The sequence below is a fragment of the Zootoca vivipara genome, chromosome 7 (genome assembly GCF_963506605.1).
Source record: "Zootoca vivipara chromosome 7, rZooViv1.1, whole genome shotgun sequence".
NCBI classification, from domain to species: domain Eukaryota; kingdom Metazoa; phylum Chordata; class Lepidosauria; order Squamata; family Lacertidae; genus Zootoca; species Zootoca vivipara.
The window spans coordinates 94,991,751-95,061,935 of NC_083282.1; the positions used below are offsets into that span (position 1 = coordinate 94,991,751).

Here is a 70,185-nt window from a genome sequence, read left to right on the forward strand (position 1 = left end):
TAAACATATTTTTATTAAATTTTACTTAACAAATTTAAATTCAAACATTAAACATCAACATTACCCTTTAGGATTCTCTGAATCCTTCGACTTCCCTCCGCCCTTCCATGGTTACCATTATCAATCTTTCTTCAACTGCTTCCCTTATTTTTTTCTATTTTTTAAAAGGAAATTAATCCATTTTTACCATAGTTTTTCGTACATTACAAGCACTACACACATCCTGCCAAAGGTTTTAGTTGTTTACAGTATTCTCTTAAATACATTGTTGTTGTTGTTGTTGTTGTTAGCTGGAAGAGCTAATAATATACCCAACCAAGAGTCGGACACGACTAAATAACTAAACAACAACAACAAATTATTAGCTGGGTTCCCGCAGCCACTTTGGGCAGCTTACAGCATAACTAAAAACATAATAAATTTCAAATCCCCCCCCATTTTTCTCCCCCCCCCCATTTCCATTAAATTAAATTCTGCTTTTTAAAAGTTCTCATATATTTCTGATTAAAAAATTATGCTACTTGTGCATCTGATTCTACATGGCTCTTCCCTTTGTTGGAAAATTTATATTCTGTGTGAAGTCCAATTAAGTTCAGTCTCCTAAAAACAGTCCAAAGAATAAAAGACATAAAATTAAAAAAATAAAAATGAAATAAAAACGTAATAAAAACACCAAGCCTTTAGAACCCTCCCTAAACAGGGCTGCCTTCAGGTGTCTTCTAAAAGTCAGGTAGCTGCTTATTTCCTTGACACCTGACGGGAGGGCGTTCCGCAGGGAGGGCGCCACCACCGAGAAGGCCCTCTGCCTGCACAGAGGAAGATTTTGGGGAGGCAAATTCCTGCTCTTTCCTTCCAGGTGTTTGCCAGCTCCCACAGCATCAAGGAAATGGGGATGCTCTGCGCACTCGCTTCTACTACAGCCCCACCTCCAGGACCTGTGAGGGGTTCCTCTATCGAGGGCATGGAGGCAACGGAAACAACTTTTTGACAAGAGCAGACTGCCTCCAGTTCTGTGCAGCTCATGGTAAGACAGGCCTGCACCAAGAATACCTTCAGCTGAGATTCCTGCATTGTCGGGGGTTGGACTAGATGTCCCTGGGGGTCCCTCCCAACTCTGCAGTTCTATGATTTGCATGCAGAAGGTGCCAGCGAGTTTCGGTTCCTAGTTCCGCAGCTGCAGGGCCAGGAGGGATCCCCTTACCAAGACAGTCCTGGCGTAGTGCAGCGGCTACTCAGAACAGAAAATTGGGGGCTAGAGAGATCAGGGTGGGTGGCTTGGACTAGGCAGCGCCCTGCATGTTGAGAGATTCAGGACAGAGAAAAGAAATAATGTTTAATTTTTTTTTAAAAAAAATGAAATTTTAAAAATAGTCTAGTAGCACCTTAGAGGCCAACTAAGTTTGGATCTGAAGAGGTGTGCATGCACATGAAAGCTCATACCTAGAACAAAGTTAGTTGGTCTCTAAGGTGCTACTGGGGGGGGGAGTATTTAATAATAATAATAATAATAATAATAATAATAATAATAATAATAATATTGACTGCATCAGACCAACACGTCTACCTACCTGAAGCTAAAAGAAAGTCCTTTTTCATGCAGCACATAATTAAACTATGGAACTCACTGCCCCAGGAGGCCAAGGGGGATGGCTTTAAAAGTGGGTTGTACAAATTCATGGAAGTGGAGAGGGCTGTCGGTGGCGACTGCCCAGGATGGCTCTGCTCTGCCTCCGCAGAGGCAGCAATGCTTCTGAATGTCAGTTTCTGGAAACCCCAAGAGATCCTGCTTGCCGATTTCCCACAGGAATCTGTTTGGCCACTGTGTGCGCAGGATGCTGGACTAGGTGGGTCCCTGGCCAGACCCAGCAGGCTTTTCTGATGGGTTTATCATGTTCCAAATCTCCAGCCTTTCTTGTGACCTCTGAGACTGATGGGGGGTGCCTCTCTTCTTTTTCCAGGTAGACAATGACCCCCGCCCCCTCTCCAAGGCAGGATGAAAAGCTCCTGGGACCCTCCAAAGCTGCTCCTGGATCTCTGGGGGTGAAGAAAAAACCCCACCTGAGGCGGACTCCTCCTTCCTTCTCCTCTCTTTCTCCCCCTTGCTTGCCCACACTTATATCTGAAGACCTCGATCTTTGCTTCTCCAGCCACAGCCCTCGGAAGGGTCCCTGATCCCTCAGAGGGACTCCTTCTCCCTTGCTACCCCTTCTGGCAGTGTGGTGCAGTGGTTAGACCACTCTGCCATGAAGCCCACCGGGTGACCCTGGACAAGTCACCATCTCCCAGCTTAAGCAACGCTGCAGTTCTGTTATTCTATGACTCTATAAGCTGGGATAGAAAGGTCATGTGATCATAACACAGGTGATGCTTGAATTGCAGGGGTTGGACTAGATGACCCCTGGGGTCCCTACCGACTCTACAGTTTCATGATGCTGTGTCCTCCTCCCCACTTCCAGAGAATAGCCCTGTGATGCCATCTCTCTCCTTCTTCAAAACTCCTTTTCTGCAAAGTCTTTGCACTCATCCTTTGTTACCCTCCCTGCCTCCCATCAGATTGTAAGCTTTTCGGGGCAGGGACCCGACTCTGCTTCTGGTACTCACCATATGCCTTGCTGGCATGGGCGTAGCCAGGATTTTTGTTGTGGGGGGGGGGAGTTGTTAGGGAGCAGACTTCTTTCGGGGGGTGGCAGAACCACAGTGAATTTAGTATTTTTAATGATTTTCAATCATTTTTGAGGATTTATTCCCCCCACACACACACACACTTATGCCCATGCTTGCTGGTGCTATTTCCACCCTCACCACTATAAGGCTGCTCCAGCTGCCGGTGTGCTTGGAGGGTTAAGCTGATCTTTGTGCACCCTGTAATAAAATCACTGCCTTATCTGCTGCCTGGAAAACCTGGTGATTGTGTTGTTACATGACACTCCAATCGCCAAACAGTGATGGGATCCTGGAGTTGCAGGAACAGTTTCCTTGGAATAAAGGTCAGCAGAGACTGTGGTTTATTTAGACTAGAGCAGGGTCCCCAAACTAAGGCCCAATTGCCTTCTAAATCAAGCCCGCAGAGGGTCCGGGAATCAGCATGTTTTTACATGATTAGAATGTGTCCTTTTATTTAAAATGCATCTCTGGGTTATTTGTGGGGCATAGGAGGAATTCATTCATATTTTTTTCCAAAATATAGTCTGCCCCCCCCCCAAGGTCTGAGGGACAGTGGACTGGCCCCCTGCTGAAAAGGTTTGCTGACCCCTGGACTAGAGAGTTTTATTTACATGCATGTACATCCAGGGACGCAGGTGGCGCTGTGGGTTAAACCACAGAGCCTAGAGCTTGCCGATCAGAAGGTTGGCGGTTTGAATCCATGCGACGGGGTGAGCTCCCGTTGCTCGGTCCCAGCTCCTGCCAACCTAGAGTTCGAAAGCATGTCAAAGTGCAAGTAGATAAATAGGTACTGCTCCAGCGGGAAGGTAAACGGCGTTTCCGTGTGCTGCTCTGGTTCGCCAGAAGCGGCTTTGTCATGCTGGCCACATGACCTGGAAGCTGTACGCCGGCTCCCTCGGCCAATAATGCGAGATGAGCGCCGCAACCCCAGAGTCGGTCACAACTGGACCTAATGGTCAGGGGTCCCTTTACCTTTACATCCAGAGAACAGGATTGGGGGGGGGGAGATGCTCACAGCATCAACACCCAAACAGCTCTTGCTTCTCTGTTCATCGCAGCTTTGGCTCCAGCACAGAGCAAGCAGGTCTCAGTGTCTCCAACCTTCTTCCATCTCAGTTGACTCCTACCTAGCAGCTAGGTAAGGGGGTGGAAGAAAGCCCCCCACCCCATTTGTTCTATGGCACAGAGAAGATACTTTGGTTCAGCTAACGGTGGTGCATGAATAGTTAGCCAAAGCCATTGTCTGGACAAAGAGACTCGTTGGCAAGCTGGCTTCCATCCATTTCACCCTCGTAGGCTCCCAAGAACCGCAAGGGGCACCATCCAGACTGACCCCCAAACTCACAGCACCACAACACTGCCCCACTGCACTGAGCCTGCCAGACCTGGGTTTTCATGGTAGAATCACTCATCATGCTCCCATTTCCACAAGAGCAGCTTCAGCACAGACTCCAATGCCAGCCCACCCTCCTCTCAGCTTTGCCGACTGCTGGTGCCATGCAGAGGGCAGCTTTGTGTGGATTTTCAAGACCCCAAATTCTTCTGAATCAAAGGATCGGGGAAATTGCAGGGCGGTGGGGATTCCTGTTGAAGGTTTGAGTTTCCAGCCCCAGCTGTTGTGGGAAGCCTGAGAGGATGCAAACGGGCTCTAAAGGGGCTTTCTGAGGCAGGAGGAGGGGCATGGGGTCCTCAGGGTGCCAGGGGACCCAACTCTGGGTCCAGGGCCGGATTTAGGTTTGATGAGGTCCTCGGCTCCTGAAGGTCTCTTTCTTCCCTTTGGCGATCCCTCGTAGCCGAGTAAGATTGTGTTCCATAAACACGGTTTTAACAATGAGTGCGTAAGTGACTGTGGAGGCCAATTCTGGATCCACATTGGGCACATTGAGTTCCAGGCAGGAGTTGATCACGGTGTGGATTTGCCAAGCGCGCCTTCCTCTTAGCGCATTTCTCCCCTGTGTCCTGAGTTCGAGTGTCTTCAAAGCCCATGACACCTTTGGTAAAGGCTGTTCTCCAACACAGGCCAGTGTTTCCCAGTGTTTCCTGAAGGTAATGGGGCCCTTTATATGTCCAGTTGTCCTTTGTCAACAACAAATTGTTGCTCTTTTTGTGCTGAATATATGCTCTATGGTCATTTATGGACCTAGTAGGTATCAAGAGCCATTTGCACATGTTTCCATGCAAGCAGTCCATGCAGAATGTAGGCACCCTATATATAGAAATGAGCAAAGCAGGGATATTTTAGGGAGCAGGCTAGCAGGCGGGGCCCATGACTTAACGTCATAGGAGCCTACACAACACAAAACACTGTTGCTGTATGTAGGTTTCATTTTATTTGTTTTTTAACTTATATTTTGGAAATGTACATCCAGTTTCCCCCCCCCTTTAAATATTTTTTGGGGCCCCAAGAGAGTGGGGCCCTGAGCTAGAGCTCGTTTAGCTTATATGTAAATCCAGTCCGGATCTCCGTGCTACAGCTTGGAAACATCTGCCTTCAAATAAGACAAGCAGCTGGCACAACTCTAGTCTCTCTGCCAGCCAGGAGCTGAAGCTGAGGACGCCAGAGAAAGATCTGATGAAGCTAGGCCAGCCCAGCCCAGTTTGGCATGTCTCTTTAGACCCAGCTAAGGAGTACTGTACCTAAGAAGGGCGGGCATCGCAAACAAGACTGGTTCTCAGTCCCCCGCCCCACCCCACCCCCTCCCTCTCTGCCTACGCATCTGTGGCTTTGATAGGTGCTGCCTGGAATGTAGATCCACCAACGGTGACAGTCGGTACCCATTCATTCATTCATTCATTCGTTCGTTCGTTCGTTCATTCGTTCGTTCGTTCGTTCGTTCATTCATGAGCACCAGCCAAAATTCGTTTCTTTATTTCTTTATTTGAGTATTTATAAAGCACCAACTCATCAACAGAGAGACTAGATGACCCTTGGCATGGGCGTGGCCAGGAGGGCAGCTGCCCCCCTAAATCAATTAAAAAATTAAAAAATACATAGCTAACTGAGGTTCTGCTGCCCCACCCACACCCCAGCAAAGATCCTAGCTATGCCCATGACCCTTGGGGTCCCTTCCAACTCTACTGTTCTTGGATTCTAGGAACTTAACACTCAGGAGGCAGCTGCCGATATCTACTTTTTTCTGTACCTTGGACATAAGGTGACATCTTTTTCTCAGGGGGCACCTGTCTTGCATGGCTCAGTTTCCAAATGGGGAGGAGGACCTGCTATGAGCTTTGTTTGGACAAATGCAGTTTTTGTTTCCTTGGGGTGGGGTGGGGAGTGCAGCCATATTTCCTAGCCAAGCCCTCCTCCCCTTCCGGTGCAAACCAGTGCATCTCCCGCCACTCAGGTAGTCGCAGAGGTCAGAGACAGCTGCAGGGGGGAGGGGGAGCAACAGAAACGGTGAGAGGGGCCGGCCACATCGGCATGTCACCCAGCAGCGCTCCTTGGGTGAAATGATCCGCCTCAGAAGGTGGTGGACTCTCCTTCCTTGGAGGTTTATCAGCAGAGGTTTGATGGCCACCTGTCAGGGATTCTGCAGTGCAGGAGGTTGGACTAGAGGACCCTTGGAAGTCCCTTCCAACTCCACAATTCTATGATTCTAGGAGACTCCTAAACTTCTCCACGGGATCAATGAAAGGGACTTTGTGGACAAAGAGGCCCGAAGCCCAAGTTCTTGGTCTCCCTTGCCAGGACCATCACTCTGGAAACAGGAAACAGCAGGGAAGTGTCAGACTGGGGTTAAGTATCGATTGTGACACAGGCTTTCGACACAGATATTGCTTTCATGCAGAAACATGTCGGACGCGTTGCAGAGGGTGAGGCATTCCCAGGAAACCACAGTCAAGGAGCTGGCAGGCTGGAGGGCAGGCAGAGCAGAGCACGCACCCAGGATCGCTTGCTCCCCTCGCCCCATTTTCTGAGACAGAGTCAAAGATGTCAGGGGTCTCTGAGCCCCTTCTCCACCAGGCCAGGAAAGAAGGAGCAGCTGCCTGCTGAGAGGAGGACAGAGTCAGATCTCGCAGAGAGGGGGCAGGTCTGCCCCGATGGCTTTCTCAGACTAGGCTGTCCCTGGAAAAGAAAGGAGGACAATTGAGAGAAAGGGCAAGTCATGTCCTCCTCTGGAGCTTGGTGGGTCCACATATCGATCCCCTGCACCAAGAAGCTCCGGAGAAACACTCCAGCTGCTCCATCCTCCATATTACACCCCTTCAGAGATTTGATGATGGCGATCATATAGGAATCTAGGAAACTGCCCTAGACTGAATCAACCCATTGTTCCATGTTGCTCAGTATTGTCTACACCAGGCTCCCTCAACGTCGGCCCTCCAGATGTTTTGAGACCACAATTCCCACCATCCCTGACCACTGGGTCCTGCTAGCTAGGGATCATGGGAGTTGTAGGCCAAAAACATCTGGAGGGCCGAGGTTGAGGGAGCCTGGTCTACACCGACTGGCAGCAACAGCTCCGCAGGATTTCAGGCAGGAGTCTCTCTCTAAACTCCACCTGGAGGTGCCATTGAATCTGGGACCTTCTGCTTGCAAGATAGATGCTCTTACCACTGAGCTATATTGCTCTTCCTCATATCACCTCTCAGTCGTTTCTTCTCCAGGCTAAACACACCCAGCTCCCTCAACCGTTCCTCATAAGGCTTGGTTTCAAGGCCCTTGATCATCTTGGTCACCCTCTTCTGCACACCTTCCAGCTTGTCCATATCCTCCTTAAGTCATGGTGCCCCAAACAGGACTCCAGGTGGGATCTGGCCAAGGCAGAATAGAGTGCTGCTCCTATGGCTCCCCTTGATCTGGGCACTAGATAGACCTCTGCTGATGCAACCTGGAATAGCCTTTGCCTTTTTCGCTGCTGCATCACACTGTCAGCTCACGCTAAGCTTCAAAGTGCGTACTCACGGGACTTCCCACAGGTCCGGATGCAGTCATCTACCGTGTCGAAATTGTTCTTGTTCCCACCGCAGCCGCCGTAGACGAACTGCTCACATTTCTGGGTGGAGGCGTTGTAGAAGTAGCGGGCAAACATCGCCTTGCAGTTTCCGCAGACCGAGGGCAGGCGGCAAAAGTCTGTGGGGTGCAGAGAGAGGGAGAGAAGGAAGGGTGCAAAGCAATGTGAGGCTGGCCTTAGGAGGAAGAAAACATCAGAAGGCCCCGACCTTAGTTGGCAGCGCTTGATTTTCTACCCTATTGGTCGATCTTCTTGGCATGCAGGGGAGAAGAAAGGACGGAGGAGAATTCTTTGCATAACCGGACAGACCGGCTCTGAAAGTGCACAGACAAATTCAGGGAGGCTTCAGATGTTTACACTCAGGGCATGTGCTGGTTGGTGACAAATGTCACCCTTGGGTGGAAAAACCATGGCTGAGCTCATGCCCCAAAAATGCCAGCTGTCCTCGCCTTCCCTCTCAGTTCTCCTGGTCCAAATTGTGCCTCAGGATTTTAGAAAGAGCAAACTTCCAGAGAATTGTCGAATGAGACAAGGTGGTACTTAAACACCGTGGTCATATGGCTCACATAAACCAATTTTAAAAGTGGGAAAGCACAGGATTCAGTGCCGGATTCACGCATAAGCTAAACAAGCTCTAGCTTAGCCCCCCCCCTCTCTTGGGGCCCCCAAAACAATTTAAAGGATAAAAAAAACTGGATGTACATTTACAAAATATAAGATAAAAAGCAAATAAAATGAAACCTACATACAGCAACAGTGTTTTGTGTTCTGTTTGTTATGTGCAAATGGCTTTAGATACCTATTAGGTCCATAAATGACCATATAGCATCTATTCAACACAAAACACAGTGAAAATTTGTTGTTGACAAAGGACAGCTGGACATAGAAAGGGCCCCATTACCTTCAGGAGCTTAGGGCCTCATCAAACCTAAATCCTGCCCTGACAGGAGTACAAACAAAGGGATGGAAAATACGGAGCTCACTCCTGCAGGAGGCGGCGGCAGCCACCAACTAGTAGCTCAGACAGTAGAGAGCATGAGACTCTTAATCTCAGGGTCATGGGTTCAAGTCCCATTTTGGGCAAAACATTCCTGCATTGCAGGAGGTTGGACTAGACCAGGGTTGGTCAACCTTTTTATCCTACTGCCCACTAATGCATCTTTCTTGATGGTAAAATTTCCTTACCGCCCACCAGCTCTCGATGGAAGGAGGATTCAGCTTGTGCCGTGGAACCCCCTCCTGCCCACCTAGAATCCTGAAACGTCCACTAGTGGGCAGTAGGGACCAGGTTGACAACCCCTGGACTAGATGATCCCTTGTTGTCCCTTCCAACTCTCCAATTCTGTGATTCTATGAAAAAGGATTAGCCAGTTTCATGGAAGATAAGTCTGTCTGCTGGCCATGATGGAGTCTAAGCTCTGCATCCACAGCTGGAGGCAAGAATGCTTCTGAATATGGAAAAGGTAGGAGGGGAGATCAGCCATGGGCATACCCAGGATGAAAGCTGGGGGGGGGCACACCAGCCACGCCCCCAGCCACCTGATTGGCTAGCTGGCAATGACGTGGCCAGGATCCCCCAGGAGGCATGGTCAACATCCACGCCCCCCAGAGGTCTTGCACTCCTGCCTCGCCCTGCCTCCTTTAATGGAAGCGGTGACTAAAACGAGGTAGCAGCAGCGAAGCTGCCTCCATTGAAGGAAACCTGGACCTGGACCTGGGCTAACTTCAGCTCACACTCTTTCAAGTCACAGCGAGCACAGCACAGAAAGTGCTGCCCCACAATGCTCCACGGCACTTCATTTGCATGTATGCATGTATGCAAATGAGGTGCTGCGGAGCATTGTGGGGCAGCACTTTCTGTGCTGTGCTCGCTGTGACTTGAAGGAGTGTGGGCTGAAGTTGGCCCAGGTCCAGGTCCAGGTTTCCTTCAACGGTGGCAGTTTCACTGCCGTTGCTGCCGTTTTGCTTCAGCCAAGCAGGCTGAGGCAGAGCATAGCAGGCAGCGTCTCTGCCTGTCCTCTCCAGCTGCCCTGCTTCTAGGGGGGGCAGCTGCCCCCCTGCCCCATGCTGGGTACACCCATGAGATCAGCGCTTCTTAAGTTCTTATTTGCTTAGTTTAAAAAAACCAAAACCATAATTTTGCTCCAAATTTGCTTTTGAATATGTGCAAACGGTCCTTTCACTTTGTACCTTTGAGGACACAAGCGAAGGCTCAAACCAAGCTTGCTCTCACACAGAGAGAGTTGGAAGGGCTTCAAGTCACACCTACGCAGGTGAGTCTGCCTGCCCATAAACAGCCACAGGTGCGTTGGCAACAGCTGGCAACAGGCGCTGAGGAAGGCGAGGAGGACGGAGAGCCTCACGGCATTTGCATCATCCTGGTTCTGAGATGTTTTTGTGTGTCATCTTGCCAGCCTGGCCCAGCCCTCCTTGTGATGCAGGCAGAGGTGCTTCCCACCCAGCGCAAGACACAGAACCACAAAGAAACTTGAGGCAAGCCACACTGAAGGGTGTGGGGACACAGGTCGGCCTCTTCCTTCCTTCCTCCCTCCCTCCCTCCCTTCCCGAGACACAGGTGCTCACACCTTCAAGCTGAACCTCTCAGGTGGGAGGAGGGATTTGGCACAGGAAGCTCCTGGCTGGTTTCCAGATTCCATTGCAGGCACTGCTGCCGAGAGTGGAGAATTTCTGCAGGCACGGCTCCTTTAGCTGATACAGCGCCGTGCTTGGAGAAATTGTACCTGTTGGAATTGTACCTGTTTTGGAATGTTAAGAGCAAGGAAATTCTGCCCTGTAGGGGAGCGCAGCAAAGAAGATGGGGAAAGCACCCCTCAAACGTCAAGCAGTTTACACTTGCCATACGTCTGTGTCCTGTAGCAGGAAAACTACAATTCCCATATCCCACTCCCAACACTTCAGTCTCTCCATTCCCTGAAAGTCAGAATCTCCAGAGCCACCAAAGAATGAGCGATGTTCTGAAGACTGATTTTCAAAACTGCATTTTGAAGGTCCCTTTTAGGAATTAAAACGCACGCACACCTTGTGATGACTCGGGCTGCTGGGAATCTTTAACTGTGATTCCTGCATTGCAGGATGACGCTTGTCAGTCCCTGGACTCTACAATTCTATGACTTTTTAAAGGCAGCAATTATCCAGTTATTGCTTGAGAATCCCACACCCAAGATTAACTTTTGCACTTTAAACATGAGCAGATGCAGCCACGGTTTGCTCCAACCAGCCAAGGCTCCTGGCCTCCCGCCTTGTCCTCCTCACCTGCCCCCATCCATCGCTTTCATGCCACGTGGAGGATGCTGCCTGGGCACTTTGTGGAACCCTGCAACCTCCCTCCTCCCTCTGGTCAGCTTTGAGCTCCCCAGACACACAAGCCAGCCCGTGTAGCTGGACTGGAAACCTGCATTTGCCAAGCCCTCGCTGAGCCGGGGTGTTTGGGCGGCTGAAAGCAGGTTCCCCCGGCTGACTAGATCAGTGGGTCCCAAAGAGGGCAGTACCACCCCCTGAGAGGTGCGGGGCTACCTAGGGCTGTTAGCCACAGTGGCTGTGCTTTGCAGTTTAGAAATCTCATGAAATAAATAAACAAAGGGGTGGGGGAACAGCACTCAGTGGCAGAGACGCATCAGGCATCAGCTCCTTGCAATTCCCAATGGATTCAAACTACAAGAAAGAAGATTCCACCTCAACATTAGGAAGAACTTCCTGACAGTAAGAGCTGTTCGGCAGTGGAATTTAATGCCAAGGAGTGTGGTGGAGTCTCCTTCTTTGGAGGTCTTTAAGCAGAGGCTTGACAGGCATATGTCAAGAATGCTTTGATGGTGTTTCCTGCTTGGCAGGGGGTTGGACTGGATGGCCCTTGTGGTCTCTTCCAACTCTATGATTCTATGAAATATTGTCATAACTGACTTGAACCTGCAACTTTTGCATGGGCTGGATGTTAGTGACCCTTGGATTTTAGTATTCTAACAGTTTTCAGCGGTTTTCAAAAAAAAAAAAATCTAAGTAATTTAAGGGCCGTATAAGGTATGATGTCTTAGTGTTCCAATCCAAAGCATTTTCACGTAAGGCTCTGAATAAAGTTTGAATACCATGTTTAAATCACATTTGTCTATGCAATTACAGCGGTATGGGGAGGGACCCAATAACGTGATTCAGTATAGCAAAAGGGGGGGGGGGAATCTGCACCAATCATGTACAATATCCTTTAGGAGTCTGGCGGTGGGGTGCAGAAATTTATCGAATTTGAAAGAAAGCAAGAATTGAGGAATAGGGTCTCCCATCCTCGCCACAATAATTTTGGTGGGGTGGACTTTTTAGATTGCTCACCTCCCACGAACACCCCCCCCCAACCCACAGAAAGGAAGCCGCAGGGACAGGCAAGAGGCAAACAAGCAGGGGGCCCACCCAGCACCCCACTCACCAATGATGGCTTCCTGGCAGACGTAGCCACAGTCCCCTGGGCAGCACTTCTGGGTGCCCGGACACTGGGAGTCATTGGCACAGGTGGAGCAGGAATTGTTTTGGAGGCAGGCGCTACAGTTCCTCTCTTCGAAGATATTCGCCATGGGTGGCATGTTGTAGCAGTAGCCGTACTTGCCTGCAAGGCAACAGCCACAGGTGAATCTCACCAAAGGGACAGGGAAGGGCAGCCGAAACTATCAAGGGGGTGGAGCAAAGGTTGCAGCGTTTGGGACTTTTGGGCTTTGATTAAAGGTGGCCAAGGGATTGTCTACGCTTCCGCTTGTCCTGTGTCTACAAAGCACAGGTCCAAACAGTTTTGCTTTTGTCTCACCGCTTTCCCCTGGAAAACCTGCTCTTTAGTGATTAATCAGCACAAATGACAGTTCGTGGAAAACCCAATTGCTGTTTGTTCCAATTCAGCGCTAAAGATGGGATTTTCCCAGGGGAAAGCAGTGGGGCAAACAGAGGTGTGCATAAGACCTGGGAGGCAACATGTAGACGTTTACAAAACAATGCCTGGCACAGAGAAAGGGGAGAGAGAAAAGACACACACACTCTCTCTCTCTCTCCCTCCCTCCCCCCCTCTCTCCTAATATGAGAACTCATGGGCATCCAATGAAGATGAATGTTGGAAGACTCAGGACAGGTAAAAGAAAATCCTTTTTCACACAGTGCAGATTTAAACTGTGGAACTCCCTGCCACAGGAGGCAATGAGGGCCACCAAGCTGGAAGGCTTAGAAAGAGGGTTAGAGAATTTCAGAGAGATGAAATTCATCACTAGCCAGGATGGCTCTGCTCAATGCTTCTTGAAAGCCACTTGCTGGAAACCTCAGGAGAGGAGGAGAGGAGCTCTCATGCTCTAATCCAGTTTGTGGGTTTCCCATAATGGACATCTGGTTGGCCGCTGTAAGAACAGCATGCTGGGCTAGATGAGTCACTGGTCTCATCCAACAGGGTGGCCTTGTATTCTTAAGGGACCCACAAAGGGCCACTTATATAGGCCCATCTCCAGAGCTTAACCCCTCCACCCCCCACAAAGAAGTGCAAGAGGTAACAACATAAGACAAATTCATCTTTGCAAACAAAATGAATTTTAACAAGGAGAAATGTAAAGTACTACACTTGGGCAAAAAAATGAAAGGCACAAATACAGGATGGGAGACACCTGGCTTGAGAGCAGTACAGGTGAAAAGGATCTAGGAGTCTTGGTAGACCACAAACTTGACATGAGTCAGCAGTGTGATGCAGCAGCTCAAAAAGCCAATGCAATTCTGGGCTGCATCAATAGGAGTATAGCATCTAGATCAAGGGAAGTAATAGTACCACTGTATTCTGCTCTGGTCAGACCTCACCTGGAGTACTGTGTCCAGTTCTGGGCACCACAGTTCAAGAAGGATACTGATAAGCTGGAACGTGTCCAGAAAAGGGGCAACCAAAATGGTCAAAGGCCTGGAAACGATGCCTTATGAGGAACGGCTTAGGGAGCTGGGTATGTTTAGCCTGGAGAAGAGAAGGTTAAGGGGTGATATGATAGCCATGTTCAAATATATGAAAGGATGTCATATGGAGGAGGGAGAAAGATTGTTTTCTGCTGCTCCAGAGCAGCGGACACGGAGCAATGGATTAAAACTTCAAGAAAGAAGATTCCACCTAAACATTAGGAAGAACTTCCTGACAGTAAGAGCTGTTCGGCAGTGGAATTTGCTACCAAGGAGTGTGGTGGAGTCTCCTTCTTTGGAGGTCTTTAAGCAGAGGCTTGACAGGCATATGTCAAGAATGCTTTGATGGTGTTTCCTGCTTGGCAGGGGGTTGGACTGGATGGCCCTTGTGGTCTCTTCCAACTCTATGATTCTAATGCTCAGATCGCCTGCTGCTTGATGCACACCCCTAAAAACAAACAGCCCCATCCCAGTCTGGACAACCCACCTTGTGGGGCATTTAAAGAAACACTGTGCCAGAAGAGTCCCATCATTTCCTGGCCTGCACCCCCAGACCACTGGTGGAGAGAGAAGGGACATCATACCACAAAAAACTCAGGTGTGCATCTTGGGGGTGGGGGCGGAAAAAGGATCTTCAGAACAGCAGCAGCAGCAGCAGCCAGGAGAAGAGAAGGTGGAGAGAGGTGACCTGAGAGCCACCTGAGGGCTGTCACCTGGAAGATGGAGCAAGCTTGATTTCTGCTGATCCAGAAGGGAGGACTTGAACCAACGGCTTCGAGTTACAAGAAAGGAGATTCCGACCAAACCTTGCGAAGAACTTTCCAACAGTAAGAGCTACTAGGCAGTGGAATGGTCTCCCTCGGAAGGTGGCGAACTCTCCTTCACTGGAGGTTGGGTGGCCATATGTCAGGGATTCTAGAGCTGCGATTCCTGCATTGCAGGGGGTTGGACTAGAGGACCTTTGGGTCCCTTCCATCTCTACAATCCTGTGTTCCAGTGACCACCCAAGGTGGCCCCAGCCCAGCCTCAAAGGCCCCAGGCTCCCTCCGAGCGCACTCACCTTGTTCTTCCTTGGCATCCAAAGTGGGCATGCAATGGGCCCCCAGGGCCAGCAGGGTCACGGAGAGGAAGAGGAGGAGGAGGCCACCTGCCTTCATGGTGCTGCCAGAGTCGTGTCTGAGCCCTGCCAGCTGAGCCCGGCGGCTTTTAAAGGGCCAGGCAGGCGGGGACGGCTCACGGGCGACGGGCTAAGGCTTGTCACAAGCTGGCTCACTGGATTCCCTTCTAATCCAGCCCCAGAGCAACAGCCCTACCCAGGTCGGCGTATTCCCAAAACACGGGGGAGGTGTCACATTGCAACACCCAGCCGCAGGGAGACCAGTCAGACTGGAGCCTGGCCGAGGGGGCGGGGGGGAGAGAGAGAGAAGCGGGGAGTTGTCAATCTCCACTCTCCAGAGTTCCCATTTCCCCCCAATCCTAATTTCAGTTGTCCACATTCATGCAGCAGTTTCCAATATATATGTATTTAGTCCTCCTAAAAACTCACTAGTGTTTTAGGATAAATTTCACCTGACAAAGGCATTTTTGGATGTCGTATTCACTCCTTTCATATTTTGAGATAGGATAGATAGATAGATAGATAGATAGATAGATAGATAGATAGATAGATGATAGATAGATAGATATAGATAGATAGATGATAGACATAAGGCAATGTAACTATCATTGTTTTAAAATTGTGTTTTGATGCTGTGACTCATCTTGGGACCTTTGGGTGGAGGGCAGGAAATTCTTAATAATAATATTTCTAATACTAATAATAGCATTTCATTATATTAATATAATGCATTATATGTGCAGTTTTTATGGAGACATGCACCTCTGTGCGTGCGTGCGTGCATGCATGCGTGTGTGTGCGCACACACACACACACACACACACCATCTATGCAATTTTGTACCTATTTGGGGGGGTGGAGAATTGCATTGCAAAATTCAGAGAAATGTGAATTTCAACAGAGAGCTCTGTTTCGGTTTGGCTAGGCTGGAGAATCAAGAAGTAGCACCCGGGTGACCTTCATCCGTGTCCTCTTGGCCCCCTCATGCCACCCACACTGTGCAGAGTTCGCCAGAAGGACAGGGCAGCTTTTGGTGGCCACCGAAAGTGCACCTCACCCCACCCTCCCTCAGCCATTGTTCAGCTATGGCTTATCATTAGCCAGGCTAAGCGCCCTGGCACCTGACTGGCAGAACGGAACACACCTGGATTGCTGCGCCAAAGAGGGCAATCGAAGCTGCGGAGACCAGGAGGCAGGGCTGGATTGGAAGGGAAATGCACGCGTTGCAACTGGAACAAAGAACAAGAACCCTCAAAGCCATTTACAAAAATGATAAGAGAAAAATCAACAATCATTTAAGACTTTGGTAAAGTTAAAATAGCAATAACATCTGGGTAGATTTGCATAAACTGAAATGTTTTTAGCAAGCACCGAAAGGAAGCACCAGTGATGGCTCTTCTTGTTGTTTAGTTGCTTACTCGTGTCCAACTTTTCGTGACCCCATGGACCATAGCACGCTAGGCACTCCTGTCTTGCACTGCCTCCCGCAGTTTGGTCAAACTCATGTTCGTAGCTTTGAAAACACTGTCCAACCACCTCGTCCTCTGTCATCCCCTTCTCCTTGTGCCCTGAATCTTTCCCAACATCAGGGTCTTTTCCAGGGAGTCTTCTCTTCTCATGAGGTGGCCAAAGTATTGGAGCCTCAGCTTCAGGATCTGTCCTTCCAGGGAGCACTCAGGGCTGATTTCCTTCAGAATGGATAGGTTTGATCTTCTTGCAGTCCATGGGACTCTCAAGAGTCTCCTCCAGCACCATAATTCAAAAGCATCAATTCTTCGGCGATCAGCCTTCTTTATGGTCCAGCTCTCACTTCCATACATCACTACTGGGAAAACCATAGCTTTAACTATACGGACCTTTGTAGGCAAGGTGATGTCTCTGCTTTTTAAGATGCTGTCTAGGTTTGTCATTGCTTTTCTCCCAAGAAGCAGGCGTCTTTTAATTTCGTGACTGCTGTCACCATCTGCAGTGATCAAGGAGCCCAAGAAAGTAAAATCTCTCACTGCCTCCATTTCTTCTCCTTCTATTTGCCAGGAGGTGATGGGACCAGTGGCCATGATCTTGGTTTTTTTGATGTTGAGCTTCAGACCATATTTTGCGCTCTCCTCTTTCACCTTCATTAAAAGGTTCTTTAATTCCTCCTCACTTTCTGCCATCAAGGTTGTGTCATCTGCATACCTGAGGTTGTTGATATTTCTTCCGGCAGTCTTAATTCCGGCTTGGGATTCATCCAGCCCAGCCTTTCACATGATGAATTCTGCATATACCAGTAAGTTAAATAAGCAGGGAGACAATATACAATTGTGATGGCTCTTGCCTGATGCCAAAAGGCAGAGGGCTCAAAAGTGCAGGTGCTGCCACGCTAAATAATAATAATAATAATAATAATAATAATAATAATTTAATAATAATAATTTATTTATACCCCACCCATCTGGCTGGGTTTCCCTAGCCACTCTGGGTAGCTTCCAACAGAAAGACTGAGTTCTTGCAAATGCAAAAAACAAGGCATTGTATGGCACCTGTAACAGGGCCAGTTCTAGAGTGAGGTGATCTTGCAGGTAAACTGAGCCCAAGTTGTTAAGGGCTTTGTATACTAATTGTTGAACTTGGCCTGGCAGCAAAGAGGCAACCAGTGCAGATCTCTGGGCATGGGAGTTATATGCCGACAAGGCCTTGCTCCTCTTAGCAATCATGCTGCAGCATTCTGCATGAACCGTGGCTTGCTTCCTCCTCCTCCTCCTCCTCCTCCTCCAACTCCTCCAACCTGCACTGCCTGTTTACTTCTCCCACCATCATGCCAGCCTCCTGCCCCAAATGCACCTGGCCTGGGCTCCCACCACCACCTGCGTGTGACCTAGCCCTGGCCCCAGACACCCTCCTGGCTCCTGACCCAATGGGGCAAGGCACCTCGAGGTTCAAGGCCTCCACCCACGCCCTGAGCTAGACCTGCAGCCCCAGGCACAGCGACTGGGCACCTCCGACTCCCTCTCGTGCCTCTTGCCACCTGCTGCTCTGCCAGAGGCGGAGGGTAAACTGTGGAACTCCCTCCCACAGGGGGCAGTGAGGGCCGCCAACCTAGATGGCTCCAAAGGAGGATTGGACAGATTCCTGGAAGAGGAGAGGGCTTTCGATGGATGCTAGTCACAATCGCTTTGCTCTGCCTACACAGTTGGAAGCAGCAGTGCTTTTAAATGCCAGTTGCTGGAAACCACAGGAGGGGAGAGGGCCTTTGTGCTTGGATCCTGCATCCTGGTTTCCCACAGGCACCTGCTTGGCCACTGTGATGCTGGGCTAGATGGTCTATTGTTCCTGATCCAGCAGGCTCACCTTACGTTCTGATGTTCTTAAGGAGGAGGAGGCGACAGAGGAGAAGAAGGGAAAATAAGAGACGGAGGGGGAGGCAGGGAATCTTCCATCCTCCTGATAAGTTAGACCTGCACCCTGGGCAGGCAAGGAACAGGGCAGAGGGGGACCTGCTTTCTCTGAGTGACATTGCCATGATGGGCCTCATTTCAGCAAGGAGGAAGAGGCAGGGGTGGGCTATCATGGGAAAGGTGGGCACTTGGAGGAAGTGAGAGAGGTAGCGTCACTCACACAGGTGTTCACACAGGGAGGCAATTCCTGGCACAAATGCCCAATGTTGCATCTTACAGGCTTCCGGAGTGTGGTTTTGAATCAACGGAAGGGAAGGGCCAGGTACTTTGCATGCTGCTAGTCCTCAAGCCGCCCATGGTTGATTTGCATTTGACAAAATCCTTCCAGAAGAGCAATCCTGGAATTACCAGTTCCTTCGTACCTGAAGCTTCTGGCTTTGCCATCTCTAAAGGAAATGTTTACATGCACCATCCCCATATGAAATGGAGTCCCGTAATTACGGTAACTGCTCACTTCTCTGTTTCAGTTGCAAAAACCCTTTACTATTCCTGCACAAATCCATTCAGAGGTGACAAGGGTGAGGCACAGAAATGGGAAGCAGAAATGTTAGCGGGAATCTCCACGCTGGACGGGGATTTCTTGGGTGCGTAATTTTTGTAGGAACATTATAGCCAACGTCCTGGCAGTATAAACTCCTCACTTGCCTTGGTAAACTTTCTCTCTGCCCAGAGAGAAAGTCCTGCTCCGAGTTAGGGATGGAGAAGGAATTCAATCCTGTTTACATTTAAAGCTGAATTTATCGCATCTGCACTTTTGAAAACAATAGACAACCCAACATGAAGCCTTCGTTCATCATTCACACTAAAACAAGCCTACTTCAGAAAGTTGATGGGAATTTTTATCTGTTTTTAGCCTGTGGTTTATTTCTTAAATTACTGTTGTTATTTTTTCCTACTGATAATTTTGACGTTTTACACTCGGAGGGTTTTCTTTACAATCTTGACGTGCATCAATCTTATTAAAATAAATAATTAAAATAAATCATCCAGTTTTCCTGATGCAGCTCTCCAGCCCATAGCTGCCAAGTTTTCCCTTTTCTCGCGAGGAAGCCTATTCAGCATAAGGGAAAATCCCTTAAAATAAGGGATAACTTGGCAGCTATGCTCCAGCCAAACAGTGTTCACAAAAATGCATTATATTAGGGAAATTGCTTTACAAAAATGTGTATATTTCGGTCAAAACTCCAGACAAAAAAATGTGTTTGTTATGAGAAATCCACACAAAAATGTTGATGCATTTTGGGGGGGGGGGGGCTGATGAAATAAAAAGCACTGAAGTTGACAGATCCTGCCAGCCCTACCCATTAATTTAAATGGATCTACTCTGAGTAGGACAACATTGGCTATAGCTCTATCTCATTCATGGTAGCATTTCACTCCTCCATTGCTGATGTGTGATATCACATGCCTGCGTTTACTTTCTAGGCTTGGGAAGCCTGAGAACGGAAGCGAGCCTTATCTCTTCCGCTCTGTTATGTTTTTGTACTTTTGACTTTCTGTTCTCTCTCGGAGCTGAAGTGAGAGGACGCCATGATCACTTTGTCCTGTATTTGCATGTTCAGACCCAGAGACCTCCCCCACCCCCAGAAATAAATTCACACTTGACTCAAATTTTAGTTTGGTTTTTGGCAGAGTTTCGGCCACAACTTTATTGATTGCAGAAAGTGAGTGGTTGCATAGGCTCTGGTTCGACTAGCTCCCTGCACCCTTGCAGGTAGCGCTGGCCCAGGGCACCAGCATAGGTCAGCCAAGGGTGAACACCTGGATAGGCGAAAGGCTGTCTGCCACCCAGATGTCCCCCTGGACTCAGGCACGGGCACAACCCCCTCACAGGGGTTGACCAAACCATTTGAGTCCCTGGATTCCTTTAACGGAACACCCTTCACATAGGGATGGCGAGAGCGTTCTCCCATCCCTATCACCTGAAACAGTGCCGATCCGCCACACGAGCAACCAAAATGGTCAAAAGCCTGGAAACGATGCCTTATGAGGAACGGCTTAGGGAGCTGGGTATGTTTAGCCTGGAGAAGAGAAGGTTAAAGGGTGATATGATAGCCATGTTCAAATATATAAAAGGATGTCATATAGAGGAGGGAGAAAGGTTGTTTTCTGCTGCTCCAGAGAAGTGGACACGGAGCAATGGATTCAAACTGCAAGAAAAAAGATTCCACCTAAACATTAGGAAGAACTTCCTGACAGTAAGAGCTGTTCAGCAGTGGAATTTGCTACCAAGGAGTGTGGTGGAGTCTCCTTCTTTGGAGGTCTTTAAGCAGAGGCTTGACAGGCATATGTCAAGAATGCTTTGATGGTGTTTCCTGCTTGGCAGGGGGTTGGACTGGATGGCCCTTGTGGTCTCTTCCAACTCTACAATTCTATGATTCTATGAGCACCCGCGCTCGCCACCAACCACTCACACCTGTAACCAATCCCTTAACCCTGTTGACATGTCAGCCACAAATCACTCAGCCACAAATCATTCCCAATCACAGGCAGGTGAACCTCATTAAGCCTGTAAAAGGGATGCACCACAGAAGGTAATGCCCGGGTGACGGATCACTGTCCCGCCCAAGGCCAGAACCTTCTTGGCCACTGCGCTCTGGACGCGCCTCCTGCCCCTCTCGGTGGCAGCTGGGCATCGGCTACTACGCCACACATGTCGCTGCAACAGCTGCGACCAAAAAATTCTGAGTCGAGGAAGAGCTGCCTTCAACTCTTCCTAGTCCTCCTGCATGCGGGTCCACAGGCTCAAGCCGGGAGCTTCCGGCAAATCGTTCTCGCCCAGCTGCACCACAATCGCTGCAGGCGTGCCTTCCTCAGACACCTTCGCCTGCACCGTCGGGAGAAGCTCCTCCCAACGCATTCCTCATCTGGATATCCAGGAGACGTAAGCATGGTCAAGGAGTCCGAGCCTGCGTCCGAATCCAGACTCCGCCGTCCTCCTGCTGGCCTAGTGGACAATGCTGTGCCCGACTATCCGGGTGTGCAGGGTAGGCAGACCTAGGAATGAACAAAACAACATTAGCAACTGCACCTCAGCGCCACATCCGAACATAACCCTTGTATGCTTCATATTTCCAGTGGGCCAGATCCTTAATCCTGTCAATGGACAGGCCCCAATGCGCAACGGTGGTAGCTGTCCCAATACGGAAAGAATGAGGTGCAAACTCACTGGCCAGCAGGCCACATGCTGTGGTTGCCTTATGCAACTGATGCCTCCACGTGGACCGGGAAGGGGCCATCCCCAGGCGGGCAAAGTGAGAAATATTTTTTGGCATCTTTCACTGGACAAGGGCCGGGCTGACCAGTGGCAGGCAGCCTCATCAAGGCACCTCTGCCCAACTGGTCTGTTTAAGGAATTTCAAATACAGTGGTACCTCGGTTTATGAACACAATTGGTTCCGGAAGTCTGTTCATAAACTGAAGCGTTCATAAACTGAAGCGAACTTTCCCATTGAAAGTAATGGAAAGTGGATTAATCCGTTCCAGACGGGTGCGCGAAGTACTTAAACTGAAGCGTTCATAAACTGAAACATGGGTGTAATTGGTTCCGGAAGTCTGTTCATAAACTGAAGCGTTCATAAACTGAAGCGAACTTTCCCATTAAAAGTAATGGAAAGTGAATTAATCCGTTCCAGATGGGTCCGCGGCGTTCATAAACCGAAAATTCATAAACCGAGGTGTTCATAAACCGAAGTTCCACTGTAGTGAGCACCAGCTCTCCAAAAGCAAACCCCTGGGGGCCCTTCCTTTTGCTGACTCCAGCACCACTTCACCCACACACAGTGCACCCAAAAATGCAATTGAAAAGGCTGCCGAAAAGAGTCTCGCCTCATAAATAGACCAGCAAACTAGTCTCAGCTTGCCGCGCACAGCGCATAAAATGTCAAATGTGACCTGTCTCCTACCTGGTGACTTAGGTGGCTGCAACCTGGCCCAGCCCTCAAGAGCCTTGTGCACCACAAACTTTGCACAAGGGTCTCTAGAATAGAGGGACTTACAGAATAATGAAATGGCAGAAGACTGAATTTGTATGGACTTCACTGCACCACCCATAAAGTGCAGGTGAGCCAAATACTGCAACACCTGATGTGTGGATGGAGACTCTGTACTGTCGCTAGTCAAAAGCTGTGCTCTGAAAACTAAAAAGTCACCTGGAGTACTGTGTCCAGTTCTGGGCACCACAGTTCGAGAAGGATACGATAAGCTGGAACGTGTCCAGAAGAGGGCAACCAAAATGGTCAAAGGCCTGGAAACGATGCCTTATGAGGAACGGCTTAGGGAGCTGGGTATGTTTAGCCTGGAGAAGAGAAGGTTAAGGGGTGATATGATAACCATGTTCAAATATATAAAAGGATGTCATATAGAGGAGGGAGAAAAGTTGTTTTCTGCTGCTCCAGAGAAGCGGACACGGAGCAACGGATTCAAACTACAAGAAAGAAAATTCCACCTAAACATTAGGAAGAACTTCCTGACAGTAAGAGCTGTTCGACAGTGGAATTTGCTGCCAAGGAGTGTGGTGGAGTCTCCTTCTTTGGAGGTCTTTAAGCAGAGGCTTGACAGCCATCTGCCAGGAATGCTTTGATGGTGTTTCCTGCTTGGCAGGGGGTTGTACTGGATGGCCCTTGTGGTCTCTTCCAACTCTATGATTCTATGATTCTATGAAAGTCCATCCAGGCCTTCTTATAAGATCTCAATGTGGAAGGAGAAACAGATGCTACTACTCCCTGAAGGATTAGCTGCTGCCAAGGTTCCAAATCGGAAAGGTGAACAAAATGGCGATCAAGCTAACGGGGGGGGGGGGTATTCCCGGCCCTAGGAAATTCCCCACCAGCCCCCAAGCAGAACGGTAATGGAAAATTAGCTAATTGCTCAGAGAGAGAACTCTCAAAGATGCCCAAAGCGATCGGCTGGACAGCATAGCCCAGACAACTTAACGCACAAATCGCCCGATAAATTGAAAGCCCTGAAGCTGCAGCCGGAACAGAGAACAAAAAAGGCGCTGCATAGAGAGCCCAAAGGGAAAATTCAGCGGGCAGCGGCAGGCTCCGCAGACCAGGAGCGCTCAGGGGGCGAAAGCCCCTCTAGGGGGAAGGGAAGGGAAAGGAAAGGAAGGGAAAGGAATAAAATTAACGAAGGAGGGAGAAGAAAACAATTGGAAGGAATTTAGGAACAAGAAGGGATAATGGAAAGAAATCACCAGGATGATCCTTCAAAGATGATCTTTCTCAGCTGCACAGAGGACATGCTGTTAGCTTGTTCTGAATGCACGTGTCGAAAGAGGAAGCTCTGGGTCACATGCATGGGTATATATAGGTCCCTCGATCCGTTTGGACTGCGCCCCATTGGCCAGATTGAACCCAACATCGAGGGACCTACCAATCAGGTGTTGTGGCTGACCAATCTTACCCACCCACAACACAGGAGATCAGTCTCCTGGTCTCACCGCAACCTGTGCCCTCTCTTAGGGAGGACACGAGATACTGCTTAATAAAAGCTTGGAATGAGCACACCAATCTCCACTTTGTTTCTGCTAACCGCTTCTGACTGCATAGGCATCTGCTATGTGTCCCTGGAGCGTCCCAAGACTGATGATTTATGGACGTCCCGGAGCTGCACAACTTCAGGAAGACACATGGAGAGGTTTGTCTCACCTCGGAAGCTGCGTGGACCGACCAAACCCCCCCCCCCACATTCAGGCAGTTCAGTCCCTCAATTTCATCCTCACAACAGCCCTGCAAGGCAGGTGAGACTGAGAGAGAAACTGGCCCAGGATGGGATTCAAAAACAGACCAAGGCCATGACTCTATCCATGACTCCATGTTCGCTCCCTAGCAGGCTGCTTCTGCCTAGGATTTCGGGGTGTGAAACCTCTACTGACCTCAAACATCCACTTAGTGCTTTTGTGTCTCAGGCCATCCCTCCTCCGTCTCTTTGCTAATCCTCCTTTTCATTTCCCTGTGCCTGCACTTTCATCTCCATATTGAAGATACATGGAGAGGAATTCAGGGGAGCACTAAACAGATCTCCCCACCAGCTCAAGCATTTCTCCTTGCCTGATACAATCCTAGAATGGTAGAGTTGGACTATCTAGCATCCAAGGGCCATCTAGTCCACCCCCCTGTGACACAAGAATCACACCTGAAGAATCCCTGACGGTGGCCATCCAACCTCTGTTTGAAAACCTCCAAGGAAGGAGAGTCTACAACCTCCTGAGGGGAATCAACCCATTCCACTGTTGAACAGCTCCTACTGCCAGAATTTTCTTCCTAGTGTTAAGTAGGAATCTCCACAGAGCCTAGGGCTTGCCGATCAGAAGGTCAGCGGTTCAAATCCCCGTGACGGGGTGAGCTCCTGTTGTTCGATCCCTGCTCCTGGCAACCTAGCAATTTGAAAGCACGTCAAAGTGCAAGTGGATAAATAGGGACCGCTCCAGCAGGAAGGTAAACGGCATTTCTGTGCACTGCTCTGGTTCGCCAGAAGCGGCTTTGTCATGCTGGCCACATGACCTGGAAGTTGTACGCCGGCTCCCTCGGCCAATAATGCGAGATGAGCGCCGCAACCCCAGAGTCGGTCACGACTGGACCTAATGGTCAGGGGTCCCTTTACCTTTACCTTTATATTAGGTCTTCCCCTCGGGAGCAGCAGAAACCAAGATGGCTCCCTCTTCCAGGGGACAGCCCTTCAGATACCTATCCTATCACTTCTCAGTCTCTGAGTTAATTTTGGGGGCAAAGCAGGGAAGAAAGACCTGCCACACTAGTGGAAGTCTTTGTACTTTGCATTTCCACTGGTAGTGTTTGCTATTTAAATTTTGTCCATAGATATGTTTAAAGCCCTTCTGTTCACCCACTTGAATTTCTAACTGCACTCCGCCATTAAAAAAAAAAACCGTTTAAAAGCCTAGTGCACAAACTAGGAGGTGGCAAATTTTGAAAAGCTGGCATCACAAGATCAAGTAAATCAATTTTGCCACATTAATTAACCTAAATTGTTTTAATTGGATTTTGGATAAATGTGCAGTTAATTGTTACTGTTCTGGATCTGATTCAGACAACTTGTGCTATTTGATTCCTGCATTGTGGGGGGTTGGATGAGACGATCCTTGAGGTCCCTCCCAGCTCAGCAATTTATGTTTTTTTTATTCCTCAGTGGGGCTTGCAAACTGCTACGTATTCTGAATAATGCTTTTCATAGGTTAGGGGGGGCACCAAGATTGGGTTTATGGAACCAGGGGAGAGGAGACCCAAACAAATTTGGGAGCCACAGGTCTAGATACTAACAGACGAGTTGAACGGGCTAAGACAGGGCACCCCGTTATGTAGAACGTAAGAAGCCCCATGTGGTTGGATGAAGCTAGGAGCCATCTAGTTCAGCATTGTTCTCCCAGTGAGTGCCCAACCAGGTTCCAGCTTGACTTTAGCTTTTACTGTATTCTGCACCTGTTGGTTCTTAAAAGATGGAAGAACCCCAAAGTATCCAATGACTGGTCTGAAATAACCAGGTTGGGCTACAAAAACTGATGGAATATGCTGAAATGGCAAAGCTAACAGAAAGACTTAGAAACAAAGACAATAGAGAATTTAAAGAAGACTGGGAACCATTTGTGTTATATCTACAGAAACAATGTAAAGAAATGGACTCACTAGCAGGGTTTGAGTAAACACTTACTTTTTAAAAAAATGCTTTATTGAATTTAATTAATAGCAAAACATTCTTATGTGTGGTACATAGAAATATACAAATAAACACTTACAATTAACAAAAATAAATACAGAAGCTATAAAGATGATGTTAAAATGATAAGAGAAAACAATAATTAATATAAGAAACTTATATGAAAGTATAACAAAGCGAGCAGAGGAAGTTAATACGTAAAAAACCAGAAGAGGAAGTTGAGGGAAGTCGGGGGGGGGGGAGAGAGAATTTTGGGGAATGTATTCTTTGTATTTTTATTTCAATGATTTGATGTGTTGTCAACATGATAAAAATTTAAATGTTAATTTTTTAAAAATGAAATGACCAGGTTGGGGAGATATGACTTCCCTTGGCCTGTTCCTGCCGCTTGCTACGTCACCTGCCCCACTCACACCCAGGAGCTGAGCCTCAAGACAGGAGATCGAGACACAGCCCCACCCAAGGTGCAGGGAGAGGAGTTATCGCCAGCTGATCTCTCGCTCCTTGAAGACTCCCCAGCGGTGGAAAATCTGTCAGTCTGGCCCGCGAAACAGCCACCCCAGCCAGCAACACGCTTGACAGGCGTGGCAAACCTGTGCCTAAAGCAAATACACCAGACTGGATTCGGGAGGCCAATGTTATGGCAGCCGACTGAAGAGGGTGGTGTCATCCTGTATTATGTCAGGTGAAGGGCAGGTGAGCATGGCTGGGTCAGGAGGAGGACTGATGTGACCCCCCCAGATCACATAAGAGGAGCCTGCTGGATCAGGCCAATGGCCCATCTAGCCCAGCATCCTATTCTCACAGTGGCTGAACAGTTGCCTTTTATGGGAAACCAGCAGGCAGGATCCAAGCACAAGAGTTCTCTTCCCTCCTGTGGTTTCCAGCAACTGGGGTTCAGAAGCATTGCTGCCTCCATGAATTTGTCTAATCCTTTCTAAAAGCCAACCAGGTTGGTGGGATCCTGCTTGTGGGTTTCCCATAATGGGCACCAGTTTGGCCACCGTGAGAACAGGAAGCTGGACTGGGTGGGCCATTGACTGCTCTGACATTCTCATGTTCTGCTCTGATGACACCCAGGCTCTGCTTGGAAGCGCCGGATCCTGGGGGCCGATACTCAGAGGCTTGATCCTGGCAAGGCAGAGCGTTGATGAGCAAGTCATTCACCTGGCAAGCAAGCAAGGAGGAAGAGCTCAGCCAGTTCAGAACAGAGATGCAATACTGTACACACAAAGGGTGAGGTTCACAACCTGGGTGTGTAGTTAAAGTCAATGTTGCTAATTTTCCAGCCAGACATTCATTCATTCTATTTATAAAAATGTTGATACAGCATCTCAAACAACCCGTCTCCTGGAAAAGCCATCAAACAGTCAAATCGCAATAATGTAAACAAAATCTAGATGGCAGTGCAAAGGCGCCGTGAATTCATTTCTGATATTAAGCACTAGAAAAGACTCAAGTGCAGAGGTGTGTTTTAAGCATGCACTGAAATATCAAGAAGGGTTGGCACTTGCTGGAGCTCCGGATTAGATTACTGCAGCGCCCTGTACAGTGGTACCTCTACTTACAAATTTAATGCGTTCCAAACGCACATTTGTAAGTAGAAAAAAATTGTAAGTCGAATCCCATAGGAATGCATTGGGAGAAAAAATTCCTAAGTAGAAAAAATCCTATCTAAAAAATCTAAACCGCATCCAAGATGGCGGACGGAGCTCCATTCGTAAGTAGAAACATTCGTAAGTAGAGTTATTCGTAAGTAGAGGTACCACTGTATATGGGGCAGCCCTTGAAGTTGACACGGAAAGTTAAGTTGGCCCAAAATGCAGCATCCAGATTACTGGCTGGGGTTCCATTTAGGGGGCTGGAAAAGGTGGCCCTCAGGACCCCTTCCAACTCTATGATTCTATGGGGAAATCCATTCTCATCTTCCTATTGGTCCTGAAGCTGAGACCTAACTATCCCTGCAGCTTCAGCAAAGGTCCCTCTGGCCCACAGTCAGCTTCTGCATGGACGAAAGTCAGAAGGAGAGGAGACAGGTCCAGGGCTGTCTCAAGCACGTCAGGCGCCCTGGCGCCGTGGGGCGGAGATCGCTCCGGCGCCCCCGCCCTGTTTCTTGCCGCGGCTGGTGGGCGGGCGCAGCGCGTAGCATGGTTTCCGCGTGGCTCTGCCGTGCGGCACCCCCATAACGGGCCAGCGCCCTGGTGCCCCCGCGCCACCCGGACTACCCCTAGATGTTAGGTTTTTCCTTTAAGACTGATGTGGTCAATGGTGCTACACAGAGATGTGTGTTTGTAACCTTGTTCTGAATGTTAACACACCTGTGAGCTTTTGCTAATTTGAATAATTGAAGGTAGAGTTTGATTGCTGTAATGTGATTGGGTCATTGGCTATTTTGAATTCTGCATTTAAGCTACCCAAATGGTTCATGGGTGTGGTGGTGATGGATTGTGAATTGAGAGGAATGGAGTAGAGGAGTGTGATGTATATAATTGTAAATAAAAGCAAGCAAAGATGATGAAGACGACTTTGTTATTTCGTCGACCCTGCCGCTGTTGCAACTCGGTTGGTGCGTATTTTGCCCAACACTAGAGCGGGGCCCTGGACAGGCCTTTCCACTGGTGGCTGCTCTGAGCTTTCCTGACTCCTGTGCTTCTTTGGGCCCCTGCCTGACATTCTACCCGTCCATCCGACGTCAATCACATATTAATTAGGGAAATTCCATGAGTCAACCTCCAGTGACCTCTCCTCCAGAAGGAATCCAGCCCTGGATCTTCTCACCACTTAGGAGCACTTAGGAATGTCTCACCTGGAGTGGGAGGCTGGAGCCAGGCAGGAGGTGCACAGCCATGCAGGCGCAGGAGCCCCACGCCAGACGGGATTTTCTTCACGCCCTTCCCTGCAGGGATGCTGGGAGCGAGGCAGGTTGGCCTGGCCTGGATCAGTGGGTTAGCAAGTCATTTATGGAGGCCAGGAGGTGCTCCAGTTCCTGCCACACGCAAGTGTTAAATATTCATATCAGTGCCAGTCACACTGGCATTACCGTAAGAGCATAAGATGAGCCTGCTGGATCAGGCCAATGGCCTATCTCACCCAGCATCCTGTTCTCACAGTGGCCAACCCATTGCCTCAATGCAAAACCCACAAGCAGGATCTGAGCACAGAAGCTCTCTCCCCTCCTGTGGTTTCCAGCAACGGGAATTCAGAAGCATATAATAATAATAATTTTGTTACTTATACCACCACCCATCTGGCTTCCAGCTGTGGAAGCAGAGCCTAGCCATCATCACTTTTAGCCCTCGATAGCCCACTCGTCCTCCATGCATTTGTCTCATCCTCTTTTAAAGCCATCCAAGCTGGCCGCCATGACCTGCCTCCGGTGGGAGAGAGTTCCACAGTTTATGCTTGTGTGAAGAAAGGCTTCCTTTTCTTCCAGCACTCAGCTTCATGGGATGCTCTTGTGTTCTAGTGGAGAGAGAGAGAGGGAGGGAGGGAGGGAGGGAGGGAGCTCACAAAACACCATTCATACCTCCTATCAACTTTAAGGTACAGTAAAGGTAAAGGGACTCATCTCACATTATTGGCCAAGGGAGCCGGCGTACAGCTTCCAGGTCATGTGGCCAGCATGACAAAGCCGCTTCTGGCGAACCAGAGCAGTGCACGGAAACGCCGTTTACCTTCCCGCCGGAGTGGTACCTATTTATCTACTTGCACTTTGATGTGCTTTTAACCCACAGTGCCACCCGCATCCCTATCAACTTTACTCCCTTTCTATTTAAACTAAAGAGTCCCAAATGCTGCAATGGGGAAAGTTGCACCAGGCCAGAGAAGTGAACCCTGTAGTTGTGAGAGGGAGCAAGGGAGAGATACCACCCCACCTCTGTTCCCAAAGTGCCTCATTGCTAGAGAAGTATATACAAATTTTATTACGGTCTCAGACCAGTTTTACATTCCATACTAAACGAGCATGAAACGCAATACAATTAAGTTTGGATTAACAATCAAATATAACAATAAACAATACGAATATAGCAGCAAATAGAAATCTGGTTTAGGTCTTAGTCTCTAAAATATTATCTAGAGTTTGCATCGGAGGTCTTAGTCTTTGTATTTGCACAGCTTGTTCCCTGAGTTTTATGGCAGCCGCGCAAAATTTGGCCACCCTTCGCATGATCTCTGGATCCTTGTCCTCTAACAGGGATTTTAAGCATTGAGGTTCAGACCCACATGGAATTTTCTGTATCCCAGGGTGATAAAGACGTAGCAAATATCCTCATAAAAACGACATCGAAGCAAGACATGATGGGAGACTGTTTCCACCTCTATCAGGCCACAGGGGCAGACTTGCTCCGCATGCGGTTTGCCCACATATCTGCCCTGCAATAAGGCAGATGGCAACACATTGAATCTAGCCAGGGTGAACAACCTTCTATAGATAGATGTAGTTTTGACAGATATATTGCTGGGGTAAAACCTCTCCCATTGTCTTTGATTGCTGGGCGCTTCTTCACCTCCCTCACATGCCCCCTGGGCCCACCAACACTGCTAGAGAAACTACCCTCCCTCCCTGGCTCCTTGGCTTATTTCAGGGGCGGGCTTCAGTTCTTCTATGTGACCAGAGTTGTTGTTGTTTAGTCGTTTAGTCGTGTCCGACTCTTCATGACCCCATGGACCAGGGGTTCCCAAACTAAGGCCCAGGAGCCGGATGCGGCCCAATCACCTTCTAAATCCGGCCCGCGGACGGTCCGGGAATCGGCATGTTTTTACATGAGTAGAATGTGTCCTTTTATTTAAAATGCATCTCTGGGTTATTTGTGGGGCATAGGAATTTGTTCAATTCCCCCCCCCCAAAAAAAATATAGTCCGCCCCCCCACAAGGTCTGAGGGACAGTGGAACGGCCCCCTGCTGAAAAAGTTTGCTGACCCCTGCCATGGACCATAGCACGCCAGGCACTCCTGTCTTCCACTGCTTCCTGCAGCTTGGTCAAACTCATGTTCGTAGCTTCGAGAACACTGTCCAACCATCTCGTCCTCTGTCGTCCCCTTCTCCTAGCGCCCTCCATCTTTCCCAACATCAGGGTCTTTTCCAGGGAGTCTTCTCTTCTCATGAGGTGGCCAAAGTATTGGAGCCTCAGCTTCAGGATCTGCCCTTCCAGGGAGCACTCAGGGCTGATTTCCTTCAGAATGGATAGGTTTGATCTTCTTGCAGTCCATGGGACTCTCAAGAGTCTCCTCCAGCACCATAATTCAAAAGCCTCAATTCTTTGGCGATCAGCCTTCTTTATGGTCCAGCTCTCACTTCCATACATCACTACTGGGAAAACCATAGCTTTAACTATACGGACCTTTGTCGGCAAGGTGATGTCTCTGCTTTTTAAGATGCTGTCTAGGTTTGTCATTGCTTTTCTCCCAAGAAGCAGGCGTCTTTTAATTTTGTGACTGCTGTCACCATCTGCAGTGATCAAGGAGCCCAAGAAGGTGAAATCTCTCACTGCCTCCATTTCTTCCCCTTCTATTTGCCAGGAGGTGATGGGACCAGTGGCCATGATCTTGGTTTTTTTGATGTTGAGCTTCAGACCATATTTTGCGCTCTCCTCTTTCACCCTCATTAAAAGGTTAGAACCAGAGTTAGAACCATAGAATCATCTAGTCCAACCCCCTGCGATGCAGAAATCACAGATAAGTTTCTCTTCCCAGTGCCCTAGCTGACCTCTCTTGCTGCATGGATGCCTGCCCTGGTGCTGGGTGTGGCAGGGAATTTAATGGCAAATGAGATGGAGAGGGATCAGCAGAGGTGTAGGCAAGGAGGGAGAGGCGCCCATTCCAATGGGATTGTTGTCTCCTTAATTGCTGCAAGGTGCAGGTGTAGATTCTGGCTCAGTGTGGGAGGGAGCAGACCAAAAGGGTGCTCTCTCTCTCTCTCTCTCTCTCTCTCTCTCTCTGGCATGGAACAAGGGAGGTGTGTCAGGTCAATGGGTGCTACAGACTGTCACGCTGTGGGTTAAACCACAGAGCCTAGGGCTTGCTGATCAGAAGGTCGGCGGTTCGAATCCCTGCGACGGGGTGAGCTCCCATTGCTCGGTCCCAGCTCCTGCCCACCTAGCAGTTCGAAAGCACATCAAAATGCAAGTAGATAAATAGGGACTGCTCCAGCGGGAAGGTAAACGGCATTTCCGTGCGCTGCTCTGGTTCGCCAGAAGCAGCTTTGTCATGCTGGCCACATGACCCGGAAGCTGTCTGCGGGCAAATGCCGGCTCCCTTGGCCTATAGAGCGAGATGAGGACCGCAACCCCAGAGTCGGACACGACTGGACCTGATGGTCAGGGGCCCCTTTACCTTTACCATAGAATCATAGAATTGAAGAGTATTGAATGCAATGCAGGAATCTCGGCTAAAACATCCACGACAGATGGCCATCCAATCTCTGCTTAAAAACCTCCAGTGATGGAGAGTCTGCGACTTCCCAAGGTAGCCACTATTCAACTGGACTATCATTCCTCTCTTGGGACTTCTTTGGAGGCTTCAGCTAAGAGCACAGAATGTCTCCTGGGTCTTCTGCCTGCAGGGTCACAGGACAGCATTGCAACAGCACTCCAGCTTCTTCCCTGTGGGCAAAATTCAACAGTCGGTTTGCCCACAAACGGTGGTTCTTGCACGCCTGAAGGAACGTCTCTTGCCTGCCCTCCAACTGTCCCAAACAGGAACACCAAAGACCAGAAGAGATGTGTTTTCTGTGGTTTCCCCAGAGCTACAGAACAGCCTGCCATCAGAGCCTCACTGAGAAAGAATCTAAGCTGTGACCATTTGTGGCTTTCTGCTGATTCTGCAACTGGGCTCCTCCATCACATATGCAGAAATGACCCGCGACCCCAACCCCCAACCCCTCCAGGTTTCTGAGCTTGGGACTTTCTGTATGGAAATATAGTCAATTGACCCATCAAATAGTCAGGTGTGGACAGCTGACTAAAGCGTCAGATAAAAGCGACTCAAGGTTGCAGATATGTCACCTGTTACCTGACAAACCCTCCTCCTGCATCTAAAGAGGAATGTCCAGCTGAAACAGCCCCCTCGGGCACAGAGAGGACACCACAGCTGTGATTGGGGGTCCCTTCCAACTCTGCAATTCTATTATTGTGAGGGACAGGGACTACAGACAGCCCCCACCCATCCTGAGAAGCAGTTCTTCCCCGAGTACCAGCTGCAGCGGAGAGGGAGAAGAGTCCAGCGGGGAAGCAGGAAGTAGAGGACATGGCTCTAGCAGGGTCGCAGAGCCCCTGCTCCGCTTGGGAGAGGAAGGAAGGGAGAGGGAAAAGGGGAGGAGGGAAAGCACGGAAAGAAGACCTTTCCCTCCGGTTCCGGAATTGCGCAGAAAGAAACGAGGGAGGAGATTTGGGATTCCCAGATGTTGGAAGAAAACGCGGGAATCCCCATTCCAGGGTTCTGACCCAGACTGAGAACATGCATCCTGTACAGCTCTAGCACTGTAAATAGTTTGCACACAATAAAAGCATGAAAAGGCAACGGTTTGGAGAGTCGTTACTCTAGAGTAGCCGCAACGTGCCCTCTCTGACAATTATTCTATGACCCTTGGAGGGACTTGCTGAAATCATGACATTTGTGCATGGCATTTGTGATCTTTCTTTACTGTGCTCTAGGGGTTATGGGACTTCTAATTAGTGCTGCTTTATTTCTCGGTTTCACTAGTCATTGCTCCACATGCTATATACCTATCCAAACTAAACTTTGAAAATGTCAACAACAAGAACAACAGAATCGAAGGGAGGAGGCAAATATACTCAGAAGAGCCAGCACAGCCCCCCTCCTGAGACGTCTGGATTGAACTGAAGGCACCTGTAGGGAGACATGAAATTCCTGCATTGCAGGGGGTTGGACTAGATGACCCTCTGGATCCCTTCCAACTCTACCATTCTATGGTTCTATGTCTTCTCTTGCCCCCTGCTGCCCAGAGACAAAACTGCAGGCAGGACTGAACAATGAAACTCGGGTTGAGCTGTGTGGGAAGAGGAAGGAGATGGGAGGGATGGCCAAAATCTATATACCGGTACTCTGTGGTTGCGAGTCATAGAATAATAGGATTGTTGGGTTGGAAAGGCCCCCGAGACTTCTGCCATTAGACACCTCACAGCACTCCAACAGCAATGGCTCCTGGACCTGAGATATTTTGCCATGAAGGAGAAAGAAACTCTACTTCTTGCATCAGAATCCATCTGGAAATGTCATGGATTAATTTCCTTGATGGAATATTGGATTGAATTTTACGGCATGTTATGCAGTAAAAGAAAATACGATGGAAATGGCCCACGGATGGTATTTAACACCCACCAGATTGGTGAAAATGTCTAAAAAAGAAAGAGGTATATGTTAGAAGTGTAATGAAATTTGGGGGGGGGGGTCTTTTATCCACATGTGGTGGTCCTGTAAAATAATTAAGGAATATTGGGAAACTATATAGAATGAATGGTAAAAGATACTTTAAAAAAACTTCCCCCAAAACTCCTGAGATTTTCCTCTGGGGGATGGTAACAACAGAGGTCCCCCAAAAAAACCCAAAAGAGTTTATCACTACACGGCACCACAATTAGAACCTTACTGGCACAAAGGTGGAGAAGAAGTCTAGTCCCCACTCAGGAAGAGCGGCAGTATAAAATGTTCGGATATGCTGAAGTGGCTGGTCTGAGGAACAGGGAGGAGAAAACAAAGATAAGGCATATAAGGAGAAATGGAGAGTGCTTATTGACTATTTCAAGAACCAGTATGGACAAATACATGCTAAGCAGGTCTTGTGTAAATCCAGCAGAGTTGAAATAGATGGAATATTTAAGATATAAGAAACAGGATGATTTTAAAGATGTGGATTACGCAGAGTAGTAGAAAAGCAAAAGGAACCAGGAAAAGACTGGAAGGGAAGTCATGTGGTATATGAAAACCTGCTGTATTTGGTAAGAAGTTATAAGTGGGGTAGGGGAAGGGGGGAGGGGGTTAAATCATAGAATCATAGAGTTGGAAGAGGCCACAAGGGCCATCCAGTCAAACCCCCTGCCAAGCAGGAAACACCATCAAAACATTTTTGACATACGGCTGTCAAGCCTCTGCTTAAAGACCTCCAAAGAAGGAGACTCCACCACACTCACACTCCTTGGTAGCAAATTCCACTGCCGAACAGCTCTTACCGTCAGGATGTTCTTCCTAATGTTTAGGTGGAATCTTCTTTCTTGTAGTTTGAATCCATTGCTCCATGTCCGCTTCTCTGGAGCAGCAGAAAACAACCTTTCTCCCTCCTCTATATGACACCCCTTTATATATTTGAACATGGCTATCATATCACCCCTTAACCTTCTCTTCTCCAGGCTAAACATACCCAGCTCCCTAAGCCGTTCCTCATAAGGCATCGTTTCCAGGCCTTTGACCATTTTGGTTGCCCTCCTCTGGACACGTTCCAGCTTGTCAGTATCCTTCTTGAACTGTGGTGCCCAGAACTGGACACAGTACTCCAGGTGAGGTCTGACCAGAGCAGAATGTTGTTGTTTAGTCGTTTAGTCGTGTCCGACTCTTCGTGACCCCATGGACCATAGCACGCCAGGCACTCCTGTCTCGCACTGCCTCCCGCAGTTTGGTCAAACTCATGTTCGTAGCTTCGAGAACACTGTCCAACCATCTTGTCCTCTGTCGTCCCCTTCTCCTAGTGCCCTCAATCTTTCCCAACATCAGGGTCTTTTCCAAGGATTCTTCTCTTCTCATGAGGTGGCCAAAGTATTGGAGCCTCAGCTTCACGATCCGTCCTTCCAGGGAGCACTCAGGGCTGATTTCCTTAAGAATGGATAGGTTTGATCTTCTTGCAGTCCATGGGACTCTCAAGAGTCTCCTCCAGCACCATAATTCAAAAGCATCAATTCTTCGGCGATCAGCCTTCTTTATGGTCCAACTCTCACTTCCATACATCACTACTGGGAAAACCATAGCTTTAACTATACGGACCTTTGTCGGCAAGGTGATGTCTCTGCTTTTTAAGATGCTGTCTAGGTTTGTCATTGCTTTTCTCCCAAGAAGCAGGCGTCTTTTAATTTCGTGACTGCTGTCACCATCTGCAGTGATCAAGGAGCCTAAGAAAGTAAAATCTCTCACTGCCTCCATTTCTTCCCCTTCTATTTGCCAGGAGGTGATGGGACCAGTGGCCATGATCTTGGTTTTTTTGATGTTGAGCTTCAGACCATATTTTGCGCTCTCCTCTTTCACCCTCATTAAAAGGTTCTTTAATTCCTCCTCGCTTTCTGCCATCAAGGTTGTGTCATCTGCATATCTGAGGTTGTTGATATTTCTTCCAGCAATCTTAATTCCGGCTTGGGATTCATCTAGTCCAGCCTTTCGCATGATGAATTCTGCATATAAGTTAAATAAGCAGGGAGACAATATACAACCTTGTCGTACTCCTTTCCCAATTTTGAACCAATCAGTTGTTCCATATCCAGTTCTAACTGTAGCTTCTTGTCCCACATAGAGATTTCTCAGGAGACAGATGAGGTGATCAGGCACTCCCATTTCTTTAAGAACTTGCCATAGTTTGCTGTGGTCGACACAGTCAAAGGCTTTTGCATAGTCAATGAAGCAGAAGTAGACGTTTTTCTGGAACTCTCTGGCTTTCTCCATAATCCAGCGCATGTTTGCTATTTGGTCTCTGGTTCCTCTGCCCCTTCGAAATCCAGCTTGCACTTCTGGGAGTTCTCGGTCCACATACTGCCTAAGCCTGCCTTGTAGAATTTTAAGCATAACCTTGCTAGCGTGTGAAATGAGCGCAATTGTGCGGTAGTTGGAGCATTCTTTGGCACTGCCCTTCTTTGGAATCGGGATGTAGACTGATCTTCTCCAATCCTCTGGCCATTGCTGAGTTTTCCAAACTTGCTGGCATATTGGGTGTAGCACCTTAACAGCATCATCTTTTAAAATTTTAAACAGTTCAGCTGGAATATCATCACTTCCACTGGCCTTCTTATTAGCAATGCTTTCTAAGGCCCATTTGACTTCACTCTCCAAGATGTCTGGCTCAAGGCCAGCAACCACACTACCTGAGGTGTACGAGACCTCCATATCTTTCTGGTATAATTCCTCTGTGTATTCTTGCCACCTCTTCTTGATGTCTTCTGCTTCTGTTAGGTCCTTACCACTTTTGTCCTTGATTATGGTAATCTTTGTACGAAATGTTCCTTTCATATCTCCAATTTTCTTGAACAGATCTCTGGTTTTCCCCATTCTATTGTTTTCCTCTATTTCTTTGCATTGCTCATTTAAGAAGACCCTCTTGTCTCTCCTTGCTGTTTTTTTGGAAATCTGCATTCAGTTTCCTGTATCTTTCCCTATCTCCCTTGCATTTTGCTTGCCTCCTCTCCTCCGCTATTTGTATGGCCTCGTTGGACAGCCATTTTGCTTTCTTGCATTTCCTTTTCCTTGGGATGGTTTTCATTGCTGCCTCCTGTATAATGTTACGAGCCTCCATCCATAGTTCTTCAGGCACTCTGTCCACCAAATCTAAATCCTTAAACCTGTTCCTCACTTCCACTGTGTATTCATAAGGGATTTGATTCAGATTGTATCTTACTGGCCCAGTGGTTTTTCCTACTTTCTTCAGTTTAAGCTGGAATTTTGCTATAAGAAGCTCATGATCTGAGTTACAGTCAGCTCCAGGTCTTGTTTTTGCTGACTGTATAGAGCTTCTCCATCTTTGGCTGCAGAGAATATAATCAATCTGATTTCGATGCTGTCCATTTGGTGATATCCATGTGTAGAGTCGTCTCTTGTGTTGTTGGAATAGAGTGTTTGTGATGACCAGCTTGTTCTCTTGACAGAACTCTATTAGCCTTTGCCCTGCTTCATTTTGAACTCCAAGGCCAAACTTGCCAGTTGTTCCTTTTATCTCTTGATTCCCTACTTTAGCATTCCAGTCCCCTGTAATGAGAAGAACATCCTTCTTTGGTGTCATTTCTAGAAGGTGTTGTAGGTCTTCATAGAATTGGTCAATTTCATTTTCTTCAGCACCGGTAGTTGGTGCATAAACTTGGATTACTGTGATGTTAAAAGGTCTGCCTTGGATTCGTATCGAGATCATTCTGTCATTTTTGAGATTGCATCCCATTACAGCTTTTGCCACTCTTTTGTTGACTATGAGGGCCACTCCATTTCTGCTACAGGATTCTTGCCCACAGTAGTAGATATGATAGTCATCCGAACTGAATTCGCCCATTCCCTTCCATTTTAGTTCACTGATGCACAGGATGTCGATATTTATTCTTGTCATCTCATTTTTGACCACATCCGGCTTACCTCCACTCATGGTTCTTACATTCCAGGTTCCTATGCAATATTTTTCTTTACAGCATCGGACTTTCCTTTCGCTTCCAGGCATATCCGCAACTGAGCGTCCTTTCGGCTTTGGCCCAGCCGCTTCATCAGCTCTGAATCTACTTGTACTTGTCCTCCGCTCTTCCTCAGTAGCATGTTGGACGCCTTCCGACCTGAGGGGCTCATCTTCCAGCGTCATAACTTTTATATGCCTGTTGTCTTTGTCCATGGAGTTTTCTTGGCAGGGATACTGGAGTGGCTTGCCAGTTCCTTCTCCAGGTGGATCACGTTTAGTCAAAACTCTCCACTATGACCTGTCCATCTTGGGTGGCCCTGCATGGCATAGCTCATAGCTTCTCTGAGTTATTCAAGCCCCTTCGCCACGACAAGACATTGATCCATGAAGGGGCCAGAGCAGAATACAGTGGTACTATTACTTCCCTTGATCTAGATGCTATACTCCTATTGATGCAGCCCAGAATTGCACTGGCTTTTTTAGCTGCTGCATCACACTGTTGACTCATGTCAAGTTTGTGGTCCAGCAAGACTCCTAGATCCTTTTCACATGTACTGCTCTCAAGCCAGGTGTCTCCCATCCTGTATTTGTGCCTTTCATATTTTTTTTTGCCAAAGTGTAGTACTTTACATTTCTCATTGTTAAAATCCATCTTGTTTGCTTTGGCCCAGTTGTCTAATCTGTTAAGGTCATTTTGAAGTGTGATCCTGTCCTCTGGGGTATTAGCCACCCCTCCCAATTTGGTGTCGTCTGCAAACTTGCTCAGGATGTCCTCAAGCCCATCATCCAAGTCATTGATAAAGATGTTGAATAAGACTGGGCCCAAGACAGAACCCTGTGGCACCCCACTAGTCTCTTCTCTCCAAAACGAAGAGCTCTCTGTTCCTGTTTTTGAAAATGCAGATTATATACAGTATATGAAAGTTCTGTATCTTCCTTGCTTCTTACTGCATGCATACAGCCCAGGCAAACATGGTGAACAGGCTGCTTAACTGGTGATTTCTTGAAAGGGTTTCCTGCCCACCCTCTAACTGCCTGTTTCCTGAGCCTCTTTTCCTCATTCTTTTCATGCCTCTGTATTTTTAATGGCTAGCTAGACCCCTTCCGTCCTCTTTCGTCTTATTAGATGGCCGTTTCTATAGCCAATTCATAACAAGAACCCCACCAGGCTTGTTTTAGGTCAGGTTGAACACTTGTAACCTGTTGGTTGGTGATAAATGGACCATGCTCCTTATTTAGGTGGGACCTTTTCATCTCCCACCTGCTTCGAACCCTGGAGCTGTTTGTCCTCCAATTAAAATGCTGCCTTGGTGGGATGTCCTGGTACACTTGGTGTTCTCTCTGGGACTCCTTGATCACTGGAGCTCAAATGAAGGCTTCCTCGGTGCTATATGTCCTTAAACAACCAAGCTCATCATCAGATGACTCTTCTCCCACCCAAATCTTCCCTCCCAGCTTCAGTCCTGGCCTCGGCATCTTCAGCTGTAGCTGGAAGAGAAGAGGGGGACAGGGTTGACTTCAGCCCAGCTCATCTTCGCAGCATCCAACTTATCTCCAAAGAGCACAAGGAGATTTGAGCTCCTCATTCTTCTCCTTCTGCAGCTCCTCATTCTTCTCTGGGCCAACCTGGTCTCTGCAGGTAAGAATCGTTGTGGAAGAAGCCTTGTAGACTTCTGGCATTGGCAGGGACCCCCAAGGGTCATCTTCAGCGGGAAAAATGTGGCTTGCAGGTAATGCTTTCAGCTGTGTGGGTGCTTGATTTCCCTCAAACAGAACGCAAGGGGGAAAGGTCCACTGCGAAGCAACTCGGGTCACAGTCTGGATCAGAAGTCCTGGAGATTGAGAGCCTCCTCCAAGCATCATGATGAGGTCCAAGGACATCCTCTTCCTGCTTCCAACATTCGTTGCCCTCTGGGTCAAGCTGCCTATGGTGTCTGCAGACCTGGGTGAGTCCAGGGCGTGGGGTCCTGTGGGGATTGTTCTTTGATTCCCTGCCTCCCCATTTATTATTATTATTATTATTATTATTATTATTATTATTAAACAGTTCTCAGCAACAGAAAGTTCTTCCTAAGGTTGAGTCTGAATTTCTTTTCTTGGGATTTGAACCCAGTGGTTTGGGTCTTCTCCTCTGGAGCAGCAGAAAGCAAGCTTGCTCCATCTTTCCTGGGAGAGTCCTTCAAGCAGAGGCTTGACAGGCATATGTCAAGAATGCTTTGATTGTGTTTCCTGCTTGGCAGGGGGTTGGACTGGATGGCCCTTGTGGTCTCTTCCAACTCTAGGATTCTATGATTCGTCTCCTAAGCAGATCCAACTCATCGAGCCCTTTCCAGAGCCTTTATCACCTCCTAGGTGGTCTCTCTCTCTCTCTTTGAACTCTCGGCTTTCCAGGCTTCTCCGCCTTCCCCTCCCATTCCTGTTTTCTCTCTGCCCCCACCAGGTATCTGCATCATACCTCCGGACGAAGGACTCTGCTTTATCCTCCAAGAGCGCTGGTACTTCAACTATGAAAAAAAGCATTGCCTGCCCTTCAACTGGGGGGGATGCAAAGGGAACGAGAACAACTTTGAGAGTCGAAAATTATGTGAAGCTGCCTGCAGCAAATATGGTAAGCCCCCGGAGAAGCCCCCATCCCGCAGAGAGGGTTATTTGGTCATCACATTCCACAGAATCATAGAATCGTAGAGCTGGAAGGGACCCCCAAGGGTCATCTAGTCCAACCCTCCGCAATACAGAATTATTTTCTTCCAAGGAGCTCAAGGTGGCCCATGTGGTTCTCCACACAACAACCCTGCAAGGTAGGTTATGCTGAGAGGTAGCGACTGGCCCCACAGGCCACCCAGGGAGCTTCCTGGTTGCGTGGGGGTTCGAACCCTGGACGGCGGAGGGCATGTGTGCTGTGTCCCCTTGGTGGTGGGACTCGCCCTTCTGATAGGAAATGCTCTGCGGGGGGGAGGACAAAAGGGGGGGCGAGAAGCGTCCGTTGGTGGGGGAGTGGGAAATGTCCCTGTCTTCATCTGAGGGACGTTGGAGGGAATGCTCCAGGGCTTTTCTGAAGAAGAAGAAGAAGAAGAAGAAGAAGAAGAAGAAGAAGAAGAAGAAGAAGAAGAAGAAGAAGAAGAAGAAGAAGAAGAAGAAGAAGAAGAAGAAGAAGAAAGCAATAAAACATCAAACATAAAAAGCAGAAGAAGGCCCCGCCCACCTGACAGGGTTGCCCCAGACACTCTGGGCCACTTCCAACATACCGTATTGGCCCAAATATAAGCTGTACCGGAATACCCAAATGTAAGCCGCTCCCTTAAAATTCCGCAGGTACTCACACCCCTTCTGTTTTACCGTAGGTCTGTTTCAGCAGCAATATATTAAAAGCCTATTTTTGAAAGGTAGCAAATTTAAGCCGCACTTTAACTTTTCACGGTCAGAAAAGTTTGGGGGAAACACTGAGGCTTATACTCAGGCCAATATGGTATGAAAAATGTAAAATCCCTATACAGGGCTGCCAGCAAATGTCTTCTAAAGGTTGCATAGTTACTTATCTCCTTGGCTGGGGGGGGGGGGTGTCGGATAACTCCCTACCCTCCAGCATTTCTCTGAAGAAAATAGGGATGTCCTAAGGAAAAGAGGACGCTGGGTTAAACCACAGAGCCTAGGGCTTGCCGATCAGAAGGTCGGCGGTTCGAATCCCTGTGACGGGGTGAGCTCCCATTGCTCGGTCCGAGCTCCTGCCAACCTAGCAGTTCGAAAGCACATCAAAGTGCAAGTAGATAAATAGGTACCACTCTGGCGGGAAGGTAAAGGACATTTCCATTTGCTGCTCTGGTTCACCACATGCCGGCCACATGACCTGGAAGCTGTACGCCGGCTCCCTCAGCCAATAACGCGAGATGAGCGCCGCAACCCCAGAGTCGGTCACGACTGGACCAAATGGTCAGGGGTCCCTTTGCCCTTTACCTTTAAGGAAAAGAGGGGCATTCCAGGATCAAATCAGAAACTGGGCTGGCTTCTGTAAATCTGGGACTGTCCCTGGAAAATAGGGACACTTGGAGGGTCTGAATGTGCAGTCTGCTCCTGGAGGAGAGCCGGAGGGTGGGGCTTGTTGCCCATTCTGGGTAAAGACTAAAATTATCAGTCTTGCTGAAGACCAACCAGCAGGACTTCTGCAGGGTTTAGTCCTGTCTTTCTAACCTAAACTGCTTTGAAGGGTCTTTTTTTATTAAAAAAAATGAAATTTAAATTAATAAATAAATATATCGCCAAGGATCTCCTCCACCCAATCCTCTCCTGACTCTGACTGAGAGAAGTAAAGCCTTTAGTCAGGATGAGTCTCGTGAGGCTGACGCTTGCCTCCTCTCCTCCCCACAGCCTAACAAGGATGCTGGAAAAGACAAGATTCCTCTGAGCGCCAGCTGAGAAACAGTTGAGAATAGGGTCAAGACTCTGCACCAGGCAGCATCTCCTGCTGGGGATTCGCTTTGTGTGTCTCCTCTCCAAATAAATGGAACCTGACTTTCCTTAGCAGGAGTCCTGAATTCTGGGTGAAATGGTATTCTTATCAGCATACGTGCAAGGGAATGTATCTTCCAAGCAAACTTCCCTGCAGAGGGAAGTTTGCATACAGGGGGAATAAAATCTGTTTAATTCAAATGCTCCACATTTGGTATGTGTTACACCTCCGTTGATGATCTTTCAAATCTTGAAATGGTATGGGGAAATGATTATTCATTGTGTTGTTAACAGGAAACATAACCGGCTAAACAAATGAAGCAAAAGGCTTCATATTAATCAGTTTGAAACCAAGTTAAAAATGGTATATACTGGGATACAATTTGGGCTTTACGAGAGAACAGGATGCTGCGCTAGACGGGCTGTTGGCCTGATCCAGCAGCCTCTTCTTATCCTCTTATGAGCTGCAGTCCAGCACATCTGGAGGGCAGAAGGTGGCTCTGGAGAAACAGGGCTCTCCTCTCCAGGCAAGGGCTGCCTGGCTGACATCGAGGTTTTCCCCAGCCATGCTGGAAATCTTAAACTCCTGCAGCGTCAAAGCCTTTCTCAGAAGAGCAGTTCGGCTTGTGGGTGGCCTAGAGCTGGAAACCTGCATGTATTTTTGATCCAAAGATCAAAACAAGATCAGGATGTGTCGAGAGAGAGAGAAGTGAAGGCAAAATGTCCTGCCAGACTCCTACCCGTCTCATCTTGATGCAAAAGAGGCTTCTCCCCCCCCCCCCTTTGTGTAGGCAGGATAATATGACCACTGAAATTTCCAGAAGCTGCAGGGTGCATGGCAGAGCACCCTAGCAGGGGTGAGTTTTGGGCTCGGTGCAGCCAAAGACAGGGACCTCAGGGGCAGAGGCAGGTGCCCCTCTGTGGGGAAGGAGGGGCCACCACTGAGAAGGTCCTCTCTCCTGTGGCCACCACCCTCAGCCTCTGAGGGCAGAGGACCTACCTAGAGGGCCTCCTCTGCTGCTCTCAGCTCCCAAGAGGCTCTGTGTGGAAGGAGGTGCTTTAGCCATTCAGCCTGGGAATCTGGGGGGATCACAGAGCGCTCACAGTGATTCTGCGGGGTTTGGGTTTGGCCCACCGCAGGGAATTTATTTCCGCTCAATGCAATCTTGGGCAATATTCCTGGAGACACATGCCATTGCCAGGCGAGGTCAGTGGCCAAAGGTGGGCAGAGCCACTGCACCTTTGTACCGTGGGTCGCTTTCCGGCCACGCAAAAGTGGTTCCTCTGTTCACCCCCCCTCTCCGCCTCTATCTGGGCAAGCAAGGGGCATCCTCAGACTAACCCCAGCCAGGGGGAGGCCCTCGAGGAAGGAGTGGAGCCATGGCAGAGTGAGAGTGGCCTCTGGAGCGGGTACCTGGGGGGCTAGTTTATCTGCAAGGCTGCCGTACCCAAGAGGTGCCCACTCAATCGCTTCCATCTGCAGAACCGGCACAGTTCCACCTGCCACATAATACCTTTTAGCATGGCGGCGCCTACCTGCATTCAAGGTCTTCCTTTCAGCGCCTGCTAAAAGCATTTTTGTTTAGACCAGCCCACCCAGATGTGAGTTTTAATCTTGACGTGAGTTTAAACACAATGTGAGTTTTAATCTCATTTTAGTTTATTCTCATTTTTGTTACCTTCCCCCCCCCCAAAAAAAACACCCGCTTTGAAGTTTGTTAACAATCAAGCAGTATATACATTTTACAGAATAATAAGAAATTTGGGGGAGGTTGGGAGGGTTGCATTTCCTCCCCCCCCCCCCGCCCAGACTAACCAACTGTGCCTCCCATCTTTCTATCCCAGGCTGGGCACCAAAACCAGCCCCTCAGCTCACACCCCTCAGCATAGGAGGCAGGCAAGAAGGCAGGGCTGAGCATGTTTACTCCAAAGTAAGCCCCACTGGGTACAATGGGAGCCACTCCCTAGTAAAGGTATTTGGGATCGCATCCTTTCTTCACACAGCTGATGGCCAAGAAGGGTCCAGGGTGTGGGAGAAGAACAGAATAGCATGGGGGGGGAGCCCCTCACAGGAGACAGTGAGCCAGCCAGTCAATTGAATAAATTTATTGTTTTGTATTACCCAGCATGCTCCAGGAGCCTGTCAGCCCCCCCCCAGGCTCCCAGGGGCCACAGAGGGGTGGGAGAATGGGGGTCAAGAAGGAGGGAGGAAGGAGCCCAGCAGGAGGGCTCTGTGGGTGCTGCTCCATCTTCTTCTCCACAGGGCAGACCCTCACCTGCTCCCTCCATTGCTCTAGGGCGCACCTGAAACAGGAAGACAAGCAGATCAGGAGAGGCAGCTCCTTGAGATTTCCACGGATCTTTCTTTTCATCTCCTAGGCAGAGCCCACCTTCCCTGCAGTAGGAAGCCACCTAGCGGTGTGGGATTGTAGGTAGGAGATTGGTAAAGTGTGTGAGTGGAGCCAAGAGCAGGCTGGAAGAGGAAGGCGGAGAGAGACAGGCTTGCTCTGGGCTGGATCAAAAGCGGAGACTAATGGAGAAGCAAGATCCCTTGGGGTAATAATAATAATAATAATAATAATAATAATAATAATAATAATAATTTATTTATGCCCCACCCATCTGGCTGGGTTTCCCAAGCCACTCTGGGCAGGAAGAAGAAGAAAGCAATAAAACATCAAACATAAAAACTTCCCCAAACAGGTCTGCCTTCAGGTGTCTTCTAAAAGTCAGATAGTTGTTTATTTCCTTGACATCTGATGGCAGCCACCACCGAGAAGGCCCTCTGCCTGGTTCCCTGTAACCTCACTTCTCGCAGGGAGGGAACCGCCAGAAAGCCCTCGGTGCTGGACCTCAGTGTCTGGGCTGAATGATGGAGGTGGAGACGGTCCTTCAGGAATACTGGGCCAAGGCCGTTTAGGGCTTCAAAGGTCAGCACCAACACTTTGAATTGTGCTCGGAAACGTACTGGGAGCCAATGCAGGTCTTTCAGGACTGGTGTTTCACTCCCAGTCACCAGTCTGGCTACTGCATTCTGGATTAATTGCAGTTTCCAGGTCACTGGAGGTTTAGTTGTTGGGTTATTTGGTCATCACATTTCACAGAAACATTGAATCATGGAGCTGGAAGGGACCCCAAGGATCATCTAGTCTAACCCCCCTGCAATGCAGAATTATTTTCTTAGAAGTAGCTCAAGGTGGCCCATGTGGTTCTCCCCCTCATTTAATCCACACAACAACCTTGCAAGGTAGGCTGTGCTGAGAGGTAGTGACTGGCCCCACAGGCCACCCAGGGAGCTTCCTGGTTGCGTGGGGGTTCGAACCCTGGACGGCGGAGGGCATGTGTGCTGTGTCCCCTTGGTGGTGGGACTCGCCCTTCTCCTCCCTTGGAAGTTTTTAAGCAGAGGTTGGAGGGGGGCAAGGGCCCCCCAAACATGCTTTGAGTGAGAAACCTATAAAAAGCTCCAACTGAATGAGATATTGGGGTTCTGTTGAAATCTTTGGTTCATAATAGTTTCCTTTTGTTCATAAAAGACACACACCCCAGTTTCTGCTTGGTTGATGGAAATACCAAAGGTAAGGCTTTGGGGGTGTGGACTTCTGAAGAGTAAAATTATGGGAGTTTGGCCATGCCAGCTTACCAAGGGCAACTCCCCTTAGGTAGGCTTGCTATCTAGGTGAACCAAAATCTCAGACTGCAATTCTCCTTTTTTTGGTATGTAGGTTTGTCCCAGTATCCATGTAGGCTTCAAAACTTTAGAAACGAGGGACCCTAGAAGGGCTGGACATACGTCAAGTTGCAGGCTGGACATCCAGAAAGTTGTATCCAGTGAGTGTTCTGCCAGCTGCCCTCTGCAAATGTCTGCAGCGCTCTGATTGGATTTTATATGAATTCTTTGTCTGTAAACCCTATAAACGGTTCAGGGGGCAACACACACACATTCAGCCTTTGTGGAAGTGACCACGCTGAAGCAATTTACTGCAGTAAATACATTTTGGACTCTTTCTTCAACCCGACTCACGAGTAGTTAATAGTCCCTAGTGAGACAGCTGATTTGCCCTGCAACAGGATGCCCAGTTGGCCATCTATCAAAGATGCTTCAGTTGTGATTCTTGCATTGCAGGTGGACCAGATGATTCTCAAGGGTCCCTCCCCACTCTACTATTCTAGGATTTTATACTTGGGAATCCAGTCGGAGCCTCTTTACTGAACCCCCGCCCAAGGGGATTTTCTCCCCCAGGGTCCCCGCAAAGCCCAGAACTGGAGCCGTGCTTACCTTGACCCCCACAGACCCTCAGACACATTTCCAGGGAGTCGAACCGGTTCAGGTTGCCATGGCAGCCCCCGTAAATGAATTCCTCGCACTTCTTCTTACTCCAGTTGTAATAGTATTTCCGAAACAGAGCCTTGCAGGGACCTGTGACAGGAGGAAGTCTGCAGCGATCTGGAGGAAGAGGAAGAGGAGGCAGAGAAGTGCTGGGGGAGGGGAATATTTGTGGCACACAAACAGCAACACCGCTTGCCCCGCAGAGTTTCGTTCTGGGCAGCTGCCCACCCACAGCACAAGCCTGGGGTGCCACTTCCCCATACGGTCCCAGGGTAAGGGAAAGGTAAAGGGACCCCTGACCATTAGGTCCAGTCGTGACCGACTCTGGGGTTGCGCGCTCATCTCGCATTATTGGCCGAGGGAGCCGGTGTATAGCTTCCAGGTCATGTGGCCAGCATGTCAAAGCCGCTTCTGGCGAACCAGAGCAGCACACGGAAACGCCGTTTACCTTCCCGCCAGAGCGGTCCCTATTTATCTACTTGCACTTTGACGTGCTTTCGAACTGCTAGGTGGGCAGGAGCTGGGACCGAGGAACGGGAGCTCACCCCGTCGCGGGGATTCGAACCGCCGACCTTCTGATCAGCAAGCCCTAGGCTCAGTGGTTTAACCCACAGCGCCACCCACGTCCCAAGGTAGCTTACAGCAATTTAAAAACAGAACATTTAAAACAGGTTAAAATGTGTTTCAAAGCTTCGAAGCAGACCAACACATGCAAGCTCATCCCTGCTGCAAAGAGCAATTAATCAAATGCTGACAATTTTGACTTCCATTTGCAGGTCTTCTGGGACATTTTCACCATTTGGCTTTACACAATCTGGCATTTCCAGTTGCAGGCCATAGTCTTGCCTGGAGGGAGTCTGTATACATGAGCGTTCCTAGGAGATACCGTAATGACAGGTCGCAAGATGGCAATGACCCTCCCTGCTTTTCCAAAAGGGAAAGGGAAAAAAGACGTGCGTAGGAAACAGGCACAAAAGGAAGGAAGCACAGAACCCGGAAGTGAGGCCGTTCTTACTCATCTCAGGAGTCTGGCAGGTGTTGCCGCAGGACGAACCACAGCACTTCTTGCCTTTTGGGCATCCGGCATCCGCACTGCACTCCTTGCAGGAACCCCCACCAGAGGGGTCAGTATCAGGAACAGGGAGTTGCTGGCAATAGCCAGGTCGGTCTGGAAGGAAAGAAAGACAGGTGGGGTGCAGTAGGGACCAGGAGAGCCACTGGGGGAGAAGCAAGACATTGAAAGGAAGGCATAGCCAACCAGCTGCCCCAAAGGGAAGCCCGCAAGCAGGGTTCCAGCAAAACAGCCCTCAGCCCCATCTCGGTTAGTGGCCATCCCTGCCTCCTGAGGGAGGGAGTTCCATAGTTTAACTGTGTGAAGAAGGGCTTTCTTTTATCTGTCCTGGATCTTCCAACTGTCCACAAGTCGTGGGTTTTTAAGCAGAGGTTGGGTGGCCGTCTGTCACGGATGCTTTAGTGGAGATTCCTGCATTGCAGGAGGTTCAACTCGATGACTTCTGGAGTCCCTTTCAACTCTACACTTCTGTGATTCTTGGGAGAAAAACCTTTCTCTATCCTCATTCTCCATGCCGGGCATAATTTTGTAAATTTCCACCATGCTGCCTCTTTGCCTTTTCTCTAAACCAGGCACCCCCAAACTGCAGCCCTCCAGATGTTTTGGCCTACAACTCCCATGATCCCTAACTAACAGGACCAGTGGTCAGGGATGATGGGAATTGTAGTCCAAAACATCTGGAGGGCCAAAGTTTGGGGATACCTGCTCTAAACTAGTAAGTCCTGAATGCTGGATCCTTTCCCCATAAGGGAATCCTTCCATCCCTTCCATCATTTTGGTTGCCCTTCTCTGAACCTTTGATGCAAAGGATCCTGGGGGATTGGGGGGGACACTGCCACAGCTGCTCTGGGGTTCATAAGTTATCTTTGATTGGCAAAACATCAGGGGTTTCCTGATGATCCATGGCTGTCTGGCTGGGAGCTGCAAGAAAGGATGGGAGAGGTTCTGGCAAGAGCAGCCTTGCAGGATGAGATCCAGGTGGGTCCACTTAGCCCAGCCTCCTGCTTCAAATGGCGATCGGCTGCCAGGAAGCTCCCAAGAAGGGCATGAAGTCTGGAGATGCTCCCTGCCAGCCACCTGCCCCACAGAAACTAGCCATCAAAAGGTGAAAGAAACATTGCCACCCAACCTCACCCCGCCCACCATTCCCCCCTCCACCTCTTTCCCCCTTTCCTTCCGAAGGGAACACTAATGTCTCAACAAATGAAACTGATCCGTAGAAAATGTCGCTTGCAAAAAGACATTGCACATACTTTTGTAAACCAAGAAATCTTTAATAAAAATACATTTAAAAATAAAATAAAATAGCAGCAGAATTGTTTTTGACCGGATATTATAATTTCTGTTAAAACCATATATGACCTAAATTTTAAAAAAATCAAACCACTTGCTTTTTCTTAATCATAGTGCTTTGCTTTGTTCAATGCAAGAAAAAGTTAGATGAGACAGTGTGAGATATATATGTATGTGTGTTCTCTGCAAACTGTTCAAATAAATTACCGTTTCATTAAAAAGAGAAATAAAAAAAATCCTTCAGTAGCACCTTAAAGACCAACTAAGTTTTTTTTTTGGTATAAGCTTTCGTGTGCATGCACACAAAAGCTTATACCAAAATAAAAACTTAGTTGGTCTTTAAGGTGCTACTGAAGGAATTTTTTTATTTTACTTCGACCCAGACCAACACGGCTACCTACCTGTAATTAAAAAGAGAGAAAAGGAACTAGCCTTCAAATGTATCTTCCTCTCTTTTTGAAAATCAGACAAATCTTTAAATGATATAGTGATTTCTAGAGGTTAGATGTTTCCTTATTATTATTATTATTATTATTAAAAAGAAGAAATGACTGTATTTTGAGTGGTGGATGGATAGATTAGTTCCATGTGTGTGTGAGGGAAAGCAAGAGTTGCGAGTCTGACTTAAAAAGCCAACTGGTAGGCCAAATAAACCAGCCAGTGAAGCTCTAGTTGGAGGGGACTGGAGAAGCCTAACATTTCAAATTCATGCCCCACTGGGAAGGCAAGGAATGGCCAGGCAGCAAGCCAAACAGGGATGGGAGGGAGCTGGGTTTGGTAGTCTTTCAGCCTTGGACCGGGAGGCCAGAGGGACCTCTCTTCCCAACCGCCCACCTGGCAGCAGCTCACGGGACTTACCTTGTGAGATGGTAGGTGGCAGGTCAGCTGAGAGAACCAGCAGCCCCAGAAGAAGGGTGAGGCCACCTCCTGAGAACATCGTAGTGTGAAGTGAGAGTGCCCAGAACTGAGTCAAGTCATCCTGGATATGTCTCCATCCCAAGCAGGGGAGGGGCGGTGGAAAAGACGCCCCGTCTAACCGTCTGCCAGCCCCTTTCTCTTGCGCAAGGGCATCCGTGCCAGCCAGGGAGGAGCTGTGAGCAGAAAGTGCAAGCCAGCTTCCTTCCCCTCTACGGTAAGCCAGGCTAGGATGCCTGGACACACAGGTCAGTGGTCAGGCAAGGGGAGCCGGGAGTGTTGGAACCTCTGTTGAAAACCCTCCACTGCAGGAGAGTCCAGCGCCTTCCGAGGGATTCCACCACTGTACAGCTCTTACCCTCAGAATCAGACTCTCCTCTGTTGTCTCACAGAAAACAAGCTTGCTTCGTCAGATATTTGAAGATGGCTATCATGTCACCTCTCGGTCTCCTGTTCTCCAGGCTAGACACACCAACTCCATCCACTGTTCCTCATAAGGCTCGGTTTCAAGGTCCTCTTGGTCGCCCTCCTCTGCACACCTTCCAACTTCCCCATATCCTTCTTTTTATGATTCTTTATTGTTGATTAAATTTGCATGCTGCCCTTCCGGGTGGTTTTCAAGGATAAAAACAAAACAAAACACCTGTAGTGCCCAGAAGTGGAGACAGCATTTCCCCCAGTCAGAGGCATTTCAGGCTCCCCAACGACCACCATTGAGAAGGAAACTAGAGTCTTTTCTCCCCAGTGCTGTGAAAGGGAGGGCCTTTTCCTACTCTGGAGAGTAGGACTTGAACCCATGGCTTCAAGTTACAAGAAAGGAGATTCTGATTAAACATCAGGAAGAACTTTCTGGCAGTAGGAGATGTTCAACCGTGGAACGGTCTCCCTCGGGAGGTGGTGGCCTCTCCTTCCTTGGAGGTTTTTAAGCAGAGCTTGGATGGCCAATCCATCTGTCAGGGATGCTTGAGCTGTGATTCCTACATTGCAGGGGGTTGGACTAGATGATCCTCTGGGTCTCTTCCAACTCTACAATTCTATGATTCAATATTCTTGTTATGTACTGAGCTGAATCCTAGAACAATAGGATCCAGAATGCAGCAGTCTGATTGGTCCGCACAGGGCCGGCGCCTCCATTTAGGCAAGCTAGGCCTTGGCCTAGGGTGCCGAAATGGAGGGGGCGCTGTCGAGCTTGCCTGCCGGCCGCCCGCACTACTGCCAGCGCCGGGAGCAACAAGGGAGCGGTGGCAGTGGCGGTGGCAGCACCCGTAGCTGAAGCCTTCAGCTATGGGCGCTGTTGCTGCCGATGCCGCCGCTCGCTCCCTGTCGCAGCCACTGAAGAGCTCACAGCGTCCCCGGCTCCATAGGCGGGAGGCGCACGAGCCGAAATGAGAGCTCAGCACCCTCCCGCCTATGGAGGGGACGCAGTGGCGTCATGACGCATGTGCCGGGGGGAGGCACCAGAAGGTGATTTAGCCTAGGGCGCAAAAGCCCTAGCACCGTGCCTGGGTCCGCAGGAGCCACCCAATCCAGCTCCAGGTGGAAGTGAATCAGCAACCTGATTGACCTGGAGGAGCAGCCAATCAGGCTGCTGGCAGAAGTCAATCCGCACCCTGATTGGCTTGCAGGAGCAGCCCTGAAGTAGCCAATCATGCAAGGCCCACGATGTAAATAATGTATATAAGCAGACGTTTTTGGGGGAAAGAGCGGTTCTTCTCTTCTTCCTCTATTGCTACTACAAGCTGAATAAGGAGCATGAAATTCACTCTCGACTCCGAGTATATTTCAATTCTATTATTCCTATGAGCCACAGTTATGGATAATATGTCCAGATTCCACAAAAGGGGTGGGGCAGGAACATGCACAGGGCATGGATGGCAAAGGGAATGGGGCAGAGAGAGCAGCTCAGGATTTGAAAAGCAGGAGCTAGTCAGTGGGAAGCAAAAAGAGATGCCAGTGCAGCCTTGGAGGGGGTTTCTGCTGGGATCTGCTCCAAAAACAAGGCCTTGGGATCCAGCAGGGCTTGCAGTGATCTGATGACCTGGACAAGCATATCTGATATTTCCCTTCCTTGTGCAGTCATAGCAAATTCCCCCCTCTTGTGAGTGCAAGCAGGAAAGAACCTGAAGTATGTAGGTCACACAGGCATGCAGACCCAGGGGGGAAGTTTAGCAACATCTTTTCATACTTTCCAGATACTTTGTCCATGCCCACTGCTCACCATCGCCTCCTAACTGGGCCACAATCGCTGCCACTAGCACAAAGGACAAGAAAATAGCCAAGGCAACAACATTTTTAAAAAACGGGATCCAGGGGGCATTCTGGAAATTACAGACTGGCTAGTTTAACAACTGTTCTAGAATGTGGAAAGTATTCTTAAAGACAAGATAACCAAGCATAAAGGTAAAGGTAAAGGGGCCCCTGCTGAAGCAGAGGCAGCCTGGCATCTGCAAGGACAAATCATGTCTCACAGTTACAGGTAGGTAGCCGTGTTGGTCTGAGTCAAAGCAAAATAAAAAAATTCCTTCAGTAGCACCTTAAAGACCAACTAAGTTTTTATTTTGGTATGAGCTTTCGTGTGCATGCACACTTCGTCAGATACACTGAAACAGAATCAACCAGACCCTTATTTATATTCAGAGGATGGGGGGTGGGGGTGGGAATGGGTGATGGGCTGATAGGAGTGGTGAATCTGTTGATGGCTGTTAACGACTGCCGATGACTGCAATTGGTCCTGCGGGGGGGGGGGGAAGCAAGGCACAAAAGAAAGCTAGATCATGCATAATGAGATAAGAATCCGATATCTCTGTTCATCCCAGGTGGCTCCGTGGTTTTAAGCTTGGTAATGAGTCCCAATTCAGCAATTTCTCTTTCTTGTCTGTTTCTGAAATTTTTCTGTAATAAAACAGCTGCTTTGAGATCCATAGCTGCCAAGTTTTCCCTTTTCTCGCGAGGAAGCCTATTCAGCATAATGGAATTTCCCTTAAAAAAAAGGGATAACTTGGCAGCTATGTTGAGATCTTGTATAGAATGTCCTGGGAGATTGAAGTGTTCTCCTACTGGTTTCTCTGTCTTGTGGTTCCTGATGTCAGATTTATGTCCATTTATCCTTTGGCGTAGGGTTTGGCCTGTTTGTCACAGTTCTCTGAGAGTGTCTACACGCAGATAGATAGTGGTGATCTGGTTGACAATGAACACTTAGAGTTTCAAATTTTGTTTGAAAAGCTACCTAACCCAAGATTTCTGAATAAGCTTAGCAATCGAGGAAAAAGAGGAGAGGTCATTTACTTTCTTGGTCTGGGTCCTCCCTTCTGGAGCCGCTGGAAACACATCTTCCGTATAACAGCCGCCCTTCAGATACTGGAAGGTTTTTATGATTCTACGAAATCCGGAGATCCCCTGTGCAATTGATGAAGCTATCCTGTTTGGATTTTCAAAGTATAGGGAATCTTTGGATTGAGGGAAGAGAAGCAGCTGAAGAAGAACATCGCACAGATAAGGGGGGGGGTAGTAAAGGAGGTGCTCACAACCCACAACAAGCCAAGGGAGAGATGTGCCCTAAATTAGTTTCTGGTACAGCAGGAGAAAGAGGAGGGTCTAAACAGGATCCTCCCTCAGGTGGGCACTTACATACATGTTTGGTGGCATTGCAAAAGAATTTTTAAAATTTGGAATGAATTTTATAAATAATTTTAAAAGATAGTTAAATATTCCTTTAAAAAAGATCCGGAAATATTCCTTTTGGAGTGAAGAAAAAGCAGGGAAGGATTGGATCTCCTTTAAAGAATATTTAAAGAAACAGGTGGAAAAAGCGAATTTTGTAGCAGAAATATGAAGGGTACAAAATCAACAAGTAATAGGAAATTATAGGAAAATAAGGTATGCAACTAGACAAGTAAATATAAAGCAGAATATAGGAGAGGTTGGAAGTCACATGTGGTGGAGGGGGGATAGGGATTTAATTTGGAAGAAGCATGCTTGAATTTATTTTGGGAAGGTAGATTTTGGTTTATTGTTAATTTGTGTTTATATTTTATTGTTAATTTGGTTTATTGTTAATTTGTGTTTATATTTTATATTTTGGTCATTTCTGGGGTTTTTTGTTTCATTTTTATTATTGTGTATGTTTTTAATGAATACATAAACTTTATATTTAAAACAAAAACAAAAAACAGGACCCTCCCTCTCCAGCCCTGTTTCTGAGCCCTGCACCCATGGTTCACACACTAAGTGTGTCATTTGCTCTGCAGACAAACATCCTGTCCCAGGGATGTCTCAGGTGTAATTGAGATGCATGAGATGCCTCATTCTGCAGACAGCCTCCATGTGCTCGTCATCATCTGGGCCTGGTCCAAGGGAAGAGTCTCACGGGAGCAGCACCGGAGGAGTCATCCTGCAGCAATGAGGAACAAGGGTTGGAGGAGGAGGAGGAGGAGGAGACTCAGACTTGGCAAATAGGCATCACATCAAGCAGACAGAGAAACTTCTGCCTTCCTAGTGGAACAATCACCATCCCCTCAGGCAGGGGACTGGGCTGGGCTGCACCTGACGGTCTTCCAGAAAAGCATTTCAAAAACAATATCAATCCAAACGTTGAGCATAAGGAGATGACCTTCCTTAACATAAGATCAGGCCAGTGGCTCATCTAATCCGCCACCCCCTTCTCACAGTAGCAAACCTGTGGGAAACCAGCAAGCAGGATTCAAGCACAAGGGCCTTCTTGCTCCCCCCAGTTTCCAGCAAAGGGTATGTGGAAGCAGGGTCGGATTGAGTTTGGATGAGGCCCTCAATTCCTGAAGGTAATGGGGCCCTTTCTATGTGTGTCAACAACAAATTGTCGCTGTTTTTTTGTGTTGAATAGATGCTAGATGGTCATTTGTGGACCTAGTAGGTATCTAAAGCCATTTGCACCTGTGGCCATGCAACCAGTCCATGCAGAATGGAGGCACCCTATATATAGAAAGGAGCAAAGCAGTGATATTTTAGGGAGCAGGCGGGGCCCATGACTTACATCATAGGAGCCTCACAGCACAAAACACTGTTGCTGTATGTAGGTTTTATTTTATTTGTTTTTATCTTATATTTTGGAAATGTACATCCAGGGTGTTTTTTCTTTAATTTTTTTGGAGGCCCCCAAGGGAGTGGGGCCCTAAGCTATAACTTGTTTAGCTTAGACATAAATCCGGCACTGTGTGGAAGCCTCGCTGCCTCTGACTATGGAGGCAGAGCAGAGCCATTCTGACTAGTAGCCATCGATAGCCCTCTCCTCCTCCATGAATTTGTCCTATCTTCTTTTAAACCCAAATAGGCTGGTGGCCCTCACTGCCTCCTGGGGGAGAGAGTTCCATAGGTTAACTGTATGAGCTGCTTGGAGAAGGACTTTCTTTTATCTGTTGTAAATCTTCCAATATCCAGCTTCATTGGATGTCCCTGAGTTGTGAGACAGCTTTTCTTTATCCACTTTCTCCACGCCAGGCATAGTTTCATCTTCTATCATGTTGCCTTTTCTCCCTCGCCTTTTCTCTAGGCCAGGCACGTCCAACAGGTAGATTGTGATCTACCTGTAGATCACTGGACATCTGTGGTAGATCACTGGTAGATCACTGGCTCCCCCCAAAGAAGCTAAACAACTTTGGCTCCCTTAAAAAAAGCCCTGCCCCCCCCCCAAAAATACCAGGGCTTTCCTTCCTAAGGAAAGCTCAACAACTTTGACCTGAACCCCCCAAAAGGGGGTAGATCACTGCCAGTTTTTAACTGGGTGAGTAGATCGCAGTCTCTTGGGAGTTGGCCACCCCTGCTCTAGACTAAAAAGTCCCATGCGCTGCCACCTCTCTTCATAGGGAAGGTTTGCTATATTTGAAAAAGTGAAAATCTAGAGCTTTTTGTTGTTGTTTGGCCAAAGCTGTAAATCTTTTTGTTGTTGTTTTTCAAAATCTCCTGTTGCAAACATATGTCCATCACTTCTTCCTGTAGCCACTTCATCTCTTCTTAAATATTCACTTAATCCTTCTCTTGATGTTAGTCCATTCTCGCAGCTGACCATTATTCTTCCCTTACATTCGGCACCTCTGTTATTTCTCATAAATACGAAATCCATTTCACCTGTGTAGTCCTTCGTAGACGTTCTCTGGTGTGTTGGGAGAGTTAATTGCTATCTTCCTTTGTTCTGTTCACTGCAGTGTTTACAAGGTCAATTCACATTCCATTCCATTCCTTGTATACAGGATGCGGCTATAAATAACTCCCAGATAACATGTCCAATCTCCTCCATTAAAATTCCACCCTGGGGTTCTTCCTCGGCACACAGCTAAAAACAAAGCCTTTCCACAAAGGCAACCTCTTGCCAGATTTAATTAGCAGCCATTCATCTTCAGACTCTGCATTGCTCCCTCGCACTCCTGGTCCAGTCCAAATAAATTTTTTAATAAAGTCCCTTCAACCTCGGTCGAGGGGGGAGGGCATAATAAAACATTGTGAAATTCATTGTTGAGCATAAATCAAAAGCATCCCTCCTCTTTTCCTTGGTGCCAAACAGAATGACATAGCCATGACTACGCGCCTCTCTTTCATTCAGGAGAGGACAGGGGGGGGGGACATTTGGAAACTATATGGAAGGCCAAAGGACCTTGTCCTCCCCCTTCCTTCCTGGCTGTGGTAAGGCTTTGCAAGCTTCAGAAAAATCATTCAAATTTCTTCAAAGAGCCAAACCCAGTCCTTTCAGCAGCTGACTGATTGCCGCCCGTTATCATTTGTCGCTTCATCATCATCGTTTTATTTGTATGCCGCCTTTCCATAGTTGAAACTATGCTCAAGGTGGCTTACAACATGACGAGATTTACATAATTACAAACATAGCAGAAGTCATAAACAATAAAAAAAACACATCTAAACGTACACAACCAAATGGAAACAATTTCCACGTAAATCCTAACATCTAAGGCTAAAGATACAACAATAATATCAATAACAGCAACAAGCTCTCTCAACCCCCTGCAAACAATACTCCAGCCCAAGAATCTGTTCAACAGCCTCAGCTTTTGTAGCTGGAGTCAGTCCGCACTCCTCTCTTCCAGACCAGATGGGAAAAGGTCAGCAAGGCAGAGTGCAGGTCTTCCAGGGCTCACAGCAAAGGTGGTCTCATTTAAAACAACACAGATAAAATTAAAAACAATTTAAAGCTTCAGGAGCACCTCATGATTAAGGCCAATATTCCAAATTAATGAGGAACCGATCACAAATCATGCTGGAGACGCAAGTTCATCCATGACAGGGACACACTCCCAGGTCGCACCCACTCTGCCTTTCAAGTTGGCAGACACGGGCTTAAGCGGGATGCGAGGAATTTTACCTCTTAAATCCTGGCTTTCCCCCGCCTGAGCCTCCCCGCCCCGCCATAAATCGTGATGTCGGCCGGAAACCGGAATTGCCTTTTTCACAGCTGCTGCACACTGGGTTGACATCTTCATCAACCTTTCTTATGATAGCAGCAAGACAAATAGTTGATTCCAACCGGGGGGGGTTGTTACCAAACCCTCCCCTCCCCCAAAGCCTGGACCCAGTATGTGTGGAATATAGCACTTGTGGAATGCTTAGCACACCATGGGAGGTGTGATAAGAGGAATGACAAAGAAAGATGAGTTTGACACGATATGGTCATGTCATTTTTTAACAACGGAACGGTGCTCCCCCTGCTATCTCAGTCACAGCAGCCACTATGGAGAAATTAGCTAAACGCTTCAGATTGAAGCATACCCTGTGGGTGTGAGCTGAATCCATAACATGAAAGGTTTTCCAGGGGCCCTTCCACACTTCCCTTTGTCCCACAATTTCTTCCATTTGATCCGTCACTTCTAGCCATGCATCCAAGAGGCTTTAGTTTTGTGCCACTGCTTTCCCCAGGGGGGGGGGGGACCCGGTGGATGTTTGCTCTGATTCATCAGCAAACCTCAGCTTTTCCTGGGGGAAGCAGTGGACAAAAAAAAAACCCCACCTCTTGGACCCATGCCTAGAAGTCATGGACCAAACAGAGCCCCACATTTGTTATCCACATGCTATGTGGATGGCTGCATATCAAGACTTGACATATTTGGTGTCTTTGTCTTGGAAGACAACACGGCACGCTTGGAAATGGTTCTCCAAATTTTCAATAAACTTTGCAAAATAAAAATAGAAGGTTCCTGCTTGCCAGATGCATGACTCATCCAAGCAGAGAAGGGGGGGGCTGCATGTGGCAGCCTGCCCCCACCCTTGGTTGTTTGTCTGGGAAGAGAGCAAGTGCCGCAGGGCACAGGGAGCAATTATCTCCTTCCACTTCCTGGCACCAGGAATGTTGAGTCAGTGGCTGAGTCAGGGCATGGCAAGAGGAGCAGTTCCCTGAAACTGAGCACCCAAAGGGTGGGAGAGATTGCGCAAGTGGCTTTGCCGGGATCCAGGTGTCGCCAGCAGGAGGAAGCGATAGGAAAGGGATTCCCATCATAGGGAAAGTGTCAAATAGAAAGCGCTGGGGAGAGCATTCCTGAGTCACACACCCCGTGACTGACAGCTACTACAACAGCAGGCACAGGAGGCAAACATCAGGTCTGAGCCTCCAAAAACCCCTTTGCTAGGAAACTGTGACAGGCATTGTGGGTCCTGGCTGGGATGACGCAGGAAGTCACCTTGTCCTGATGGAAATCATGATATGAGGTCATTATGAAACAAACTGCTCCAGTTTCACGGGGGGGGGGGGGATGAGGCCGGAAGGGTTGCCACATCTGAATGTGGCACTCAGCTGACTTAAGGCCCTTCTGAAGGGACACCTTCTTCCATTACGCAGCACTAATTTGGAAAGGGAAGGAACTTCAAATGGAGAGACCGACGTTTTCTTTTGCAGATCTCTTGTGTGCAAGCTGCTCGGTGCCGTGCGTGCATCCGCTCTGCTTCTTCAACCCACAGTTCTCAGCATCAGACATCTGGACAGGCAGGGGTGAGAGCAGGCTAGACACGCATCTCAGAATGGGAAGTTGGAAGGGACCCCAAGGGCCATCTAGTGCTGCAATCCCCTGCAATTTGAATCCATTGGTTTGAGTCCTACCCTCCGGAGCAGCAGAAAACAAGCTTGCTCCATCTTCTGTGTGACAGCCCTTCAGTTACTTGACAAAGACCATTATTATCACCTCCCAGTCTTCTCTTCTGCAAGCTAAAAGGCTTCATTCCTCGCTTGCTGTGACGACACGTCACCTTTCCAAATTATAGCCGTTCAACACTTATTCACAAGAAAGCACTTGGAAGAAGTCAGACTGGTTGCCCAGCTGAGCCTAAACAGGACAGAGCCGCTCCCTCTTGACTGGAGGACCCTGGCCCAGCCCAGGTGTTCGCGCCAGGTGCTTAAATGTCGCCAAGAGGGAAGGAGTCCTCTCCAGCCTTTTGATTTCCTCCCCTCTCAACTACCTGGGCTCCCTTTCCTCACTCTCTCCCTGGATTTCAACATAATTCAGGCCATTCATGAGGTATGGCTTAGACAAAGATGACATTCCTTCTTTGCATGGCGCAGCTTCTTGCACAACTTAGCTGGGTTGAGGGGAAATGTCACAGACAAAGAGCGAGAAAGGTTTCACCTTCCCCAGTGAATTCCTGGCTGTCCGGGCAAAATGAGGCTTTTCTTACCAGCCAACCCACCTTTCCACACAGCTTCTCTTTTGACTGAAATCTATCACAAGATCCGCCACTTCCCGTTTCACATCTGATTTGGAAACATAGAGTTGTAGTGAAGTAAGCTCGGGCCTACGAATGTCCGGCTGCTTTTAGCTTGCATCAGTTTCCTGACTCTCTCGGCCCCCTGACCTAGCTGCCATTTGCCGCCGCCGCCTCCTTCTTTGTTCTTTTAATACTCTTGGATGTAGTTCATCTGGCCCTGGAGACCTGAATACATCTAAATTAGCCAAGTATTCTTGTACTACCTCCTTCCTTATTCTGGGCTGTGTTTCCCCTGCTGAATCATCTGCTCCATATTCTTCAGGTCGGGCATTGTTTTCTTTTTTGGAGAAGACTGAGACAAAGAAGGCATTGAGGAGTTCTGCCCTTTCTTTGTCCCCTGTTCACATTTCACCATCTTCTCCTCTAAGTGACCCCACTGTTTCCTTGTTCTTCCTTTTGCTACGGACATGCCCATAAAAGCCCTTTTTGTTGCTTTTAACCTCTCTAGCAAGCCTGAGTTCATTTTGTGCTTTAGCTTTTCTGACTTTGTCTCTACACGTGCTGGCTATTTGTTTGAATTCCTCTCTGGTGATTTCCCCCTTTTTCCATTTTTGTTACATATCCCTTTTAAATCTTAACTCAGTTAAAAGTTCTTTAGATAGCCACCCTGGCTTCTTTAGGCACCTTCCAGGTTTCCGTCTCATTGGTATTGCCTGAAGTTGTGCTTTTAATATCTCCCTTTTAACAAACTCCCAACCATCATGAACTCCCTTCCCTTTTAGTATTTCTGTCCATGGGATCTCACCCAGCATTTCCCTAAGTTTTCTGCAGTCGGCTTTCTTAAAGTCTAGGATTTGAGTCTTAATATGCTTGGTTGCTCCTTTCCACTGAATAATAAACTCCAGAAGAACATGATCACTCCCACCTAATGATCCTGCCACTTCTACCCCACTAACCAGGTCATCAACTATTGGTTAGGACCAAATCTAAAATGGCTGATCTTCTTGTTGCTTCTCCCACTTTCTGGACAATGAAATTGTCTGCAAGGCCAGTGAGGAATCTGTTCGACCTTATGCTCTTGGCCAGGCATCCCCAAACTGCGGCCCTCCAGATGTTTTGGCCTACAGCTCCCATGATCCCTAGCTAACAGGACCAGTGATCAGGGATGATGGGAATTGTAGTCCAAAACATCTGGAGGGCCGAAGTTTGGGGATGCCTGCTCTTGGCTGAGTTTGACATCCAACAAATATCAGGATAGTTGAAATCCCCCATTATTACTATCTCCCTTCCTTTTGAATGCCTTTTCAATCCTCCTTGGATGATGGCCGCTTCCACTCTCTGCTTCCAAACCTCCAGGGCTCTTAACATCAGAAAGTTCTTCCTAAGGTTGAGTCAAAATCTCCTTTTCCATCATTTGGAATCATAGAGTTGTAGTGAAGTAAGCTCGGGCCTACGAATGTCAGGCTGCTGCAAAAGAATCAAAAGACTCAGAGAAGTGGAGAATAAGAAAGGGGGGGAAATTATTTATTACAAGCTTGCAATAAACAATAGTAGACGCTGCTATTTGGTTTCCCAAAAGCTGGTACCAAAACACAATTTCTCTTCGTCCTTTATACTTTAGAACCAGGCCTGACATCATAAAACATTAAGGAAATAACAAGAGTCTGCTAGATGAAGCCCAAGGCCATCCCAGCATCCTCTTCTCACCGTGGCCAATCCAATGCTCCAAATGGAAATCAGCAAGCAAGATTTGAGCACAAGAGCCCTCTCCTCTGCTCCTGCTGTTTCCAGCAACTGGCATTCATAAGCACTGCAGCCTTGAGTAGCCTTTCCTCCATGAATTTGCCCAATCCTCTTTTAAATAGGTTTTCATCCCTGCTCCTAATTCTTCTACCACCTTGGCCTGGCCAAGCTGTCTGATCCACCCAAGTGTGGAATGGGTCATAGAATCATAGAGTTGGAAGGGACCACAAGGGCCATCCAGCCCAACCCCCTGCCAAGCAGGAAACACCATCAAAGCATTCCTGACATATGGCTGTCAAGCCTCTGCTTAAAGACCTCCAAAGAAGGAGACTCCACCACACGCCTTGGTAGCAAATTCCACTGCCGAACAGCTCTTACTGTCAGGAAGTTCTTCCTAATGTTTAGGTGGAATCTTCTTTCTTGTAGCTTGAATCCATTGCTCCGGGTCCGCTTCTCTGGAGCAGCAGAAAACAATCCTTCTCCTTCCTCCATATGACATCCTTTCATATATTTGAACATGGCTATCATATCACCCCTTAACCTTCTCTTCACCAGGCTAAACATACCCATCTCCCTAAGCCGTTCCTCATAAGGCATCGTTTCCAGGCCTTTGACCATTTTGGTTGCCCTCCTCTGGACACGTTCCAGCTTGTGGGTCGTTTTGTGGGGGCTGCTGGCTTTGGTCCCTGGGGTGAGCAACGGAGGCAGGTGTGCCCAGAGGAGGGCAGCCCGGAGGGAAAGGGAAAGGGAGAGGGCACTACTACAGCCAAAGGAAAGGATGAGCTCTTGTGCTGCGCCACCAGGCAGCTCAGCCGAAGCTTCTCCCAGAACCCACAGCAGGAGGGCTATTTTGGGCCAGTCCTGGCTGCTTCCTCAGCAGAACCGGCGCAGCTGGCCAGGTAGCTCCCTGGGAGTCAGCCCCGCCCTGGAAGGCTTTTAATGCTCTTCTGCGTGGCTCAGATCCAGATATTCCAGGCTGGCTATTCCCCAGAGCACCATGGAGGCAGGTGTCTGCTGGCTCCTAACAGGACTCCTCTTGCTCCAGGGTTGCGCTGCTGCCGCCGTCCAGTCCCCAGATTGTGGAGAGGAGAGGACAGGTGAGAGCTTGACTTGAGGAGTCGGGTCCCCCTGGGGGGGTGAGGGGGCTGGATGGAGCCTCCTTCCCCATAGAGTAGATCCACCACCGGAGGGAGATTTTTTTCATTCAGAGAAAATGTGAGCAGGAGGCATAGGCGAGCAAGAAGCAACATGATAGACATTTATAAGATTCCGCCTGCCATGGAGAAAGTGGAGAGGGGTCTTTCTCCCTCCCTCATAGAACTCGTGGACGTCCGACAAAGCTGAATCTTGGAAGTTTCGGGACGGATGAAAGAAAGGAGTTAAACTATGGAACTCCCTTCTGCAGGAAGGAAGCAGGGATGCCCACCAACAGAGATGGCTTTAGAAGAGGGGCAGACAAAGCCTGGAAGAGGAGAGGGCAATGGATGGGCTCAGGAGGCAGCAATGCTTCTGCATCCCAGTGACTGCAAAACTGCCAGGGGGTGGGGAGGGGTCCTGTGTTTGAATCCTGCTTGCAGGTTTCCTTGGGGGCACCTGGTCAGCCACCGTGAGAACACAAAGCTGGACTAGATGAGCCCCCTTTGGCCTGATCCAGCAGGCTCTCCTTGTGTTCTTGTGTTCTTAAGGTGGGGGTTTGGGGTGGGAAGGGGGGCTGGAGGCACAGCAGCTGGAGCAGCCCATGGAGTAGAGCAGAACCAACCTGTTTCCCCCCCTTGGGGCAGGAATGTGCTCCTTGACCCCCCCCCATCAGCTGGGCCTGCAATGCTAGGTGGTTCACCTGCTCCCGGCTGCCATGGGGTGGCTGAGCCAAGATCAGGCCTTCTTTGGAGGTCTTTAAGCAGAGGCTTGACAGGCATATGTCAAGAATGCTTTGATGGTGTTTCCTGCTCGGCAGGGGGTTGGACTGGATGGCCCTTGTAGTCTCTTCCAACTCTATGATTCTATGATTCTAGGAAAAGAAGGTGGGGGGAGAGGGAGGGGGAAGGGTTGAGAGGGAGATTCTTCAGGACGCACCTTGCTATTGCTACAGCTGACATCTATGTCAAAAGCTCTTTAGAGGGACCAGCATTTGTGCTATCAGTCCACATACTCAGTTGCAGGGAGGTCGGAAAAGGGGGTTTAATTATTTTAAAATATTTTTTATTAAAGATTTCTTGAATTACAAAGGTGTGTGCAGTGTCTCTCATATTTTAACATGTATCGTTTTTGCAAATCAGTTTCATTTGTTAAGACACTACGAAGAAAGAAGAAAACGAGGTAGGGAGGGTGGATGGGGGTGAGAATAGGTGACAATGTTTCTGTTTTGCTTAATATATGTAGGGCTTGATGTCAGCTTTGTTTGTGTTGGTACTCCTTTATTCGCTTGTGTTCTTTTGATGGTGAGAGAGATTGGGGTTGGCCAAAGGTGTAGTTGTTCATCTGTGATTGGCTATGATGGTCTTTGTTTTCATGTGTGAGTGGGGTGGGCGGGTATTATTTTAGATACTTCTTGATATACTTGGGACCAGAATAATGAAACCCAAGGGCATTCCCACTACAGATGGAATAATGTCCCTTCGAGCCCACAAGCCCGGCTAGGAATCTAGTGTGGACTGCTATGTGATATGAGACATCTTTTTGTGTGTGTTGATACGATGGCATCTGTTCAAAGCTGGGAGGGAACACCCCCTCTTGTATGGCTGGGGGCAGCCCTGCTGTTAGGCAGAGTGAGGAGGCTGCCTCAGGCAGCAGGTGCTGGCGGAGACGGTCAGGGAGTGGTGGCAAGAAGGCACTGAAGGGCAGGACTGGCACATGCCACTCACAGCAAGGCTTCCAAAAAGGGCCATCTTAAGCCCACCCAGCGCCCTGGCGCTAAGGTCCCTCCAGCGCCCCCCTCCAGAGCCTCTCCAAGGGCCCGGGAGTGCAAAGTGGACCGCGGCAGCAGCGGGAGGCCACCTCCGAGGACTCCGCGCTGCGCCTCCTTCTCGTTTCCCCAGCGCTGGGTTCCTCTCAGTCGAGCTTCGCCACCAGCGCGTGCACCACGGGACCAGCAAGAGCTGCTTGGGCGCTGTGCGCGCGCTGGTGGCAAAGCTCGACTGAGCGGAACCCAGCGCTGGGAAAATGAGAAGGAGTTCTCGGAGAAAGAGCGCAGTCCTGGCCAGATTGCCGGAACCCTGCGCTCACTTGGCGCCCTTCCAGCGCCCTCCAGCGCCCGGCGCCGTGGTTCTCCGCGCCACTAGCCTCTATGGCTAGGATGGGCCTGCTTCCAAATACAGTGGTAGCTCGAGTTACAACTTAATTCGTTCTGGAGGTCCGTTCTTAACCTGAGGCATGCTTTTGCTCATGGGGCCTCCTGTTGCCACCACGCCGCTGGCACACAATTTCCGTTCTCATCCTGAGGTAAAGTTCTGAACCCGAGGTACTACTTCCAGGTTAGCAGAGTTTGTAACCCAAAGTGTTTGCAAGCCGAGGTACCACTGTACCAGTTGCTGGAAACTGCAGGAGGGGAGAGGGTTCTTGAACTCAGGTCCCCTCGGGAGATCTGGTTAGCTCATGTGAGAACAAGATGTTGGACTAGAGGGGGCCTTGGCCTCATCCAGCAGGTTATGTCTATCTAGTCCAGAGCTTTCCAAACTGTGCATCACAACACATTGGTGCGTCGGCTGCTGTGCACAGGTGTGTCACACAGACGCTCCCTGCGCTTCTCCTGGGGCCGGAAAGGGGTTAGTTTAACCTCCGGTTTGCTGGTAAAACTGAATTACTGCGTCGTGAAATGATGCATGTCTATAAAAAGTGTGTCACAAACATGAAAAGTTTGGGAAGCTCTGACCTAGTCCAATCCCCTGCAATGCAGGAAACTGAAATATACTCGGAGTCAAGAGTGAATTTCATGCTCTTTATTCAGCTCATAGTCATCAAGGAGGAGAAGAGAAGACGAATGGCTCTTTTCCCAAAACCATCTGCTTATATACATTATTTACACAATGGGCCTTGCGTGATTGGCTACTTCAGGGCTACACCTGTGGGCCAATTATATTGTGGATTGACTTTTGCCTGCAGCCTGATTGGCTGCTCCTACAGGCCAATCAGGTAGCAGATTCACTTCTGCCAGCCGCCTGATTGGCTGCTCCAGCAGGCCAATCAGGTTGCGGATTCACTTCCACCTGGAGTTGGATTGGGTAGCTCCCGCTGAATCTGAATCCTATTGTTCTAGGATTCAGCTCAGTACATAACACCCCTCCCCTCTAAGTTCCAGTCCTGCCCGGGAAGTTGCATTCGTAGTCCCCAAGGTCTGCTGGCCGCCTCCGTGTGCGTTGTGGCCTGGGGTGTTCCTTGGTCAGGGGTTCTGGTTCTGGCTCGTGTTCCGAGGCTGCTGGCTGTGCCGGGGCTGTCTGGTCTGGCGCCACTGAACCACTAGGTTGTAGCTCTGGTTCCGGTGTCCTTCCAGCCTCGGGGCGCCCCTCTGTGCCTACTGCTTCTGCTTCCTCTGCCCACCCCTCTCGCTCTACAGGCCTCACTGCCCTGCTGTCCCCTTGGGACCCCTCTGTCCCGCTCTCCTCCCGGGTTCCTCCTGGGAATCGTCGCCGTATCTGGTCGCAGTGGCGGCGCCAACATTGCCCCCCTTCCGTTAGTACCTCGTACGACACGGGACCGGTCACCTTGGTGACTGTGGCGGGTACCCATGCTGGGCCTGCCCCAAAATTCTTTGCATACACTGGGTCCTGGGCCACAAATGTCTGGGGGTTCCTGCCTTTCCCCACCACTACCTCATCCTGAGCTCTGTCGGGGTGAAGTCGGTCCAGTCTAGTTGCAAGGCGCCGGCCCATTAGTAATTCAGCTGGGCTCCGGCCCGTCGTTGTGCTTGGGGTGCTGTGCTGTGCTAGAAGAAATGTGGCAAGGCGGTATTCCCAGTCCCCTTGTGTCATGCGGCGGAGGCTGTCCTTGGTGGTCCGCACCATGCGCTCCGCTTGGCCATTGGTGGCAGGGTGGAATGGTGCTGAGCGGATGTGGCGGATGGCGTTCTGCACTGTGAAGGTCTGGAACTCCTCTGACGTGAATGCGGTTCCATTGTCTGAGACGAGGGTGTCAGGGAGCCCGTGCGTCGCAAACAGCTTACGTAGTACCCGGATGGCTGCCGCCGTAGAAGTGGATGGTACCAGTGCGACCTCCAGCCATTTGGTGTAGGAATCCACCACTATGAAGAATGTTTTTCCCTGGAAGGGGCCAGCGAAGTCCACGTGCAAGCGTGACCATGGATGTCGGGCGGACTCCCAGGGCTGGACTGGGGCCCTTGGGGGATCCGGGCGGGATTCTTGGCAGGTCTGGCAGTGTTGGACCCAGGCCTCTATCTCTCTGTCAATCCCCGGCCACCACACATAACTCCTGGCAAGGGCCTTCATCCTCACTACCCCTGGGTGTGTCTCGTGTAGGGCTGTGAGGACCCTTTTGCGGAGGGGCTGGGGAACAACAACCCTGCTTCCCCATAACAGGCACCCCTTGTGGGCCGACAGTTCATGTTTGCGGTTTGTGTAGCCAGCGAATTCTGGCCCGGGGCTGCTGCTGGGCCATCCTCGCCACACCCAGTCCAGGACCCGGGAGATGACCCTATCTTTTGTGGAATGGTGCGCAACTTCTTGTGCCTGAATGGGTCGGTCGGGAAGCAGCTCCAGGGTCATAACCTCTTGCGCAGGCGCTGGGTCGGGGCCTGTTTCTGGTAGTGGTAGCCTGCTGAGGGCGTCTGCGTGGCCCATCGCCTTCCCAGGGCGGTGGATTAGTGCATACTGGTAGCCGGCAAGGAAAATTGACCACCTGAGGACACGTGGAGACAACACTTGGGGGGTCTGCTTCTCAGGGGCAAACAGGCCAAGCAACGGCTTGTGGTCAGTCACTATGGTAAAGGGCCGCCCGTACAAGAAATCATGGAATTTTTTTACGCCCTTCACGATTGCCAGACCCTCCTTGTCAATCTGTGAGTAGTTTCGTTCGGCTGCAGCAAGCGTCTGGGAGAAGTATGCCACCGGCACCTCTCTTCCATCCGGGAGTTGGTGTCCCAGGACAGCGCCGATGCCATAGGGAGAGGCGTCGCATGCCAGCACCACTGGCAGCCTCTCGTCGAAGTGTGCCAAGACCGAGTTCGAGACGAGCAAGTCCTTGACTGCCTGGAATGCGGCCCTTTGTCGCTGGCCCCACACCCAAGGGGCCCTTTTATCTAGGAGTCTGTGTAGGGGCTCCGCTACCGCTGCCTTATGGGGAAGGAAGGCATGGTAAAAGTTCAATAGTCCCAAGAATGACTGAAGTTCGGGCTTGCTCTTGGGCGCTGGGGCCTCACAAATGGCCCGTACCTTGTCACCGGTTGGATGGACCCCTTCTGCGTCCACCTTAAATCCCAGAAAGTCCACCTGCGGCACTCCCAGTAAACACTTTTCCCGCTTCACCTTGAGGCCCGCCGTCTGGAAACGGTGCAGGACGGAGCGGAGGCGGTCCTCAAATTCCTCTGGTGTGGGCCCGGCGATCAGTACATCATCGAAGAAGGGGGTGACACCAGGAATCCCTTTAAGGAGAGAGTCCATTAGATTCTGGAATATGCCTGGTGCCACGCTAACGCCAAATTGCAGCCGCTTTACTCTGAATGCCCCTCTGTGCGTCACAATCGTCTGAGCCTCTGCTGTGGCTTCGTCCACAGGCAACTGTTGATACGCTTGGGCCAAGTCCAGTTTGCCAAAGATTTTTGACCCAGCCAGGGTGGCGAGGACATGGCTGACCACTGGCACTGGGTATGCATGGGCCGTGAGAGCCTTGTTTATGGTGCATTTGTAGTCTGCACAGATGCGGACCGAACCGTTAGGCTTGACGGGTGTGACAATTGGAGTTTCCCAGGGGGCGTTGGGCACCGGCTCCAGCACTCCTTGCTCCACGAGCCGGTCCAATTCCTCGTCTATGCGGGGTTTCAGGGCAAACGGGACCCGGCGGGCCTTGTGCCTGATGGGTCGTACAGCGGGGTCTAGCTGTAGGGCAATGGGGGGTCCTGTATATCGTCCCAATGCCCCATCGAAAACCCCTGGAAACTCTTTGCATATGGCGTCCACGTCCACTTGTAAGCTAGTGCGGTTCACCCCGGTAACGGCTAGCCCCAGAGGTCCAAACCATGCCAGTCCCAGTAAGCTAACGTAGGGGCCCTTAACTACCAGCAAGTCCAATTGTTGCTTTCGCCCTCGATATTGCACCCTGAAGGTCCCCACCCCCATAGTAGGGACCTTACGTTTCTGGAAGTCCCGGAGGGTGAATGGGGCCGGCCTTAGTTTGGGACCCCCATTAGGGCACAGTTCCCTTAATGTTCGGGCCGAGATTATGGATAGAGTTGAACCCGTGTCCAGCTCCATGCGGCATGGGGCTCCCTCTATCTGTACCTCTATATAAATTTTCTCTGTGCTGGGATGGGGCAACTGGAATACCTGGTAGTCCGTGATCTCCGTCGAGTTGCCTTGGTGCATGGTGCCGTGTGACCTGGGGCTCCTGGGTCGGTCATCTGATGCTTGTCGACGGGTGAGTCGAGCCCGACACACCCGGGCGATGTGTCCCAATTTTCTGCACTGCCTGCACTCTGCGTTGCGGAAACGACAGGTCCTCCTCTCGTGGTTCTCCCCGCAGCTTGCACAGTTCCCTCCTTCTCGTCGAGGCTGCTGTGGTGTGTGTGCTGCTTGAGTGCGCCGCTGTACTCGGTGTACTTCCTCCCTGTCAGATTCGGATTCGTCGGTGAGGTCTTCGTGGTAGACCCTCGGTTGGGATGGCGGGGCCGGTCGTGCCTCTTGCGTTGACCTCTCGGCGGCTTCGGTTGCCAGGGCTTCCTCCAGAGCAATCTGGAACGTGAGGTCTTTTTTGGTGTAGAGGCGTCGTTGCAACATCTCGTCCCTCAGGCCACCAACGAGGCGGTCACGAAGCATGTTCTCCAATTCTGAGAAGTTGCATAACCGGGCGGCTTGGCGGAGGGAGGTCACAAACCCAGTTATGGTTTCCCCCGGGGCTTGCCGCTTTGCGTAGAAGGCATTTCGGCAAGCTACCACCGAGGGCTGTGGTGAGAAGTGCTCCTTCAGCCGTTCCATTATTGTTTTGTAAGAGACGGTAGCGACATCTCTAGGTGCAAGGAGAGCCCGGGCGATTTCAAACGTCTCCTCTCCACAGACGCTGAAGAATGTCGCCCTCTTCATGGCATCGTTGGTGACTTCTTTCGCTTGCAGGAGGAAGTTGAAACGGGCGGCGTACCCTTCCCAGTCTCCTGATGCTGGTTTGAATGGCGAGAAGCTGCTGTCGGTTGCCATTCTGGGTTCCTTGGGTCCTGGAGCTGAAGCCTGGATGCACGGTGCGATGCAGCGGTGCAGCAGGTGGCGGTGCTGCGGTGCAGTGCGTGGTGGCGGTCAGCTCAGCAGGATCCCACCTTCGTCGCCAGTGAAATATACTCGGAGTCAAGAGTGAATTTCATGCTCTTTATTCAGCTCATAGTCATCAAGGAGGAGAAGAGAAGACGAATGGCTCTTTTCCCAAAACCATCTGCTTATAT

At 49.2% G+C, this 70,185-nt stretch overlaps 2 protein-coding genes across 3 annotated transcripts; both read right to left on the minus strand.

Annotated features, from left to right (window-relative positions):
• Positions 1-5,522: 5,522 nt before the first annotated feature.
• On the minus strand, positions 5,523-14,812 carry LOC118089465 (actinia tenebrosa protease inhibitors). Of its 2 annotated transcripts, none has more exons than XM_035124177.2 (4): positions 14,596-14,812; positions 12,055-12,231; positions 7,574-7,741; positions 5,523-6,654 (listed from the first exon to the last, which is right to left on the minus strand). In XM_035124177.2, the coding sequence occupies exons 1-4, from the start codon at positions 14,690-14,692 to the stop codon at positions 6,602-6,604; spliced, it is 495 nt and encodes a 164-aa protein (XP_034980068.1). In that variant the 5' UTR covers positions 14,693-14,812; the 3' UTR covers positions 5,523-6,601. The 2 variants fall into 2 exon arrangements, with proteins under 2 accessions (XP_034980068.1, XP_034980069.1); XM_035124178.2 differs by having other exon boundaries at positions 5,523-6,733.
• Positions 14,813-44,391: 29,579 nt separating this feature from the next.
• On the minus strand, positions 44,392-50,246 carry LOC118078057 (kunitz-type serine protease inhibitor 28-like). The gene is made up of 4 exons (XM_035101783.2): positions 50,121-50,246; positions 47,913-48,065; positions 46,847-47,014; positions 44,392-44,874 (listed from the first exon to the last, which is right to left on the minus strand). The coding sequence occupies exons 1-4, from the start codon at positions 50,197-50,199 to the stop codon at positions 44,864-44,866; spliced, it is 411 nt and encodes a 136-aa protein (XP_034957674.1). The 5' UTR covers positions 50,200-50,246; the 3' UTR covers positions 44,392-44,863.
• Positions 50,247-70,185: the final 19,939 nt, after the last annotated feature.

Coding starts and splice junctions, on each gene's coding strand:
- LOC118089465 (XM_035124177.2), bottom strand. CDS start 14,692: ATGAAGGCAGGTGGCCTCCTCCTCCTCTTCCTCTCCGTGACCCTGCTG. Junction 12,232..14,595: donor GGATGCCAAGGAAGAACAAG/GTGAGTGCGCTC, acceptor GTTGCCTTGCAG/GCAAGTACGGCTACTGCTAC. Junction 6,655..7,573: donor CCGGACCTGTGGGAAGTCCC/GTGAGTACGCAC, acceptor TCCTCTCAGCAG/GCAGCTGCTCCTTCTTTCCT.
- LOC118078057 (XM_035101783.2), bottom strand. CDS start 50,199: ATGTTCTCAGGAGGTGGCCTCACCCTTCTTCTGGGGCTGCTGGTTCTC. Junction 48,066..50,120: donor GCCACCTACCATCTCACAAG/GTAAGTCCCGTG, acceptor CTTTCCTTCCAG/ACCGACCTGGCTATTGCCAG. Junction 47,015..47,912: donor CTGCCAGACTCCTGAGATGA/GTAAGAACGGCC, acceptor CTCTTCCTCCAG/ATCGCTGCAGACTTCCTCCT.